Source organism: Brassica napus, chromosome A3 (genome assembly GCF_020379485.1).
Source record: "Brassica napus cultivar Da-Ae chromosome A3, Da-Ae, whole genome shotgun sequence".
NCBI lineage: Eukaryota > Viridiplantae > Streptophyta > Magnoliopsida > Brassicales > Brassicaceae > Brassica > Brassica napus.
The window spans coordinates 31,250,716-31,308,144 of record NC_063436.1 but is presented as its reverse complement, the minus strand read 5'-3'; the positions used below and the strand labels follow the sequence as shown (position 1 = coordinate 31,308,144).

The following is a 57,429-nucleotide window of genomic DNA, read 5'->3' as shown; positions in this document are numbered from 1 at the left end:
TCGCCGCTCAAAGTCCGAGGAAGAACACGCCTTCCACAGCTCCGGTCCACCCGACGCACGGAGACTGTTAGTTTTCACTGAATCTTGTCTGCTCCGTCAGGTTGAGCGTATTCCGAGAAGCAAGGGGGGGGGGACATCTACGCAGTGTGGTCATTGGGTTTGCGGCTACGAGGTGATGGAGAAGAGATAAGAGGTGGTGGTCATGGGGCTTGCGGCGACGAGGCGACAGAGAAGCTGGTGAGGAGGCAGGCCCAAGAAGATTAGGTCTTGTATTAGGTCTAATTAAGATTAGGTTTAATTTTTACAAAATTTTGTTTAGTGTAAACCGATTATTATTTTATATCGAATGTAATTTTTATTGTTTAATAAAAATAACTTATTATTTTTTATTTGAGATAATTAACGGAAAATAAATAAATTTAAAATTAATAATTTTAAAATAAATAACTATTTAAATAAATTAATTTTAATTTGAACAATAACAAAAAGAAAACGCTATTTAAGAATTTTTAATTGCACATAAGAAAACGTTATAGTTTATCACAATAACATAGCAATGCCAAAAAGCGCTATCTAAAGTAACTGACCTATTATGACGGGCGATGATACAGCGCTTGTAAAACCGCTATAAAATCTTTAGATAGCGTTTTTTGGCCGCTAACAAAAGCCATTTTTCTTGTAGTGTATTAAAAATAATGTAAACAAAATTTTTTAGTTGTACTACCTCTTCGAAGATTCTGTCGGCTTCTTCGGTGGACAATGTGACGGGTAATCCATCGGGAGACTCCTGAGTTAGTTGCGTCTCCCGTTCTTCAATCCGAGTAGCCACTGCTTGAGCGAGTTTCTCAGATGCAGGATCCACAAAAACTCCGTCGGATGTGGCGTGAGTCATCTTGAATAGGTCAAACAAAGATGGTAAGACTCCCGTCTTCTCCAACTACAAAAAAAAAAATATTAAAAATTATATTAATTGAATATTTTAAAATAAATATTTAAAAACAAAACTTACAACTTCTAGACGGATGCCTGCATGTGGTTTTTGGCCGGTTCTGTGAAGCATGGGCAAATTACCATCTTTATCCTTCGTTCTTCGAGAAGCCGAGCACGAATTGGCCTTTTTGATCGAAGAGGGGTGCTTCCAGTAGGCGATGAGGCCATCCCACACATCCTTCGTGAGCTCAGTGGGCTTTCCCTCATACCCGTCGAGCTCCCACTTGTCCTTCCAATCGGAGACTGTGTTGCAGAGGCGGATCTTTGCTTTTGCAACGAATTCCGCCTTCACCATCTCGGTGATTCCCAAAGACCAATGCCACTTTTGCTGAAACACAAAAAATTTGAAAAAATTACAATTAATAATAATATTTAAAAAATATATACATATTTAAAAGTGAAAATTTAATTAAATTTAAAAATTTTACCGCAAACATTTTAAACTAAGTGATCTTAACGTGATTTGGAGTCTTGCTCCAGTTCGGATATGCCCCGTCGTAGTAACCCTTAATCGTTTTCGAAACGCTCCGGCCAACACGGTTGTTAGCCCCAAACCTGAAAGGAAAACAATTTAACCGTTTAAAAATAAAAATAATTTAAATTTTAATGTAATAAAAATTAATAACTTACCAATAAGTTCCTCGGGGTCTATCGGGGTCTAGAACATTCAAACCCTCCCGTCCAGGCTGGGCAAGCAAATCCTCTACCGTATATCTCGCGAATGGGGCATATGAAGGCACACGCAAATCCGGATGAACTGCACCTTCTGGGACAGGCTCAGGTGCAGCCGCTGGAGGAGGAGGTGGAGGCATATGCGGTGGAGGCATTTGCGGTGGAGGCATCTGCGGTGGAGGAGGACTCCAAGCAACTCTCTGAGAAGGCTGAGAGTCTGGAACTGCGGTGGAGGACGATGGACCGGAAGAAGATGTACCGGAACCATCGTCGCCAAACAAATCTCTATAGCTAGGTGCTCTGGATTTTCTTCTAGGAGCCATCTAAAAAAACTAAAATAAATTTAATCAATTACGACATAATAAAAATATTATTCCGTTACCTAACTAATCACCTAAACTAATTACCTAACTAATCACCTAAACTAATTCCGTTACCTAACTAATCACCTAAACTAATTTAAAAAAAAAAAAAAAGAGAGAGAAGAGAGAGTTTACCTTAGAGAGAGCAAAGGAATTTGGGAGGAATGAGCGAGGCAGCCTCGCTCTCGGCGTCCCCTTATATAGATTAGGATTCGTCGTAAAAGCGACGTAATTTTACGACGAATTTACCAGGCCCGCGTTTTTCCATTTACGACGAATTTACCAGGCCCGCGTTTTTTCATTTACGACGAAATTACCAGGCCCGTGTTTTTCGTTTTACGACAAAATTACCAGGCCCGCGTTTTTCCATTTACGACGAAATTACGACGCTTAACCCTAAACACCGAGAATGAAATCCCTAAACCCCAAAGTCACATATCATCTAACATCATATCTTATTTCATACTACTTCTTACTCTTTCTTTTAGAAAATGTTACAATAGAGAAATCCAACATTTGATACATATATTACATCACTCTAAATCGTTTTCGTTCTCATCACTATTACATCACTCTAAATCGTTTTCGTTCTCATCACTATCATTACAATCATCATCATCGCTTCTCTCGAACTCGTCTTCACGTGCTTCATCTGTCGCATCTTCGGGAATATCTTCATATTGAAAGTTTTGCGGGTCGATCAAAAGGATTTCATCAGTTGGTTGTTCTGGTACCTCAACTTCAGTGATAGCGTCTTCTTCTTGCAAGGGCGGTTCTTCTCCAACGACAATGCGTCCACGAGGTGTAACTTTGATAGCAGTTACCCAGTTTATTTCGGAAGTTCGAAGCCGAGGATAAGGAAGGAAGTTAACTTGCTCGGCTTGTGAAGCTAAAATGAAAGGCTCAAATTTGTTGTATCTTCTCCCAAAATTGACATCCACAACACCAAATTTGTTATACCGAATCCCTCGGTTCACAACAGGATCGAACCATTCACATTTGAAGAGGACGCATTTTAGCTTCAATAACCCCGGAAATTCCACTTCAATAATCTCCTGCAATATCCCGTAAAAGTCTGTTTCACCTTTCACACATATTCCGTAGTTACTCGTTGTCCGATGTCTCCCATACTCGTATGTGTGAAAGGTAAATCCTCGTGTGAAATACATAGGTGATGTGGTGACGTGGTGACCTTTGCAACTGGACCTTGAACCAATTCGTGAAACCATACGGGATAATAAGGATCGTCATAATCAACCTGCAAAAAACATATATATATTCTTAAACACTTACTTAATTAATATAATAGTATGAGATATATTATCTGTGATTTTAACCACTTGACAAAGTGGTTATCTTTACGTGTAGCCACATCAGTTGCAGATATTCCTGGTATTGCTTCTTCAACTTGAGATACAAACATCCTGCAAATTGAACAAATAATCAAATCATACATAATTAATTTTAATTCATATAATTAACATTCACAAAAATATTTACCTTTCAAAGTAACGGGTCATTGCATCCTCGCAGTTGAGCAGAATATAAGTGTGGGCACTATGTTTATCTTCTTCACATGACCACCATACTTCTTTCGTTTTACCACCAAACCGTCCAATTTCGCAGAAAATGTCAGGAACACCATCAATTGGATATGATGTCGGTACTCCACCATCATCATATCTCCTAGGAACTCTTTTTCTCGTACGAACAGTTGAAGCAAAGTAGTATGATGTGAAGTTAGATGTTTCGGCTGTCAAACTCCCTGCAACTATTGAACCTTCTACCTTTGCAAGATTTCTTGCTTTCCCCTTCAAATGTTTCATCTGTCGCTCATACGGATACATCCATCCGTTGTGAACAGGTCCACGAAGCAATGCTTCATACGGTAGGTGGACAACTAGATGCTCCATGACGTCAAAAAATGAAGGAGGAAATATCTTCTCCAGGTTGCACAATATGATCGGAATGTTCTGATGAAGTTGTTCGATGACTTCTTCTTTGAACGTACGTGTGCTAAGATCTCTGAAAAATGCTCCGATGGCTGTATATTTTAAAAGGAATCAAATTAATAACATTTCGTAACATATGTATATATATAAATTTATAATTACCTGCAAGTGCTTCGTGGACATTTGCTGGAAGGAGCTCGGCAAAAGCAAATGGAAGCAGTCGTTGCATAAACACATGACAATCATGACTTTTCATTCCGGAGAACTTTTGACCTCGTTCAATACATCTTGACATATTTGAAACATAACCATCAGGAAACTTAACTTCCGATGCAACCCAGTCAAACAAGGTTGTTTTGGCTGCTGATGACAACCGGAAGATGGGAACAGGAACGTTTCCATTGCTCTTGATATGTAACTCACTTCTTGAGCAAATATCAGGTAAGTCCATCCTTGACTTTTTGTTATCTTTTGTCTTCCCAGGGACGTTAAGTAATGTATTCATGATGTTCTCAAAAAAGTTTTTCTCGATATGCATGACATCCAGATTGTGGCGTAAGAGAAGATCCTTCCAATAGGGTAGCTCCCAAAATATACTCTTCTTATGCCAATTGTGAGATACACCATACCCATCAGGCATATTTCCAGGAACATGCCAATTTCCTCCAACCTTAACTGTTTCCTGAGCTCCGTAATAATCAATGTCCGCTTCGATCTGCTGGCCGGTGAGATATGGAGGAGGACTGTCTCTGACAATTTTTTTGTGTCGAAACAATGTCTTATTTCTTCTGTACGGATGGGCAAGTGGAAGAAACCGACGATGACAATCAAACCAACAACTCTTCCTACCATTCTTCAGTTGAAAAGCATCTGTGGATCCAAGACAATACGGACAAGATAATCTTCCATGTGTTGTCCAGCCAGACAACATCCCATAAGCAGGGAAATCACTTATCGTCCACATCAGAACTGCTCGCATCGTAAAATTATTTTTCAAGGAACAATCGTACGTCCTCACCCCTTCTGACCACAATTGCTTTAGCTCTTCTATCAACGGTTGAAGAAAAACATCAAGAGACCGTTTTGGATGCTTCGGCCCTGGGATTAATATGGTCAAAAATAGAAATTCTTGTTACATGCACATATCCGGCGGTAAATTATACGGCGTAAGAATGACTGGCCACAAAGAATATTGTCTACCAGACATTCCAAATGGACTAAATCCATCGGTGCATAACCCAAGATAGACATTCCGAATATTTGTAGCAAAATCTCCGTGTACCTTGTTGAAATGTTTCCACGCTCTTGCGTCTGATGGATGTGCAACCTCACCATCTCTCTGGACATGTTCGGCATGCCACCTCATCGACGCAGCAGTCCTCTCAGATTGATATAATCTTTTCAATCTGTCTGTAATTGGTAGGTACCACATCCTTTGGTACGGTACCCTATTCCTCCCACGGTCTTGCGGTTTGAATCGTGGTTTTTTGCAGAATCGACACTCTTCTAACTTGTCATCTTCCTTCCAGTAGATCATGCAGTTGTCGATGCAAACATCAATCATATCCGAGGGTAACTCAAGACTATAAACCAATTTCTGAATCTCATAATAAGATTCAGCAGACACGTTGTCTTCTGACAAATACTCTTTAAACAACTCCGCCCATGCATCCATGCAATTCTCAGGTAAATTATGATCTGTTTTAATATTCATCATCCTAGCTGCTAGAGACAATTTAGAGAGACCTTCTCTACAACCAGTGTAGATTGGTTGATTTGCAGCATCTAGCATTTCATAAAACCTTTTTGCATCCAAACTAGGTTCTTCTACATTTCCAGTTCCATCTGCTATTGTTGTAGTTGTTTCTAAAAATGCATCACTAATCATATCTTGAACCCTATCATGATCTACCATCTGCTCCTCTTGATAATAATTATGTTCATTATGCACATGATTCAGTTCTTCATTATGATGAGCATCCTCAAAATTAGCATTACTACTACTAGCTTCATTTCTCCCATAACCCTCTCCATGTTGATACCAAATGTAGTACTGTGGTGTAAATCCTCTGTTTACTAAATGATTCCATACAGTTTCACTACGTGCAAATTTTGAATTCTTGCATTTTGAACAGGGGCAGAACATCTTACCGCTTTCCTGCGTGATCGGTGTACAGCCCGCCTGGTGCATGAATGTCTCTTGCCCGTTCAGAAATGCATTCGTCACTCTGCCGTCGGAATCTTTGTGCAAATACATCCAACTTCGTAACTCGTAAATACTACCGCCACCGACCATTTTTTCTTCTATTTTTTTAAAAAATTTTTTTTTTCCGTTTGGGTCTTCTGAGGAAGAGAGTTGTGTGTTGTGAGGAAGAGAGTTGTGGGAAATGACATATATATAGAGAAATTTTCGAGTTGGGTAGTTGAAATATAACAACGATTTTACATGGATTTTACATAGTTTTTTTACAACGACTTTACAACGAACTTCGATAAGTTTTTCACCTAAATATAACGGTAACATGATTCGTTGTAATATCGATGTAAAGTTTTCTTTTCGACGTACTTACGTCGTAATATTACATGGCGTTTACGACGAAATTTGGTTTCGTTGGATTCGTCGTAATTGCATTGTTAACCCACCATTTACTATTTCTAAGACAACGATAAGGAACCTGTGTCGTTCGTCTGTCTGCCAATTCAGTGGAACGACAAGGAGAAAGTGGACGGAAATGCAGCTGGTTTGTACTTGAGAGGAACCTTTGACGATGGTCGGAGGTTCCACTCAAGTATAAACCAACTGCACTTCCCTCCATTTTCTCCTTGTCGCTCCACTGAATTGGCAGACAGACGAATGACTCATGTTCGTTATCGTTATCTTTGAAATAGTAATTGGTGGCTGAATGAGGAGTTGTGTGTTGTGAGGAAGAGAGTTGTGTGTTGTGAGGAAGAGAGTTGTGGGAAATGACATATATATAGAGAAATATGGTAAGTTTTACATGGATTTTACATAGAAAATTTACAATGCGTTTACAACGAATTTAGGTAAGTTAAAGCACATTGAATACACGTTTTCACCTTTATATAACGGTAACACGATTCGTTGTAATGTCGATGTAACGTTTACAACTATTTCGCATTCCACGTACTTTCGTCGTAAACTTACATTGACTTTACGACGAAAACGTTTCGTCGTAAATTACCATGGAGTTTACGACGAAGTTATGTCTCGTCGTAATTGCGTTGTAAAGCGTATGTAAATTTACGAGGAAATTATTTCCTCGTAAAACACCGTTGTTACTGCTACGTTTTCTTGTAGTGATTACATAGTTTGAAAATTGACTCGACTTCCATTTCTTTCTACTGTTAAATATTTTTTCTCTTGAACTAGTTTAATATGTTTCTAAAGAGAGTCTTGGATGTTTAATAAGGATGAGCAATTAGCTAATTAAGATCGTCTTCAAAGTTTTATCTAACAATTTTTTATTTCTACGCATAATAAAAGGACAGAAAATCTTGTACGCAATATTACCATAGTAATTTGCAGAATCTATATGAATATATTTACCATATATGGTACGTAGTTTTTTTTCGTTTTTATGGATGCATAATTACCATAGTAATTTGGAGAATCTATATGAATATATTGACGTTGATGACAACAACAAAAAGACATCCATAAAGCATCATTACTGAAAAGTAATCTAGAATTCGATCCAAAAATCTTCCTATTATAAAGAAAAAACGTTAATGGAAAGAGTTGACGTGCTAAAATAAATGTCGAAGTAATTGATTTTTCAAGCAAAGATGGGGTAATTGTTTTCTTTAAGATTTTAATTAATTTTATTATATTATGGAGATGAAAAGGAAATATTTGTCCTTTGTGGATAGCGGTTGGCTTCGGACGTCGGCCCTAAATCGTGGTTGAGGATCCACTCACGAGGGCAAATCATTTTGGGAAAATACTAAAATAGACAATTATTATAAACAATGAGGTGGATTTCTTTTTCAAAAACTGAAATATTCTACTAAAATAGAACAGTATAAAATTCGTATTCTTCTATATTTATAACTTCATAGAGATTCCAAAAATACAATAAAGGATTAAAAGGAGTTCTTAGATGTATAGTAATTATCAAAATATGAAAATGGATTTCTATAGTATCTCCCAAATATTTTTACTAATTTCTGATAATGTATTTTTGAATATAAATTAATCAAATTTTAGCAAAAGGAAAGAAACATTTTTTTAATATATTATAAATAAACTGAATATTAGTCTAGGTTATGATAATGTAATTTTAAAATAGTAAAAATAATTTTAAATACCACAAGAATAATGACAAAAAAATACCACAAGAATATTAGTTTGTTCGTCATGCTACCTTTAACATTTCTATCATTTATCCTATTGTACTGTTTCTTCTTTCATCTTGTGTGAACTTTTTTTTTTGAAACTTTGTGGTTGAACTTGTTTCTGGTTGTATCTTTCTAAACTTGTTGGGCATCTATCTTAATATAATTAGTTGTTAAAAGAGTACTATAAAAATAAGTTATATATATTTTAATTTTGATCATTAAAAACTATGTATTGTAGTTTACACATTCCTTTTGATTTATGATTATAACATGTACGTGGTTGTTTAAGTGTCATTTAGTTGAAGATTTTTAGATTTATTTTTAGAGCTAATTTGCTCAAAAACCAGAAAAATTTAGTGGAACTAATAATAATTGATTAATTTAATTAGTATTTGATGAACTTAATCAAGAAAATTTTCACAACATCAACAACTTCAATTTAACTTATTTTAATATATAAGTAAATTTTAAACAACAAGAACCCAGAATGAAAATAAACTAATGATTTCGCTGACCAAAAGAATATAATACATAAATACTTACATGCGCTACCTACTGCTACCTACCAAACATTATCTGCAACTAATTAATTTAACATAAATCATGCTCAAATTGACTTAAAATAACGATAAACTCTTTTTCAGTTTTTTTTTTTTGTTTTGTCAGCACTCTTTTTCAGTTATGATTTTAAATAAGCTATAATAACAAAATTGATGAAACTTTGTTTATAATGAAAGGTACAACAAACTGCGAATTTATTTGTTACTAGGAGTTTTCTTGCGCCATGCGCAGATATAAAATATTTAAAAATGTTAAATATAAATAAAATTTTCTATTTTTATATTTTACTTTTATTAGTTTAAAAAATAAAATCATAATGTAATTGTTTTTAGTTTGATTTATTCAATTTTATTTTGACCTTTTAATTTTGCATTATTTAACTTTTAATAAAAATAATTGAAATTTATAAAGTTACTTTATTATATTATTATTTATTTAATTACCATTTTAAAATATTTCTATTTGTAAATATATAAACTATTTCTAATAATATATACACTAAATAAAAATAACTTATATACGTTGATAAAATATATTTTAAACTACACTTTTTTTAATAATAAAAATATGATTCATATATTGATGTAAGATTTTAATGGAGAAATTTCAATTATACACTTTGTGGTGTACCACTTTTCACTTTTACCACCACTAAATGGACATTTTCAAAAATACCTTCTTTATTAAATGGCAAAAGACTAAATTAACATTTCCTTATCTTCAACCATAAACGCCTCTTTTCAGATCTATATTCTCTCTTGTGGAGATCTTCCGTCGCCGTATTCATGAGTTTCACGGTGTCCGTCTTTAACGAGTTCGTCGTCTTCTTCGTCAAGCTTCTCTTTCGTCTTCCTCAAACATGTCGTTGATGTATTTATGAGCTTCACCGTGTCTGTCTTTAACGAGTTCGTCGTTTTCTTCATCGAGCCCCGCCGTCGTCGTATTCATGAAATTCAGTGTGTATGTCTTTAACGAGTTTAGTATCAATTGCTCTTTCTACGATGAATTATGAAAGTAAGACTTTTTAAATTAGCTTCTCTCTTTCTTTCAAATATATTGATTTAGTTTTTTTTTTTTTTTGTGATTAGTGACAATTCTGTCTATCTTGGTTCCTTATAATTTCTGGAAAAGTTTCCAATGAAACAATCAAACAAGATTGCTTTAGACTTCTCATTTGAACATGTTGATCTAAAAGAAACAGTTTTGATAGTGAATATTGAGTTTGGAAACTTAGAACCATTTATAAATCTGGGTTTTAAGTAATTTTAGGGTTTTCTCCTTTCTGTTATCCAAAAATAGAATACAGTTAATTTGGATTTGTCATCTGAAGGGTTCTGGCTAAGAGAGAGATTATCGATAGTAAACACTACATATTAAAGAATTATAACCCCTTATAAATCTAGATTTTAGGTTATTGTTGATAATGCAACTCAAAGATTTACAGGGTTCTATAAAAGATGTATTTTTAACAAGAGTTGTATATGTCTATACATATAAATGTGTGAACTCAAAAAGTCTTTTGTTGTGTTATCCTATATTATTTGTAAGACTTTTGTCGAAATACATAAACACTATGCTTATCCATCTTAGATCATGATTAGAAGTTCATATCATCGTTTTATTAAGTTCATATCATTGATGCATCAGACTTCTCATTTGAACATGTCGATATAAGAGAGGTATTTTGCAATAGTACACTGCATATTAAGGATTTATAACCCCTTATAAATCTGGGTTTTAGGATATTTCTGATAATACATCTCAACGATTTACAAGGTGTTATAAAAGAAGTTCTTAAACAAGAGTTCATCGTATATATCTATAGAACAACATATAAACGTGTGAACATGAGAAGTCTTGTGTTGTGTTATCCTATATTCTTTGTAAGACTGTTACCAAAATACATGAATATTATGCTTGGATAAGGTATCTTTACACGATTAAAAGTTAACATTATCTTTTTATTTCGTCAGGCAGTTAGATAGCAATGAATTTTGCACATCTTCGTGATTCCTCTGAGGATTTATGAAGCTGGAACAAATCCACTAGACAATCCAAAAGTGATTATCCAATCGGTGTCTTGGTCAATAATGTGAAGCATTTTATAAAAGATTATAAATGTAGTTTTAAATGGGTTTATAAATTTCTAAATTAGAGATTTGGGAGACTTATAAAACTTGTTTATTATTTGTTACATCTTTTGGTTAATACAATGTTTGGATTCTCTAAGGAATACCAACATTTGGTGACTCCAACGCATCCAGATTTTAATGACATAGATTTTGACAGTGTTGTACAATTAGTTCAACAAGGATATAAAAAGAAGAAAAGTTAATGGGAACAAAATTTTGTGGATTTACTTTTTGCAATATATGATATAGAGCAATAACACATGAAAGAAGATAAAAGTGAAGAGAAAAGAAATTTAAAGGGCAAATAAGAGTTTATAAATCATTTACAAAAGTTTATAAAACATTTTTGTAAGGTTATAAGCGATTTATAAATGTTTATAAATTATTTGTAAGAGTCTCTAAGATCTATGGTTCACTTTCTCAGATCAACCAATGAGGGTAGATCTATGATTATTGATGAATGTAAATAATTTATAAGGGTTTATAAAAGCAATTTATAAACTACTTATAAAAGTTTATAAAAATGTCATGAAAGCATATATTCAATTTATAAGGGGTATTATAAGAGTTGTATAGGTTTATAAATCAACTAAAATAGTCTATAACCATTTAGAAAGCTTTATAAAACAACTTATAATTGTTTGTATAATAGTTTATAAGGGTTTATAAAGGTATATAAATAATTTATAAGGGTTTATAAAAATAATTTATAAAATTGATACACCATTATAAAATAATTTATAAGGGTATGTAAAATTATTTGTAGGAGTCTATAAACCATTTATAAAGACATATAAGATTTGTAAAGTCCGACAAATGAGGTTTCTTTGTTCGTGGAGCTGAAGCGGTGGAGCATTGTTCGCTGTCTGCATGTGCCTCAGAATCTGTCACGTATCATCATCTCTTTATAAAACATGCATGTGTTCTTTATTTTTATGAATTTAATCTTGTGTATCAAAGTGTTGGGCTTTAAGCCGAAAGACTTGTGCCCATAATTTCAGCCCATGAGGCTTAAATGAAAAGAATGTTGACAAAAAAAAAGATTTATAAGGGTTTATAAAAGATTTTAATGGGTTTTGAAGAGTTTGTATAGGGTTTACAAAAAAATATAAAGGTTTTATAAGACTTTATCAAAAGATTTATAAATAGTTTAGAGAGTATTTTTAAGCTGTTAGAGAAATATCTATTCAGCCAAAAAACATATCAAAAGAATCAGGTTAGTGGTATTTTGAAGTGTTATAACTTTTTACTTCATGAAATCAGGTGTAGAGTGTATGACAAAGCGTTATAAGTATATTAAGAAATGAAGCATTGTTAAAAGATAGTTGCTTATTACTAGTACTTAATCAAAAAGATGAATGCTTCTTGAGACATTAAGAAACATACATTCAGAAAGAAGTCGTTATAGTCTTCTTTGAGTGTGAATTCAGCTGAATCAAACCGCCAAGAAAGAGGAATAGAAGGCATCATCATCATAGAGCCATGGCGGATTGGAGAGCACCAAGTTGATGAGCTCTTCAAGCAATCAGTAGACTTGGGATATTTTATTTTGATTTACAAGAATGTATAAATTGATTCATATAGGTTTATAAATAGATTTGCAATACTTTATAAAATATCTACTGTAGTCTATAAGTTAATTATCAATATTTATAAACTAATTTATAAAGCTTTGTAAATCATTTGAATCTAGCTCCAATAGAGTTTGTACTTGCAAAACTCAGTTTTTGTTAGTTGTTACTAACATGATCTGAGAATATCAAGGCTTCTCCATATCTCATTCTTCTATAAAAGAAACAATTGGAACCACACTCATTTACATGTCGAACTAATCTCTTCACCTATGCAACTCGTAAGAGGATATATAATTGGTTTAGTATAAGAGATGTCTGAAGAAGATGAGAGAGAAGGATGAATAAAGAAGCCAACTCTGTAACTTTTATAAAGAGTTATAAATATTTAATTTTTTGATCATACAAACCACATTCTTGTTCAGAGTTCCTCTTGCTTCTTCAAACAGCTCACCAACCTCGTCGATCTTCAAAATCTGAGCGCAAGCCAATCACATGTTATTCATACGCATCATCACTCACTTCCAAAAACAAGATTCAAAAATAATATGCTTTGGCAACTCAACAAACTCATGCTCCATCTCCACTGCTTCTATAGATATTATACACAAAACAAGACATAAAAAATGAATCTCATATAGTACCAAACAGAACATTACACTACCAAAACACCAACCTTCCACCTCATATACTGCACATACTAAACCTTGCTAGTCAAACTACAAATGGTATCATTGTATTACCTCAAGAAAGTGAGGTACTTGATATGCATATCATCACACATATTCTCCACAGCATCCCTTAAATCCAAAAACTCATACCACACCTTTGTAATTTCCTGCAACATTAACATATCAACCAAGAGAAGAAGGAATCATGGAATAATCTTAATCTTAAGTTAGTAATTTCTCATGATTTAAATATATGTTAAGTTCTATGTCTTTTGATTGCTAACAGATCAACAGTAAGATTCCAAAGGACCCAATTTATAAGGTCTTATAAATTTGAGATTTGAAAACTTCATGAGAAAAACTTCAAAACTTCGTCTTCCTTCCTAGAAATTGATCGAATTTGATATACCAACCTACAATTACAGAATGAGACGAAAATCACCATCTATTATCCTCTTACCTTTGTTAGCGTTTCTTAGGTATTGGGAGAGAGATCGTCTCGTTTGTTTGAGCTTGTAAAGTCTGTTAGCTTCATGGAGAACTCGTCATTGTCGTGAGATCTCGCCGGAAAACTCCTTAACGTCATCAGATCTCGTCGGAAACTCGTCAGTATTCATCAAATCTCGTCGGGAAGCATCGTTAAATCTCCTCAGAATCTCACATATCCGATAGTTGTCTTTTGCCAGAGCTCGCCGGATTCTCACATCGAAGAAGAAGATAGAATTTAATTAGAGACATAATGGTCATTTTTCTGTTAAAATTTTGATGGTAAAGCTGGTTAAGGTATAAATGAAAAGTGGTATTAGGAAAGTGGTATTAGTGACAATTTCTCAATTTTAATAGATATAAAAAAGTTATTAGGTATCATAAAATCTTTCCAAAATGAATATTTACTGAGAAAAATTATTTTTGATATAAAATTTATTAATTATTACTATATTATGAAACTTTTTCAAAAATATAAAACCGTATATAGAAAATCATCATCATTATATATATTTAAGAAATCTTACCAAAAAACATAAATTTAAATATAGTAAATTTTACATGTCACAATTACATTTATGCCATGTCATATTTCTTTTAAGCCATGTCATCATTTTTTGTGAAAGTTAATGTAGTGATGGCACATATACAAATCACTTATCAAATATAGTCTAGGGGATAGTTAGGAATGGTCAATTTGGAAATTTCACTCTAACATATTTAAATTCAACTCTTCAAAATATGCAAATTAATTTAATGTATTTGTGCATAAAATATTATATAATATTTTTCTTATTCTATAAATACAATTATATATATTTTTCATATATTAAATTTTAATTATCAAATTATAATAAAAGTAAACCAATAATAATTAAATAATTAACAAAATCTGATAAAATTCATTAAAATTTGACGGTTGATCGTTAATTATTAAATAATAATAAAACAGCATTTTATTATGATAGAAATGTTTTTTATAGTAAAGTAAATGTTAATAATGTTTTTATAGAACAAACCAAAAAATGTTAAAAAGCTTTAAAATTTTATATTCTTGTGATATCATTTTTAATATGTGAATTTATCCTATTTGAATCTTAATTTACTAATAATATCATAATTTATAATGTTAATCAAAATTTTACATATGATTTTAATTTTATCTGAACCTAAATTAAATAATTATGACACGTATTAGCTTGACCATTTAATACGTTAACGAATGTATACTTTAAATTATGGATGGTTTAATTTATATGATTACAGAACTAACGAGTTTGCCAAGTGCGAAAAATGCATTGTTACACACACCTTCGTGATATAAATGTGACATACAAAGTTATGATCTTGGAGTAAATTAGTTGACTAAGTTTCAGAAAAAAACTAGTTGACTAGATTTTTTTCCTATGTTGTTTGCATGTATTAGGGGTGGGCGTTCGGATACCCGTTCGGGTTCGGGTCGGGTATTTCAGATTTTCGGGTATTTCGGTATAGAGGTGTAGGACCCGTTCGGGTATTTCTATACTTCGGGTCGGGTTCGGGTATTTTTAGTTCGGTTTCGGTTATTTCCTATCGGGTTCGGATATTTAGATTTTGAAAAAAAATAAATTTTTCATTTCTTAAATTTCTTGTATTTAAGAATATAAATTTTACTTAACTTTTATTTTATTTTTAATAGATTAAATGGTTAATAGATTTGGACATAACATTTTAAAACTAAAAATGCATTAATTTAGTTATTGTTTTAAAATTTTGGATGTAACTTTTTGTTAATTTTTGAAATAAAAAAACTTGACATGCTTTTTAAGTGAGTACCAAATCATTTTTTCCGTAATTGCACGTATATCATATGAACTTAAAGTATGTGTAGTATTAATATAAATATTTTATATAAAATAAGAGATGTAAACTAGAAATATAAGGTTAATTATACATATGTTCGGTTATCTTCGGATATCCATTCGGGTTCGGATATTATCCATTCGGGTTCGGGTATACAATCTCTCCTAATTCAATACCCGTTCGGGTATTTTGCTAATTCGGTTCGGATTTCGGTTCGGGTTTTTCGGATCGGGTTCGGGTGCCACTTCGGATATCGGGTAAAGTGCCCACCCCTAGCATGTATCACAGAAACTCGTTGGTGAAGCTTTTTATCGAAAAAAAAAACTCGTTGGTGAAGCAGGAAAATTAAAATTAAAAGGCTAACTAATGAGAAGTAGAAATCAAAATATCACTTCTAAAAAATAGATAAACAATAGCAATCAATTGTTTCTTCCTTGACTATGCTATAGCTAAATCGATTATGCACTAATCGATTATGCTATAGAGTCGGCCTTTACTAGAAGCAAGGAAAACATATGGTTAGACTCTGGAAAGGAATTACTGTATGATATATCTGTTGGTGGTCATCGTTAAGAAAGAAAAACTGTGTTTGCTTTAAAATGCAGTTTGAGACAGTTTGCAAGCGGTTGGACACTAATCACTTCATCGGTGACCGATCAGACAGGTATACATGTCTGAATAATAATTATAACTTTATGTCAAATAGTAATATAATTAAAACTATGTAATTGTAATTGAAAGTTAATACATTACGTATAAAAGCATAAAACCGTATAGTTTAGATGTGTGTGTGTTGCAAAAAAAAAAACTGTTTAGATGCGAACGAAATACACATTGTTAGTAACGACAAAAAGGTGCCTTATCACTCTATTAGGCCTGGACAGATCGGATATCTGGGGTATTTTAAAATATTCAGATCCGCATTCTTATCCGACGGATCCATGATTTTATTATCTTTATCTGAATTTGGGGTTCTCGGATATCCAGATATCAGATATCCTTCTAAACATTGTAATATCCGGCGGATATCTGGATCCGGATTTAGATTTTTAAAATAAATAAAAAATAATATTAATATATATATAAAATATTAACAATGATTTAAAAAAAAAATGTATATAATGTTTTTAGTTATTTCTATGTCTAATATTACAAATTTATATTAAATTTATATATACTATTATAAACATGAAAATATAATGAATAAAATTAGTTTTTATATTGTAGATATAATATTTTAAAAATAATTATCAATAAAAATTACGGATCCGGATATCCGGACTAAAAAAATCAAAATATCCAGATCCGGATCCGGTCTTGACGGATCCAACATTTAACTATCCGGATCCAGCCTCTCCGGATATCTGGATTTCTGAGCGGATCCGTCATCGAATCCGGATCTCAGATAATAAATCTCAGGCCTAAATCCTATTAACCTCTCTACTAATTGTTTGACGAAACCACCATGGCCACCCACCGCTTAATCGGTCGCGCACGGCCGCCGCGTTCGGACATTAGTTAATAGTAGTTGTTGTAATTTATCAATCGACTGTCTGTACTCACCGCTTGTGGTCGGTCTATATCTAGTTTTAGAGCTTTTTTATTAATATAATAAATAATTAATAGACCTTTTGTACTTGTTCGTTTGCTCTGCTTCATCCAGTTAGAAGCCACAAACTAAAGTTGTGGATATTTTCAGAAATGTTTATTTGGTGGACATATAAGAATAGCAAGACATTTTAAAGTGGAATCTTCTGTTTATGTGAAAGTAGGAATAAAATGAAATGTGGATGTATAATCTTCGAGAATATGATTACTGACCATTTTATTATTCATTCACATTACATCTGAATTTTTAGAATACTTCTTTACTTTCTTATATGTAATGACATGTTATATATTAAAAACATTTACTACAGCTTTGCATTATTAAACAATACTGATTATATTGTCTTAGAAATAAATTACTCTTTATATATTTATGACATGTTAAATGGTTACTGAGAAATTGTCACATATACCACATTCATAATATTATTTTTTTTATATTTACACTAACCATTTTTATATTTGCTTTCAATGAAAGGTAAAAATCATTTATACACCTAGGGTTAACTAATCTAGACTTAGGGTTTAGAGTTGAGAGATGAGTAGAGTTTTTGGAGTGTAAAATTTATGATTCTAATAAATATATAAATACTTAAAAATATATATATATATATTTTTTTTAAATAGTTTCAAACATAATTTTTTATTTTCAAAAAGAACATTGAAAAAAAAAATTTGAAATTTTTATATTGAATTTTTATTATAAAAAGTTCAAATTTGAAAAAATATGATTCGAAAACATAATTTTTTTATTTAAATAAATATTTATTATATATATATATATATAGTACAAAAGTATAATAGTCTTTTGCCACTTAATGAATAAGATATTTTTGAAAATATTTATTTAATGTCGGTAAAGATGAATAATGGTATCATGAAAGTGGTAAACATGACATTTTTCCATGGTTATTTCTTATCAGTTCAGAAAAATAAAATCCATTCACCTAAGCTGTCTTTTTTTATATAAAATTTTAACATTTAAATTATAATGAGTATGTAATATATGTATAAAAAAATAATTAAATCGATTATTATTATAATATATTATGTTAAAATATGTTTTCTGTTTTAGGATATAAAATTTAAAACAGTTTAATCAGTTAATAATTTTTAATCTTGTAATACTAAAATATAGTTAATCTGTTAATACTTACTATGTATAATTTGTTAAAATATTTTAAATGTTTAAATTATCAATTTTAAAATGACATAACATACATGTGGATAATCAGAATATATATATATATGGATATTTCTCATTGTTTCTAAAATTAATCATTTGTTTATATATCAATTATATCTAATTTCAAACTACTATGTATTAAGGGAAACAACTTATATTTATATGATCATCAAATATTATAGCGAACCAGTCACATACATATTCATTTTCTAACAATATGTTTTAAATTTTCATCGGTCCACTAGTATAATAAAATCCACTAAACACCAATAATTACTTCATCATAATGCTCGAATATCCGTTATAATTTGTCTGATTTCCTATTTATTTTCATATAATAAAAAAAAGTTTTTTTTTTGTAACTTAAATAATACTTGTTGCACATGTGAGTGACGAAAACTAAGTCACACTAGATAAATAGAACTAATCTAAACCACACTAGGTAAATAGAAATATGTCAATAAAGGGGACCACACCTTGATTATAAAACCCACCTCTCTAATCACATCCCAAAATGGCGAACTTTGCCTGATAGACCTCTTACAGAAAAAGAAAAAGAAAAATCATGGAGTCTTCTGTATCACAAACACTAAGTCAATTATTAGATCCCACAACGGCTATTCTCATCATCGTCTCACTTTTCATATTCATCGGCCTCATCACACGACGGCGAAGGTCTTACCCACCCGGTCCACGTGGTTGGCCCATCATAGGCAATATGTTAATGATGGACCAACTCACCCACCGTGGTTTAGCCAACTTAGCTAAAAAATATGGCGGCTTGTGCCATCTCCGCATGGGCTTCCTCCATATGTATGCCGTCTCATCACCTCATGTGGCTCGACAAGTCCTCCAAGTCCAAGACAGCATCTTCTCGAACCGGCCGGCAACGATAGCTATAAGCTATTTGACTTATGACCGAGCCGACATGGCGTTCGCTCACTACGGACCGTTTTGGAGACAGATGAGGAAAGTGTGTGTCATGAAGGTGTTTAGCCGTAAACGTGCGGAGTCATGGGCTTCTGTTCGAGATGAAGTGGACAAAATGATCCGGTCGGTATCTAGTAACGTTGGTAAGTTAGCTATGTGCGGTAAAATATGTAAAAAGTAAAAACAACAAACAATGTTTCTCTCTTTTATACGTACGTATTTTAACAGCAAAACCAAAAAAAATGTAGGTAAGTCTATAAACGTCGGGGAGCAAATTTTCGCCCTGACCCGAAACATAACTTACCGGGCAGCGTTCGGGTCAGCTTGCGAAAAGGGACAAGATGAGTTCATAAGAATCTTACAAGAGTTCTCTAAGCTTTTTGGAGCCTTCAACGTAGCAGATTTCATACCATATTTTGGGTGGATCGATCCACAAGGGATAAGCAAGCGGCTCGTGAAGGCCCGTAATGATCTAGACGGATTTATTGACGATATCATCGACGAACATATGAAGAAGAAAGAGAATCAAAACACTGTTGATGATGGAGATGTTGGTGATACCGATATGGTTGATGATCTTCTTGCTTTTTACAGTGAAGAGGCCAAATTAGTGAGCGAGACAACGGATCTTCAGAATTCTATCAAACTTACCCGTGACAATATCAAAGCAATCATCATGGTAATTTCTTTTTCAGAAGACCACTAGGCACATTCATTATTCTTAATGCGTCACACCATCGAACTTATCCATCAAACCACTAGATTCATATTTTTGTCTAAATGAGGAAGGTAACTTTTCTGTATTTACAAGTAGTCCATATGATATTAGAGATTTTGCGTAAGCATTAGGGGAAAATGACGTCATTTACTGATAGTAAAAACTCATAAAAATATAAAGTTTTAGAAAAAACCTAAAATACGAAACATGTAAAAAACACGTACAAAGGTAATATAAATCACATGTAAATATAAACTGACCCTCTTTGAGCTAACAATTTATTTCTGTTTACATTTTAAAATCTAACTAGGATAAGACCCGCGCCTTGCGCGGAATTAAGTTATTATTTTTATTATATTTTGGAGAATGAAACAATAGTTTGGCATCATTTGGATTAGGGGTGTTCAATTCGGATATCGGGTTGGTTTCGGTTCGGTTCGGTTTTTTCGGTATTTCAGTTAGTAAAATATAACTACTATTCTAAATCCATATTTACTTTGACTTTAGTCTTTCACGTACTTTTCAAAGATTTCAACTCGACGACTAAATTGATCAGCCAATCTTGTTGCTTTAAATCATTAGTATTTATATATATATATATATATATATATATATATATATATATATATATATATATATATATATTATTTAGTTTGAATATTTATTAAATAAAAATTCATATGCGTTATATTTTATGATCATTTGTAACTTATTATAACAAAAAATAATCTATTGATCACAAAATTTTCAGAGTGAGAATCTTCAAATTTCTAATAATATATAGACGTCTTGAAAAATTCAAAATATAACATATAAGAAAAATATAAATGTTTTTATTATATATTTAATGTGATTTTTTAATATCTTTCAATAATATAAAATTAAAAAAAAAGAACTAAGATACCAAAATTGTTATCAAATATTTCTTATTCATAATAATTAATTTTCATATATACGTTAATCATATTAGGTAATTTCGTAGCTTCTAATTAAGGAAAGTGCAAAACAAAAATTTGGTAGATTATTTATCAATTCAATAGTTAGTTTATAAAAAATATAATGTAAGTTAAGATGGACCAACCTATTTTTCTAAGAATAGTATATTTTATATAGTAATTTATTAAATGAGAATTTATAATCATACAGTTCTATGATCATTCATATCATTTTATAACTGAATATTTAAATCATCTATAACAAAATTTTCAATGTGAAATCTTTAATAAGTTTATAATTTATAAATATTTTTGAAAATTCATTGAAAGTTTTAATATTAAAATATTTATGTAATCTTATGGTATATAGTTTAATATATATATATATATGTTTTATTATTAAATGATATTTTTTACTCAAATGGTTTTAAAATCATGTGTATCTTCTTATAATATTAAATAAAAGTTCATATTAATACAATTTTATGATCATTTGTAACTTATTATGACAAAAAAAAAATCTATTGATCACAAAATTTTCAGAGTGGGATCTTCAAATTTCTAATAATTTATAGACGTTTTGAAAAATTCAAAATATAACATATAAGAAAAAATATAAATGGTTTTATTATATATTTAATGTGATTTTTAATATCTTTTAATAATATAAAATTAAAAAAAAGAACTAAGATACAAAAATTGTTATCAAATATTTATTATTTATAATAATTAATTTTCACATATACGTTAATCATATTAGGTAATTTCGTAGCTTTTATTTAAGGAAAGAGCAAAACATTTTTTGGTACGTTATTTATCAATTCGATAGTTAGTTTAATAAAAAGTGTAATATAAGTTAAAATGAAACAACCTATTTTTCTAAGAATAGTATATTTTGTATAGTTATTTATTATATAAGAATTTATAATCATACGGTTCTATGATCATTCATATCGTTTTATAACAAAATATTTAAATCATCGATAACAAAATTTTCAATCTGAAATCTTTAATAAGTTTATAATTTATAAATGTTCTTGAAAATTCATTGAAAGTTTTAACATTAAAATATTTATGTAATCTTATGGTATATAGTGTTTAATCTATATATATATATATTTTATTATTAAATGATATTTTTTACTCATATGGTTTTAAAATCATGTGTATCTTCTTATAATAAAAATGTTAAACCATTGATCATTAATTTTTAACATAATAATTTTAATAGTTTTAGTCATTTATTGTCGTTTGTAAAAATTCAAAATATAACGTATACGAAAAAATCTAAATTTTACTTTTATAGCTAATTTGATTGTTTAATTTATTTTAATAATATAAAATTAAACAAAAAATGATGGAGGAGATATAAATTGTTATCAAATCTTTATTATTAAAATCATTAATTGTCATATATTTATTAGTCATTTATGGTAATTCCGTAGGTTTTATTTAAGGAAAAAAAATATCATATCATATCATTATATCATATAGTTTGACCAACTTATGTATCTAACAACATATAAAAATCGAATGTGGACCTACTTATTTTTCAATTGAATGTAATTGACTACCTAATTGAGTGACACCTATGCATTGGGGCCTCTTTTAATTAATACAAAATTGAGGTTACATATTTGAATCAAATGTTCCTCAATTAATATATAAGGGATTTGAATCGATTTATTGAATTTAATAGGACGTCATGTTCGGAGGAACGGAAACGGTAGCTTCTGCAATAGAGTGGGCCTTAACGGAGTTATTACGGAGCCCCGAGGATCTAAAACGGGTCCAACAAGAACTCGCTGAAGTTGTCGGACTTGACCGACGTGTGGAAGAATCAGACATCGAGAAGTTGACTTTTCTGAAATGCACACTCAAAGAAACCCTAAGGTTACACCCACCGATCCCACTCCTCCTCCACGAAACCGCAGAGGACACTGAGATCGACGGTTACTTCGTTCCCAAGAAATCGCGCGTTATGATCAACGCGTTTGCCATTGGACGTGACCCTAAATCTTGGCCTGACGCCGAAACGTTTAGACCGTCGAGGTTTTTAGAACCGGGAGTAGCGGATTTCAAAGGAAGTAACTTCGAGTTTATACCATTCGGGTCGGGTCGTAGATCGTGCCCGGGTATGCAACTCGGGTTATACGCGCTTGAGTTAGCCGTTGCTCATATATTACATTGCTTCACATGGAAATTACCTGATGGGATGAAAGCGAGCGAGCTTGACATGAACGACGTGTTTGGTCTCACGGCTCCTAAAGCCACTCGTCTTTTCGCCGTGCCTAGCACACGCCTGATTTGTGCTGTCTAAGTTATTGTTCGTAGCACGTGGCGGGTGTAAAACCAAACGAAGGGTTGGTAATAGGTATGGTTCTTGGAAAGAGTTTGAAAAGTCAAATGTAGCACTGAACATTTGTGGATGTTATTATATGTATGTATGTGTATCACGTGTGGTCTGGATGAAAACATAAATGGCTCTTTGTTTCGATTTTCCTTTTCTTTTGTTGGGATTTTTCCTTGAATGAAAATGTAACTGGTAAAATATAGTTTTTTTTTTATCTTACATTTACCTTTGCATATTACGTAGGTAAACTATTAAGACTATTGCATTCGTTAGAAATTTTATAACCTGTTGATCAAAAAAAAAAAAAAGAAATTTTATAACCTATGCACAAATTTCCATCACTATGAGTCTATGACTTAAAAGAGTTTGGCAACCTGTAAAACCAAGTTAAAGCTCAATTTGTATTTTAAACTAGGAGTTAATCCGCGCTACGCGCATAACTATTTTGATTTTCAAATATTAACTATGTAACTATTCATTTGGACATTGTATTCTGAACAACAACAAAATTCCGAATTGTATGTTTGAGTGAATACATATTTCTTTAGAAAAAACATAAAATTATATATTTTTCAAATAGATATTTGATAAAATTTTCCATTTATTATACCGTATATTTACTTATCATTTAGTTTTTCTTATATTGTAGGGAAATTCTCTCAAATAGCATTTTTTTAGTTTTTCTCACAAAATATCCATCAATAAGGAAAATGACTAAAATAACCCCTTTTATTTTGAAAATTTTAATACTTATTTTTTATTTTTTAAAATTTAAAATCATATCTTCAAAATCCCACCTCTTAACTCTAAACCTTAAGTATATTTTATTTAACCTTAGAATATAAAAAGGATTATTTAACCTTAAGTATATATTATTTAATCTTATTTAACTCTAAACTTTAAGTATATATTTTAAAGTTTAGATATTGTTTGGTATACGAATATGTCACTTCTCAATTAATATAACAAAATGTCTTTTGACGATAACTTTTATTAGTTTATTAGATAGTTATGTCTTTTCTTTTATATGAAATGTATATGTCATTAACTTAATTGGTGTATTAGAAGAGGTTTCTTAAAAGTAAGCAGTTCTGAAATTTGCGGTGAAACAACTGTATATAAAATAGTTGTAGAATTCTTCCTTTTCTTTTGAAAGCCTATTTGTTTTCTTGGTAGGATCAGATACGTAACATGATAGTACAATAACATGCACCTACCACTTAAGTATGTGTTAATAACCTAATTCAAACACCATCGATGGTCCAATTTCTAGCTGAATATCAAAACTCATATCCAAATTATTCATTTTCTGAGAATGAGTTGCTCTGTAAATCCAGGCCAGGGATAACTCCTCTCAACATAAATTTTATTTAGCCAGTTAAAATAATACCATATATTAAAAAAAATCAGTGAATCATGACTACACTCATCCTAAAAAGTTATATCCGTGTTAAAAGCCCAAATCACCTTCTAGTTATAAAACTATTCAACTAAGAGTTCTGGATCTAGTGGTAATGAAATTCCAGCTGGAGTATCTGTTCTGGGTTCGAGTCGCCTTAGCCACCTTTCCGTCTATAACTATGCGTACCCGGATGGAATGTCTCGTGGAGATTAGTCTGGGCTTACCGCCTAAGATCTTCCAAAGATATCAAAAAAAAAAGAAAAAAAAAAAGACTATTCACTTATAAAATATATACACATACAATAATTAGCTAGAAGTATTATAACAGCCATAATGCATCCCGTAGTTATTGAATTTATCATTGCATCTACCTTGGCGAAAGCAATAAACTGCAAATCACTTAAATACGTTAGATTTGTAGTAGATATACACACGTAGCACATTCATATTCACTTAAATATGTCTGTACCATACGTGGATTATCGAATATCACAAAATAATTGCATATATTATTTTCAGTATTGAATATTTCATTTGTTTCATAATAAGTGTCATTTTAACATTTTTTTTATTATAAAAAAATGTACAATTTCAATACAAATTATACTTACTTTTAACTGAAAATTAATTAAAAATCACATTAATTTTATAAATAATTTTATTTATCTCAAATACTATTGGTAAGAGAAATATAATTAATAATAACTTAGTTATATTTCCGCAACTTTCTTAGTCAGAAACGAAGGGAATATGTCCCAAGCAAAATATTAACACAAACAAAAAAATTTTTAAAAGATATTTAATGCCTCTAACTAACAAGCGGGGTCTCCTTGACATACATTTTTCGTGTGTGTTGGAAGCATAAGAAAATGACAATTTTACAGACGAGCAATGTGTTGGGAAGAGTTGAGTAGACATCTCTAAAATTAGCTCTAAGCCAAACGATTGTTAAGGCTTAACTTTCTGTCACATCTTTGCAGGGCCGGCCTTTGGCATAAACCGGTGAAGCAGTAGCTTAGGGCAGCAAAAAAGTTTTGGGCATATTTTAGTATCTTTTATTTTTTCTTTTATAAATAATTATAGTTTGTAAGACTTTTCTTAGCTAAAGTGATACTTGTGGACATAACAAATCAGAATAACGTTTTTTGGATCTTTTAACAATATTAATAAATATTTTATTAACAATTATAGTAGTTAAATATATTATTAAATAGTTATTAGTAAGTTTTTATTTTAAATTATAATTAAAACCATAATTAAAAAATTCTTGTTCTCTTTTCTCTTTCGTTCTATGGTGCCCCCAGTTTAGTTTCTATTGCTTTAGTTTTGCTATCATTGTCTTCGTATTGACAAGCTACGTGGCTAATTTATTAGTTTCCAAATTTTTATGAAAACTAGCAAATTGTGACAAGAGCAGTAACGTATTAACATTGTTTGGAGTTGGTACGAGTTTTTTTAACTATTATTTTATTTTATCTTACAAACATTTTTGTGAAATTAGATTTTTTTAGGGAAGTTTAATTTTTTTTTTACTCTTATTATATGATTCTGAACAACACATATATAAGGGCATTGTTTTATGAATTGGCTTAGGGCATTGTTCAATGTTAGACCGGCACAGCTTCTTTGCAAAGAGGTTGGTTCGGGTAGGGTTTGTCCTTGTCTTCTAGAGACTAGAGAAGTCATCTTCTCGACCCATCACCTATTCAAGTCTTACTGTTATAGCAATATACCAAAAACTGACATTTCGCTTAAATTTTAGCTTTTAAAAATCATTTTTCATAAATATTTTTACTTTTGATTGTAGGGACAATTCAGTCAGGCGACCCCATTTCTTTTCATTGGTACTGGATACTTAGATTGTTTTGAAATAAATGCAGTTTGGAATAGATCCGTGAAACAGTTGAGGCCGTGAATGGTTATAATTGTAAAAGAAATATCTCGTGTTTTTCTATAATTACCACTGAATGTTTCTGATCACTTGGCTGGATCACGAGCGATGAAGAACATAACATTGACACCCTAATAAATGAGACAGAAGCGCTGTTTCAAAACAGGTTACTAAACAACTGAGTATTTTTTAGTTATTTTACACAGTAACCAGATTAAAAGAGAAATTAACAGGACCTCAAAAGAAAAAAGTATCGAACTTCTTTCAGCCATAAATACAAACATCAGAATCCACATTTTCAATTTTCAGTTTTGACCTTTTTAGTAGAAAAGGAAACGAGCATGGTAGCTAAGAAAGACCAGCATGGTCAGAGAAAACGGTAAAAAGTGGTGGTAGATTAAGCACGACGACGTTTCGAAACAATAACAACGCATAAGTTGTCATCTTTCGCCGGCGTTGAGGAACGTTCAAACAAAGACGATGATAATTCACAAAAAACAAAATAAAAGAAACCCTTAATGTCTATGTACAGTATTAACTTTTTTTTTGTTGTCTGTAATTCAGAACATGTGAACATGATAAAAAAATAAATGCGAAGACAGAAAGTCGACCTATTATTTCTAATATCATATACGAATATGTTAGAATCTCACTTCGTTGATTTAGAGCATCCGCAATAGGAATCTTTAAGGAAAAGTTTTTAGAAAAAAAATAATTAAATAATCGATGGACTTTACTAAAAACTAAGGATTCAATCTTTAAATTCTTAAATAAAAATTCTTTCTTAGTGAATCCTTGCACTATTTGCAGGTCCCGACGACATGTGGCGATCCGCGATTGATTGATATTTATTTTTTTATCTAAAAAAAAAAATAATATTTAAAAAATCAAAATACACTTTTCTAAAGATTCACATTTGAGTAACACCATTGCAGTTGCTCTTATAAATAGAATATAAACAATAAGAGGAGAGATCTAATGATTGTCAAATTTGGAGTCTGAACTGCTTACACAAAATCACTATACCTACGTTTTGTCGAATTCCGAGTTGCTAAGTAGTCCATCTATAGATATGAGGAGTGACCTTCCACCATATTGTTCACATAGTTACCTGTAAAGTTACCAGGCAACGATTAATGTATTATATATGAACGATTAATTAGCTCTCACGATTTTTTTCTATACTGATGATCATCAAACCTTCTTACACCAATCTGAAAACTATTGTTGAACTTTCAATTGTTGTTTGACTGAAAGCGATCTGACACCCTTACTGAGAATAATTTGTTAAATATACACTCGAAAACGAATCTTATCTCATCATCTACTGAATGAATTATGCACTGTCATATGGTATATGACGAGAGAAAGGGATGGCATAAAATACTTAAAATGGCTAAATATATTTAATTTCAACTAGTCCTCCATTTTCAACCACTCGCAACTTCACTTATTTGTTAAAAAGGAGAAGGTATTACCACCGTTTTTTTTTTCAATCTATGTATAAAAACATTGCACTTGTTTCCATCAACTCCAGAGGGTAAAACAAAAAAAAAAAAACTTATAATTTTGGCTCGAGCAGCATGCCGGCATATAAAAAAAGGGAAAATTGCATTTCTAACTTGAAAGTGTCACATTCTCGCACTTTAAACAGTGAACGTTTTTTATTAATACTTTAAACTTTGAAAGTGACATTTTTCCAAGTCAACTATGTGACATGTACTGTTCATTTTGTAATGATATGTCGGTTTTTTTCTATTTTGTTCTTTTAAAAAATAATAATAAAAAAATACAGAAAATTCAAAAAAATTCGAAAAAATCTAAAAATTTGAAAAATTCAAAACATTCAAAAATTCAAAGAAATAAAAAAAAATAACATTTCAAAATTAAAAATAAAATCAATTATTTTTAAAAAATAATCCAATTATAAACCAATAAATATATATAGTATAGTAACTTGAATGGTGATTCTAGATTCTGTTTATTGGTTGTTGATTGTTTTTTTAATTTTTGATTTATTAATACTTAACTTATTAAATTTTTGTGAAACTAGAAAAAATCTCATAAACCACTTAAAATGTTTTTGACCTTAACTAAAATATTATAAGTTAGTTTGAAATATAATTAAGAGATATAGAAGTATGCCTCTAGATTTGTATATGTTAGGTTTTGGTGTGAGTGGAGCTTCTTAGATAAGTAACATATATTTTAGTTTCTTTAAAGTTTGATTAGTAATTTATCTAATTTCAAAGTTATTTACTATTTTTAAGAACTTTACTTATAAGTTAATTTCTTTTTAAACAAACATAAAATTACTAAAATAAATATCATTTTAATAAATAATACCAATAATTGGAGTAATTTTGAAAATTTAATAAGTTAAGTATCAATAAATCATATTTTTTTAAAATAGCAAAACCCAAAAACCAGAATCTAGAATCACCATTCAAGTTATTATATTATATATATTTATTGGTTTATAATTGGATTAATTTTTATTTTTATTTTTTTTATCATCAACATAAACAGACTCATATAAACTCTGTAAACCAAACTGAAAGATGTTGATCCATGTGAACGACGAAAGACGGTTGTTTTCTGGCACGACGTGCTAGGGTATCCGCCTTTGTATTTTGCGTTCTTGGCACATGGATAATCTCTGATCGAGAAAAACTTTCCTTCAGGACTTTAAAATCTTCTAAATAAGTTGCAAAAGCTAGACATTCTTCTGGTTCCGAAACCATCTTCACCAATTGAAAACAATCCGTTGCAAACGTAACCTGAAATTAACGTAAGTTCCTCATACATTTCATTGCCCAAAGTAGTGCTTCCATTTTATTTTATAAATATTTTATTTTATTTTTAATTTTGAAATGTTATTTTTTATATTTTTTTGAATTTTTCGAAAAAATTCAAATTTTCTAAGTATTTTATTTTTTCTAAAAGAAAAAAATAAAAGAAAAAACCGACACTTCGTCACAAAATAAACAGTACATGTCAACTAGCTGACTTGGAAAACAAATAAACCTCACTGGAGATTTGTTATGATAAAAATACCACTTTCAAGGTTTAAACTGCTAGTCAAAAACGTTTAGTGTTTAAATTGTGAAAATATGACACTTTCAGGATTTAAAATGCGATTTTTCCTATAAAAATGTTTACAAAAATTAAAACAGGAAGGTAAATAGTTGCATGTCCACACGACAAGTTTTTGTCACGGAAACGCAAAATGAAGAAACAAATTTAAAGCAAACTCAATGAGTTGTCAAATGTCAATGGCTGAATTATGATGATAGGAAGTTGGGAAATAATTAGACGTTTTTTGTTTATTATTTTCTGTTTTCAAAGATGAATATTAAAAGAAGATATTTTAAAAATATATTTTTTTGTAGTTTTCTATATATATTATTAGTTAATAATAAATACAATATGATTAGCAATACATTGAGATAAATTTATGGAATCAGTAATATTTTATTTATTGAGATTGCTAATCATAATGTGTTTATAACTAAAGCTTTAATTTGTTTTTATTATATGTAAAAACTGAAACTTTATCTGAAATTTTAGTAATTTAAAACATAGGGATAGTATTTATAACACATTAAGCTGCTTCTAAAACTTATAACCAATAAATTAGTGTAGGTTGGAAAAGAAAGGTTCAATACTTTTTATCTTTTTTTTTGTTTAACTTTGAGAGTATTTTAGGTCCACAGATGGAGTATTTAAATAGGCTGTAAAATAAGTTTATATTTGCGTGGCCACAAAGTGAAGTATAGTGGGATGTTTTCGTATCCGAGTTGCTTAACAATTTCAAAGTCCGCGTAACACTAGACCACCGTTTCCTTTTGTCCATTTTTTTGTAATATTTTTTGACCTTTTTTAAAGCATACCTTTTGTAATATTTTTTTTTTTGATAACCATAGTATAATCTCAAAGGTTTTCTAGACCCAAAGACTAATCACTACAAAATCTGCAGGATCTGCATTTTCTTACCACTTAAGGCGTTCCAGGTGGCCAAGGGGAATCGAATCCAAGGCGGTACTCACAGCTGTGAGCCTTTTACCAGCAGATCAAAACCACTTGATTAAAAGGAAACAAGAAAGACATTGAATTTTTCAGCACGAAGACGTTTCATACAAATAAATTACAAAACAGAAGCTCTCGTGTTTCGCCGGCGTCTAAAAATGTTGAAAAAACAAAGCCAACGACTACAAATAAACAAAACACAACCTTAACTAATGTCTTACGTATACCGACTTTTTATTTTATTTTGTAAAGCTACTCAAACATATAAAGTTTAGTAAAATGTGACACGTATCTTCTAATGTGGTTTAGTCGTTTAGAGAGTGTCTCGAAAACAGAGTAATAAGTGTCCATTTCAAGTCTATAGGATTTGCTGAGTTCTCCATGGATATGAAGAGTGACCTTCCGCCATATTGGTTACATTACATCCACCTGTAATACCTTTTGCAATGGAGAGGTGAAACCATACGATTTATGATTGAAACTTTACAATTATCGAAAACGATCTCATACCTTTCTCTCTCTCTCTCTTTTTTTTCTTTTTCTGATAACACCATTACTAAGTATTCACTCTATCAACTACTTCGATGGATAATAATGAAAGAGATGGCTTACATTTTCGATAGCAGTGATGCAAATCAGTTGGACTAATCCATGGGAGAATAAACTGTGGAAACATAACGTTTAAGGATTAGAAAAATACTTGCAAGTTAGGTTTACCATTAAAAATTGAATACTATAATGAAAGTGTTATGCAATGAATGTACCTAGCTCGAAATGCAACCAATCGTTTGTTAAATAAATATAAAAAGAACAAAAATCATCTAAGATTCGATTCAATGGATGTGACATATGTTTTGGCAGTAATACCATATATCTCCAATGGTACATTATAATTTTCTCTATATTTCACTCTAAAATAGAGTAACTCTATTATAGAGTTGGATTTGCTACAATGGTTTATTCTATAATAGAGTTACTCTATAATAGAGTGAAATATAGAGTATTCTTGTTTTTTCACTCTACATTTAGAGTTAAAAAATAAGATTACTCTATATTTCACTCTATTATAGAGTGAACCATTGGAGCAAATTCAACTATATAATAGAGTTACTCTATTTTAGTGTAAATTATAGAGAAAAAAAATAGAGTTCCCTTGGAGATGCTCTAAGAGCATCTCCAACCCTTCCCTATATTTGCCTCTAAATGCTATAATAGAGTAAAATTAGCTCCAACCCACCCCTATTTCTTCTCCTAAAATAGAGATTGCTATTTTTTCCTCTATATTTAGAGGAAAAAATAGCATTCCTCTATAATAGAGGCAAACTTTTTTATTTACAAAGTAGTCCTCAAACTTTTTATGATTGTAACTAAAATACTTGTGTATGAAGAAATACAATTCTTACAATATAAAATCACACCTTTTTGTTTACATAATAATTAAAATAAAAATATTATTATTTATTTAAAACTCAATTATAATTAAAATAAAATAAAAAAGTTATTATTTTATTTAAAAGTCAAAGACTTTTTATTTAAATATTAATCAATACAACATATTAAAACAACTTAATACTCCAAAGAAAAAATATTTTGCAGCACAACAAGAAGCATGTAGAAAAAATGTAGAACATGCATTCGGAGTTTTACAATCACGTTTTGCGATTGTGAAAGGCATGTACGTTTTTTGAAAAAAAAAGTACTACATAATATAATGACTACATGTATAATTTTACATAATATGATTATTGAGGATGAGCGTGATCTCGATGCACCGATTAGAATTGGAAGAGAAGCTCCACCTCCGGAAGTCCAAATACCATATAATGAAGATAACCGATTCCAAGAGTTTCAAAGTCGATTCAGAAAAATCAAAGATAAAAAAACTTATTTTTCACTTCGGAATGCATTAATTGATCATTTATGAGAAACATTTAGTAATAATGATTGTTAGATAATGGTACTTTGTTTTATTTTTTTTGTCTAATGTATTTTTTAATAAAATGTTTAATTTAAATAATATTGCAATTTTATGAAAAAAATTCAGAAAATATAATGAATGGGTTAATTTTCAACATTTACAAGTTAGAGGTGTAAAATGTAAAATAAAAAAAGAATCTTCCAAGAATATTCCTTTTTAGAGGAAAAAATAGAGGAATACATTGGAGAGAAACTCACCTCTATTATAGAGTTCTTCTATTATAGAGGAAAAAATAGAAAAATACATTGGAGATGGTCTAAGGTAACTACTCATTTCCTTGCAGCAGTCATGAACTCTATTATTTACCACAAGCCCTTTTTTTGTAGCACTTCAGCTAGAAGTCTTCCAGCTTTATCCCCAAACTATAGGAATAAGATTGTACTACAGTAACAGGCACGGATTTACTTAGAATGTACAAAACTCAGAAGTAAAAAATAAATAAATAAATCAGAACTAAAAAAATAAAGACTCCGTTGCCGGGACTCGAAGAGCCGAGTATCCTGACCAGCTAGACTACAACGGATTGGTGCTCTAACACATATTACAACGTATCTAACAGTTACAAAATAGCCAAGACACCAATCTAGAACAACAAAACACACATTCAATATACTTGAGTCGTTACTCTACCCTTGAACCTATCTTCCGTGCATGAATCTACAGCAGAAGTCTCATATAAAAAAGGTTCAAAACGTACATAGGAGGAGGTTAAAGTTACATAGATTACAAGTTTGGAACATCCATATGATGTTTTATTTGAACAGAAACGTGAGCGTGTGAGGTGTGTGACTCTACATGGAGCTCCTAAGCACTCCGCGGCACTCAGAGAGCCACAAGTCGATGTGTTCTATTATATGTTGCCTCACTTTGTTCACCGCATCTGGCGAACTGCAATTCTTGGAATCACCTGAACATAAAAAAACAAAAAAGTTGTTTCAGTACTTATCTTTACAGTTCAGGCATCCCACAAAATGAGAGGATGGTTATTATATACACCTTCAATGATCATTGGAGACTGAGGGCATCCACGAAGGTCACTTCCATGACCACAGTTGTGACAATTGACAATGTAAGAAGGCACTGTGTCATCAAACATTAACTTTGTTAAATTTTTGTTACAGAGAATATTTGTCTGAAAGTAAATGGAGGCTTACAGTCAGGAGATGAGGTCTGTTTGGACGCATGACGCCATGGATCTTGTGACCCATTAGTGAATACGATTTTAGTAGCTGCAATTCTATCACCCCCATAGTACAGGTTCGTTGCATCCACTTCAGGGTAAACACCTTTCCCAAACAGGCTATTACATAGGTCCAAATGATACCTATACAACACACCTGTAAGCATGATGGTAAAATGAAACAAAGCATGAGAGGGTAAGTAACGAAGCATGTTTTTACTTACTCTGTGTTGATTTGGTGAGAGCGGATGCTATCGTTCCCAGGAGCCACCTGAAAATAGGCCACTTCAGTGCAAGTCTGGAACCACCAAAGCCTATCTGCACTCTCTGGGGTGATCCTAGTGTCTAGCAGATGTTTCCTGCTATATGTTTTAGAGCTTAACCCAAACACTTCTACACAGTACTCCCTAACATACTTAGCATATGCTTCCTGCACTTACACACACACAAGCAATCTATTAGCAAACAAAGACTGTAGTTTTCACAATGAGTTCTTCTTCCAGTGTTGATATATGTTACCACTAAATCACTGCCGTTCTTTTTAGCTTCAACGAGAGGGACACATAGTTTATCTGGATTTCCATATTGGACCTGCCAAAAATCTTTGAAGATGAGTGTCTAAAACTAGAAAGAAAAATGAGATTCATCTAAGTATCTATATTCTTACTGCAACAACTTGTGCATCCGCTATCAAGTACAAGAAGTCAGCATCAACGTCAAGCTGCAGAGATCAGAAACTTCATTAGATTCTAGAGAGGCTTCTTATTTCCATAATGATTTTGGATTGAGAGAAGAGAAACAGAAACAGAAACAAGAAAGCTAAACCTCGGTGGCATTGAAGAGAGCTTTCATAGCCTTGTTGTTTACTTTAAGTCCTAGTTCCACGAGTTTGTTGATCTCCTGTAATACAGGTTTGCATTCCGGTCCAACTGACTCACCTATCTGCTCCAACAACACACAACAACAAATCTTGATTCCATCAGAAACCAAACACTATACGAAAAGACACAACAACAAGTCAAATGAGGGAAGAAAGGTTTGACCTGTTGATCATATTCAAAGTATTCGTAGACAGCACGAACAACTGCGGAGCTAGCGAGGCTTCCACATGTCAAATGAGGGAATTTAAGACGGAACCAAGCACTCAAAGCTCCAGAGTAAGACGCCCCGAAGAAGAACCAAGGATTATCAACTTTGCCACTTCTATTTAGCTTAACATTCAAAGAGTCCTGCATCCACACAAACAAATTTCATATACTACATGCCCACTGATCTAGGTCTGAGCGTTTTTACCCCAAACGGAAGTTCCCGAACCGAAGTCCTGACCTTAACCAAAACAGAAAAAAACCGAAACAAAAATCCAAACCGGACTTAAGAGCTATGTGCTTTCGGGTTCGAGTAACAGAAATCCGAACTAGGATCCAAAAATATCCGAAATTTAGTTAGATATGTTAATCTTTTTATATAAGTTAAAGGTAATTTTAACTAGTTTAAATTAGATTTTTGAAAATTTTATATATTTTGAGTATTTTTGGTAAATTTTGATTATTTTTTTAAATATTTTTTGAGGATGTCAGACATTAGTTATAACCCGATCTGAACCAAACCCGGAAAGAACCGAACCGAACCAAACCCAATCCAAGTTAGTAAGAACCCGAATGGGATTATGAGCATAGTACCAAAAATCCAAAATTCCTAACGGAATCCGAACTCCTAACGCCCAAGCCTACACTGAACTATAGACGCAGCTTCTAGAACATTACAAAAACAGCAAAGAAGACTTGCCTGGTAATATTCACGGAAAGCAGCTAAATCGGAAAGGGCCTGTTTAGAAGAAAGATACTTGAGATTCTCAGTGGCTAAAGAGTTGAAAGGAGAGCTCTTTCCGTAGTAACGATGCTCAAGTGAAACAACGCCTGCTTCAAACTTCTTCGCCAACACCTAAACGAACAATGTTTATCACAAAAAAAAATCAGAAACTAATCTTCTTCAATCAAATCAAAATGAGTAGCATTCATACACTTAAGTAGTCATTTGGGATCCCATTGCAAGGACCTTCTCCACAGATCATCAGAAAGATAGGTCCATCTGGAACTCGTAAATGGTCTAGATACTCATAGTATCTCTGTCCGAATTTGCGATGGTCCTGAGGACACAAAAAAAAAAAAAAACCCAGACAGAATCAAAAAAATGTTTCCACCTTTAACCAAATCGAAGAATCAAGATGATTGATTTTTACATAGGGAGAGAAGTGGTCGAGGGTTTGATTGAACCAGAGCTCATCTCTCGTCAAGTACTTGCCGCTTGCGGACAAACCATGAGATATCCTACGAGGGTCCTGTAGTAATCCATGGGACAAGCTCGTATACGACAAAAGCACTGTGAACGTCATGAGTAAAGCATACCCGATCGCCGTCGTCATATTGTCGCCGTGAAAATTCGATCGCCGTTAAGTTCAGAGCAAACGGACAACAACGGAAACAAAAAGTACAGCTCGGTAATGATTAAACAGACTCGAAACTGATAAGTTTTGGTCAGAAAGTCAAATATTCTCAAATCTGATCGTCTATGATTCTTAATGGGCCCCAATACTGGGCCGAACTTCAGGGCCTCATTCAAAAATCCAGCACTCCATCACATTTTATAATGACAGATATAACCCATCAATTACGTTATTGGAAAGTGTAACAAGAGAAAAGGGAAAAGTAAACCATTAACAAATTGTCTAAATACTAATGTTGTTTTCTGATGGTAACCTATAATTTTACTTTTAACCCACACATCATTTGAAGTCAATATACATTTGATTATATCATTCACTTTTTATAATTAGCTTAATCATCCTAATATCGAAACCCGGTTCATATGAGGAACTGCGATGAACACCAAAGTGTTTGCTGTTTGTCAAATCCATCAATGACATTTTAGCTTTTACTATATTCTCGTATATTATAATTACTCACATTCAGACTATTACATTAATTCTTATCATATATAATGATCAATCATCGTCTCTTCTTATTCACGACTTCAAGATTTAGTCTATTATTGGATATTTCGAAATCGTACAAGCATATCATTCAACTAGTAACGTCAGCCATAGTTGATCATCAGTGATATGCTTGCATCAGACTATTAACAAAATCGATAAAATGACAAAAAAGAAACACGCTAGTCTTATCGGCAATTTTTGTTGTTGTTGGTATTAAAACTATGTGTTTCTAAATAATATAAAATTAGCCGAACCCTAATACATTTGTTCTATCATCCTTTTCTGAAGGTGAAGCGTACATGTTCGGATATTTTTCATCTATCGCATATTTATAATGGAAGATAATATATATCTATAAAGTGTGATAAATGATCATATATATGAATATATTAAGGAAGTTAACCCATTAAAGTAATTTTTTCTAATTTTTTTGGAAAATATGAAATTTATCAAATGTGTTAGTATAGATTTAATTTGTAAAAATTAAATTTATAAATGTTGCAATGAAGCTTGTGAATTACACTTCTAGGATAAGTATAATGAGAGTACTATACATAGATATTTATATTATGTGTGCCCGTTTGTGTATGACGCATTATGTTAGTGGGGGGAGACAAAAAGGAATGAGTGAGTCTCAAGATTGTTGTGTGATTAGAAAGAGCTATTTACAAGTTCAAAATGTTTAGTGAACCTATATAGATAAGTATACAATTGTTTTAGTTTTCCTGGATAGGTTAAAAGAAGTTTTGTTAAAAATTGGTTTATGTTTTATTTGCCTTTGTTAATTAGTTCTAGTGAATCTGATCATCATGTCGATCTTAAACTAACAACTAAGATATATAAACTATTTTCTCAAAACTGGCAGTAGATATATTTATCATTATCACATATAGCTAAGTGCATGTGACGGCGATTTAGAATATCGACTTGTTTATTTAAGCTTATAAAATGTAGTTAGTTATCTTGTTTCCAGTGATAGTTATCCAAAGGCAAAATTTGCCAATATACAAATAAATATTCAAACAACATATTCCCGTTCTAAATCCATATTCCAGCCCATACAATATCATAGTTAAGTCTTAAATGGCAAGGAGTTCATTCACCGGCCAAAAGCTCAGAGAAAGGTCGATGGGACCCACATAGGGATGATTAGTTCCGCCGCTTGATTAGTGACGGTCGGCCGACCCACCACCGTCCTACGTGGACATCTCTTCTTCCCTCATACTCTTTTACCTCTCATCTATTGACACTTACAAAGTACCTTGTAGTTATTTTTTCAGTAGCCGTCGACACAAGAAGACAAAAGAAAAGTATCACCTTAAACCTAAAGCCACTTATTGATTCTTGGGAACTTATCAAATCATAATTACCACTACCTTCTGTAACTTTAAATCATAATCAGTTCATCTATAACCCAAAATAAGTAGATATATACTAATATACTGGAGAATAATTTTGGATTTATGTGATATTTAATTTTCATTTTCAAGAATGTATGAAAAGACTTAATTAACTTAGAAAATTAATATTTTCGTCATCTCTTTACTTATGAACTCTTATTTACTGATCATTTATCAACTTGTTAACATCAGTAAAGCAAGATGTATATATTTTTAAAATATACATTTTTGTTGGTTAATATGATGGAGAAAGAATCAAGAGTCAACGTCAAAAAAACGGCAATAAGTGCACATTTCAAGCTCAACAAGTTATGCCTAAACACGTTTAATGAAATTGTATATGATGACATAGGTCCAAAGCATTTCATTTAGGACCAGATTGTTTCACTTTGTTACTTGTTATATGTTTTTTCAAACTTAATTTGTTATATGTTTCTGTATGTTGTTTTGGTGGCATGTCGTTTGCAAGCTCTCCACTAATTCATGTTTAGTCTTGTTCATGTCTATATATGGATATGGGTGACATTCTACCAAAAACATAAAAGTTACACCATAAGCTACACTAAATATATCTTGTTCAACAAGATAAGTAGATTGGTCAGTAATGGTCAATCAAAAAACTTTAATTAACCGTTTCAAATCAGAACATATGCATACTGTATATAACAAATTTGATATTTTATTGATTTTTCCAGGGATATAATTATATGTACACAAGTATTTTTATGTTAGAATGACGCTCTTGGAATATATCAAATCATTTTTGGTACCAAAATAAGATTTTAACTTTATTTTTGTTTTGTCCAATATGTATATATTGGTACTAGCTTTATTTATCTTCTACGTAAAGACAATAGCTCAACAGCCAACCAATAGCCGCCGCGTGATGGCTTCTGTTCGATTTCACTCCCTTCTCGTTGGTTCTTGTCGATAAATCATTGGAGATTTGAAGACCGTCACTAGAGAAGTCTTTAAAAACGATTCTACCCTTTACAAAAGCTCACAAGCATGTGAAGCGGGAGGTTTGTTTAATCTCTCCCACGTGGCAAAGTGACATTCTCTGTTGTGCCAGCGTGGCAAGTTCCAGAATGTCAGAAATGTTTGCAACATTTAAACTCATGATCTCATTGGTAATATTTGTATATTAGTTTTATAGAAATTAGACAATTTACATAGCAGTCGCAACTCGATTTGAAAAGAAAAAGAGTCCATATAGTCAATTGTGCCCTATGCTAAAAGAATGTCAGAATTTGGTGAATTTTTATAGCTAGGTGCAATGTATATTAACCTCTAAAGATGCATTTTCTAGTTTTTTTTTTTGCTTTCTCATGACATTAATTTAGATATATCATATATATATATAATGATTAAAAACTACATAGAGAAAATTAAATTTTAGTTTCGACCAATAAAATGTTGAACACGGCACCATCATTTGATTGAAGTGGATAATTTACTAATCGTATGTCTATGTGTAGTCCCCAAGAATATGCAAAAATCTTGCAAACGTAGTGTTTTTTAGCTTTCTTGAAAATTTATATGTAACTCTATATTTAGTACTGCATCAATCAAAAACATCAGAAGTAATAGTTTTGATATCTCTAGGTCCGTTTTATTAAGTCATGTATCTATAGAATTAAAGAAATGTGTTAAAAATAATAATATAAAGAATGTAAAAAGAAGCGGGCGAGGAGGCCAGGAGGGTGACATACGCAAATGGGGACATGGAGAATGCCACGCGCAATTGAGAGGTCCACACTCTCTATACCTTTTATATTTCACCAAATCATCAATCTCTCACTACCACTCTCTCTCTCTCTCACTTCATATTCCCCGAAGTATAACCAAACCAGTAAATATCATCTCTCTATCGATGATCATCATCTACACATCAATATCTGTCTAATCTCCTTCTTCTTCCTCGACATCCCTCGTTTTCCTTGCTTAGAAACGAGTAGATAACATTTGACACACATATATTTATATATCTGTGTGTATAAATATTCCACAAATCAAAGAAAAGGTAAAGCTGATTTACAAGGGAATTCAAAATCCATACAGTCAATTTCCGTCGTCTCAACTTACGCATATGTGTGTGTTTATGATGTTTTGTTCACTAAAACATTGATCTCATTGCACGCCTTTTCTATATATCCTTTAGTCCTTTAACTTGACGTGTTGCCTAATATGCATGTTTAATCTGTCGATCTTATTTACTGAAAAATATTTTATATCTCCATAGTAAAACTTCAGGTATTTTTATTTATCAGCTCTAAGTAACTCTTGCTAATTATGTTTCTATACGCAACACCCGTATTATTTTCTCTTTTTTTTTATGGAAACCCTTTTGATAATTTGTAACTGACGCTGATATGTATTTGTATATGCATATATATCTGTGTGTGTTGTAGTTGTATAGTTGCGTACTTAAAGCTTTCCGAATTGAAGATAAAACAGACAGACTTTGAAACCTTTCCACAGTTTTTTGCTCAGAGGATTTTTTGTTATAAATTTGGAAAAAGCTGCTTTTGTTTGTATTCCACAAGGCTGAAAATAATATGTATAATATATGTAGTTGGATAGGTTGGTTTGTTTAAATTTAACATTCGATCATCAGTTTATTAGCGCACACATGAAATAATGTTCAAAAAGAGAGAAAAAATCAGTTTTTCGATACACATATGATCATTTTGCCACTATTTATTCACAAATCACGTTGAAACAGGAAAACATAATTAGTACAAGACTCTGCGTTTGTCCGTTCTCTTTCAACCTCACATAAGCTCTCATGCATGTCATCTTTATCATATATTCTCAACTTTTAAACCTTTTTTTATCGACTCTCAACTTTTAAACCGAACTTTCATGTTTCTGCGCCACCTTCTGATCACCTTTTAAGATACATCAAAATATTAATCTTGTACCTTTTCTTAGTACATGTAAATTTTTATCTATGGAAAATGGTAATGAAGTTGAAACTAACCATTGAGTTATATGGTTATCTTTCAAACTTTCATTCTTGTTTTTTTCTAATTCTCTCTGAACATATATGAACCCCAACACTTTGTGATATAACAGAAGCATGCATACACAACATTAATATAGTGATGATCATTTTATTTTGGTGTTGAACCATGTTGTGCAGAAATAATGGAATCAGTGGATCAGTCATGTAGTGTTCCTCCGGGATTCAGGTTCCATCCAACAGATGAAGAGCTCGTTGGTTACTATTTGAGGAAGAAAGTGGCATCACAAAAGATCGATCTTGATGTCATTAGAGATATTGATCTCTATAGAATCGAACCATGGGATTTACAAGGTTCCACATTTTAGATATAATTCAGGGTTTATTTTCTTAATATGACAATGTGAATGCCTAGATCTGATAAACATTTGTTTTATATATGATAGAAAGATGCCGAATCGGATACGAGGAACGAAATGAATGGTATTTCTTCAGCCACAAAGATAAGAAATATCCAACAGGAACACGGACAAACAGAGCAACCATGGCTGGTTTTTGGAAGGCCACAGGTCGAGACAAGGCTGTCTATGAGAAGTCAAAATTGATGGGTATGAGGAAAACACTTGTATTCTACAAAGGAAGAGCCCCTAATGGCCAAAAAACTGATTGGATCATGCATGAATACCGGCTAGAGTCAGATGAGAATGCGCCTCCTCAGGTATTCTATATTTTTCTGGATGATATTTTCGAAATAGATAGGATTATTGTGTTATGCGTACGACATATTCAATATAGCGTTTCCAGTTTATTAGGGGAAATTATATGGAACTTTTTTTTCGTGGGGCTTGTAGACCATTTTTGGGGTCTCATTAAGCTCTTTTATGAGACACATTTAAACCTTTAGGTAAAAGTCAAGCATCTTTAATTAAGACATGCAAAATGTTACACCTTTTATCACAAAACAAAAAGTAAAAAGACTGTACTAAAACTTCAGTTCCATATATGTCGACCAAAGATCATTCCTATATATCACTGTTTATGTGAATAATATTTATTTATAAGTGCTTAAAGTCTTGAACGTCTTAAAAGTTTAGAAGCATGTTTATGCTTATGAGTCTCTCTTGTGATTCTTAACACTATAATACTAGTACTGGAGTTATATTGTTGAAGTTCAATATTTTTTTAATAATAAAAACATATGTGTCTCTATAGTTCATCCAATAATATTAATATATCTTGCAAATGAGTATGTAACCTATATATGCTAATGGTAGCTTTCTTCCTTGTGTTCTCAAACTTTAAACGCGTGCTTTTATTGTGTCTCACTACACATATAAGCATGATTATTATTCTTTTTGTTTGGTATTGTACTATTGGTTAGGCTTATTTACACCAATATGATAATTAAACCATTCCTTATGATGATTGTGTACGTATTGTAGGAAGAAGGGTGGGTCGTTTGTAGAGCTTTCAAGAAAAAACCAACGACCGGGCAAGCCAGGAACACGGAAACTTGGAGATCAGGTTACTTTTACGACCAATTACCGAGCGGAGTTGGCTCGAGTATGGAGCCTCTCAATTACGTATCTAAGCAGAAACAAAACATTTTTGCACAAGATTTTATGTTCAAGCAAGAACTAGGAGGGTCAGATATCGGTTTAAACTTCATTGACTGTGATCAATTCATTCAACTTCCGCAGCTAGAAAGCCCTTCATTTCCTCTTATGAAGAGGCCAGTGAGCTCAACGTCGATAACATCACTGGAGAAGAATCATAATAAATACAAAAGACCACTAACAGAAGATGATGAGAATTTCGACGAGCTAATAAGTAGCAAAAGTAAAGATAAGAAGAAGAAAGTATCAGTGATGACAACGGATTGGAGAGCACTCGATAAATTTGTTGCTTCTCAACTTATGAGCCAAGAAGATGGAGTTCCAGATTTCGGAGTTCATCAAGAAGACGACACCAACAAAACTGGTCAATGCAATAACGAAGAAAGCAATAACAGTGGTATAGAGATGCCTTCATCGTCGTTATTGAGGAATAGAGAAGAAGAGAACAGGTTCATCAGTGGGTTCTTGTGTACGAGTTTGGACTATGACTTAATATAGGGATTTGCATAATTGCATGTTTGATAAAAGATAATGATATAGTATGGTGCGTAACGTTTTCTATATAGGTAGAATAAATTGATATAAAATAACATATATAAATATTTTTAAAAAATTTCTTTTTCTTATTATATCGATATTATATATACTTGTCGTGAAAATAACTGGGCTATGAAAGGAGTAATCACAATGACTTTGTGTGTTAATGTTGCTATAACCAGGTTTTTAGGGTTCTGATCTACTTTGAACCAAAAAAAAAAAGGGTTCTGATCTACATGTGTATGATTTGACTATCAAACTAAAAGAACACCGCAGGGATTTTTTTTTAGTGTAGTTTCTCAATGGGCTTGTTTAAGTTATTGTATTCTAATTTTTGGTATAATAAAAATTATAGGAGTATTCATTAATTAATTAATTAAGATAGACTATTTACAAGTATACAAAGAGAATCTCATATATAATAGTATGTAAGTTTAACTAATTACATAGATACATGTAGAAAATAACACGTTTACAGATCAATATCTGTACTAACATTAAATTTCATAGAATTGGTTATTTCTTGAGAGAGCTAGTTAGATAGATAAAATAATTAATTAATGATAGGAGTAAAGAAATAAAAACAAAGTGTTGGCCCAAAGTGGGCTCATGAGTTTGTCGAGCGTGCGGTGTACAAGATGGGTAGTCCGTTGGGCATGCTTTGTCGTCGTTTCAAGAGCCCTTACCCGTTTCTTGCTTTTTCCACAATTTCAATGTAAATTTCATTTTAGGTTTTCCTCAACTTTTATACTGTTGAATTTTTGTCAAATTACAGACACATGAGTCTCATTCTATTTCTCTCATTTCTTTAAAGATGAAAAAAATTATGAAGAAAAAATTCATCTTCCAATTTCAATGAGGAGTAAATTAAACATAAATTCTTATATTTCTATTTTATTATTTCTTCAACTGAATTTTTGTTCATTATTTTATTCATTTTTGTTTAATTAAACGGCGCTAAGCGAAGCTTTGGTTCTTATCAAATTAAATAATCCTTATCTTAAATCATTTTTGTTTTTTGTATAATGCCAAAGAATAACTGTATACATTATCTAGCTTAGATTATACGTGGAAACATTTTGATTGAATAGTTGGCTTAATACTCAAGAGTTTATTTACCGTCTCATTTAAACTATGCAAGTTTTACAATTAGAAGCAGTTTCCATTCACAAGCTAGATAAAAGTAAGTCGAAGGAACCATCAAATTGGATCGATCTCGGTATCTCTGGTCTACGATAATTTCATAAAGTCCAATTTGCTTAAAAGTTAAAACTGATATTTCTTGGATGGAGTTTAACCTAGATATGATACATATAGACAAATGCAACTAATAGTATCTTGGAAGAATCTTCAACACATCTAGTTACTCTAAACAAAACTGGATAATTTCTTGTAAATAAATATATATATAGTTATAGATTATCGTAAAAAGTGATGCCAAAATCTTAGCAATGGATTATAACCAAAAAAACAATGGAGATTTACTTGATGGTAGCTTTTGAAATGGAGGGATGTGATTGAAAGAAAGACAAAGCTTCTGATTTGTCCATTTCATACTTAGAGTGGGCCAGCTAAATCACTCTCATGTCTTCTATGCAATCCTTTCTTACTTTGCATTTTGCATTTTGCATTCTTATGTCTTCTTTTTCCTAAAGATGTGTCCATTATTTTGTATAATTTTATAGGTGGCGACAAAGACGGCTTACATTTAGACGGCCAGTATGAATATGATTAGGAACAATTGCACACTTTTACTCAAACTAATGATTAATTTTCTTTTTTTGTTACTTCTCAAAGAGTATATATAATTCACTGAATTCTTCGTTTCCCTGAAATTTATGGTGTTGCTTTTCACACCTTTAATAAGTTCTTCATATATACAAGCCACAGTTCGAACTTCGAATTGAACAATATTGACACTACCCACAAGGATCTTTTTTTTTTGAAACACTACTACTCAAAAGTATCTATAACATATTTTTGTGATGAAACTATAATTTGTTTCTTAATATATATAGTACGCAATAATTTACATATATTTTGGATGGTTTTTTGATGATTAAGAACATATTTTTTGCAGACATTACCAAAATCTCATATAACTTGTTGCTTTTTGCAGTTTAGTTCAAGCAAGAACTTCGATATAGACATGTTAACACGTGTGTGGTATGGTTTGAATATACCTAAACATGCGACTACATTCAGGGGCGGACCCACACCTATAGGAGGTGTGGCACGTGCCACAGTCTAATTTATAAAAATTCTTGTAGAAAAGGGGACACAGATGAAAATTACCATCTCTTTTGATTAAATGATTGAACAGTGCCCCATATAACTCGTGACGAGCCGTAGGCTTGTTTTTAATTTCCAGATTTTTTTAACACATTTATTATATTATATTTACCCGTTCATAAAGATTTGTTATTTCTCCTTTGTTTCTTTTTTTTGTTCTCCTTTGTTTCTTTGTTACTAGTAGAAAATAAAATCTTCTACTCCTTTTCTTTAAGATTAGATTTTTACCCTTTTCTAAAATAAAAGTCAATTTATTTAAGTTTTACATTAACAATTTTTTTTATCAAACTTAAATTAAAGTAAATATTTTTTCAAAACTTAAATTAAAATAACAACTACAATAAATATGCTTTTTACAGTAAAATTGTACATAATATATAATTTTGTAATATTACTTAAAGATATTCAATATTATACAAATGTTTATCATTTTTATTTAAATCGTTTTAAAATAAATACAAAATTTTAAAGATTAATGTAATTAAAAATACATTAGAATATTTATAATTGATATTTATTTATATATATAGTGCCTCATGTTAAATTATTTTCTAGGTCCGCCCCTGACTACATTAGACCCACGGACCACTTCTAGTCTACTCTCTCTCTTTTGGGCAAAATAATATGAAAAGTATCTCAGAATCTTGACCAATGGGAACTTGACGCAAACAATAGGAATCGTTGGTTTGTACACGTTGTCGTCTTTCAATCAAATTTTCAGAACACATTAAAACAATAAAAGTAAAATGACAAAGGTTTGTGTGTGTATGGTCAAACGAGAGTAAACTAAATTACCAATGATACCAATTGTAATGATGCAGTTTTTTTTAAGTTGGAAGATTTGATAAAAAATCTAAAGTATAGATTAAATTTAAATGTGATATAGCCCAAACTTTTTGAGTAAGATTGTCAAACTCTTTCTCACCTTTTTCTATAATTTTCTTCTTTAAAATTGTGAAATTTCCTAATAAAAATGTTCTAAGAGCAAAATATCGAATCATGTTTTTTATTCCCTCCGTTTGTTTTTTAAGTCGTTTAACAAGATTTCACATGGATTAAGGCAGTTAACATAATGTCTATTTTGTTTTTCTTTGTCCTTAAAATAACGTGTGCACTTATTTTAGATTACTATTCCCAATCTTTTATTAATTAGTCAAATGTTACTAATTCTAATTTATTCTAGTCTCAGCCATTTAACACCATCATGATTTCACAGAAGTATTTTAATGTTCAGTTATTCCTTTAGTCAACTATATGGTTGTGACTGAGAAATTATAGCATAGAGGAAATAAAATGGTTGAAAGTGGAGTAACATAAAATAAGCGGAAAGAGGAAAAAAAATTAAAAAATAATGAGAAAGAGAGGGAAAAGGAAAAAAAATGTTGTTACTCTCATTATATCTAAAGTAACATCTAGTGTATGTTTCTCTCTTCTGAAACAGTAATAAGAGTAAATGGGAGGAAATTAAATTCCACCTGATTGGCAACTTTTAAGAGTAAACTGGAGTAATTAGTTTTTCACCTTTGTGTGTTACGCTATACAATCACACACTATATATTGATTTGAGAACATACGGGTAAATAAGATTTATAAATTTTATAATAAATTATGGAGTCAAATACTAATCATCTTCATCTTTGGTCTCTGCTTTTTTTTTTTTTTTTGCCTTCTAATATTATTTATTAACCAAAGTTTTTACAAAATACATAGAAAGCCCACCACACAGGGAATAAGACAAAAGTAACTAAGCCCACAAAATAAACCAAAGCAAACAAAAGCCCACCAAGGATCCAAGAACAACCCACATCAGAGGAAACAAGACGGAAACACGTCTTCCCCACGTGTTCAATCGATTGAGAGCAAAAAACACGTGTTACGCAAAGACTCCACCGCCTTCACCAAATTGGAAATCATCGCCGGACAAAACACGGCAACCACCGGAACCTGCCGGGAACAGTTTCACAACCACAAACTCCACCAGATTGAAGCCAAACCACCTTCATCACCTGATTCCTTTTCACCTGAGAGCATCCATCGAACCAATTCGAGAGCTCATCCAGATTCTTCAAACCACACCTAAAAACCAAAGCTTTCCACCAAACGGAAAACCTGAGAAAATCAATTATAGTCGGATTCTAGCTACCCATATCCGCCGTTATCACCTAAGGAGGTGTAAGTAACGCAGAGGTATGCCGACCGTCCGTCGCCGGAGACAAAAACCAGACGACCACCACATGAAGGATGCGACGCTGGAGGCAGAACCGGTCAGATTACACCGAACCGGAGAGGAACGTTGGAACAGAAGATCTTTGGTCTCTGCTTTCTCTTTGGTCTTTTCATTCTTCATATTTTAATGAATGAGTTTCGCCGAATGACAAGTGGATTATATAGTGGACGATGCTGAAATTTTATATTTACTGAATTTACATTATTAAATTTTCAGTTGACTAAAAATGGCATGTTTTGTAAAACGTAGATTGCTCTGAAACTTAAAATGATTGACTGGAAAAATAATTTTAAATTCAAAGGGTAGATAAAACAAAATCCCTAAAACCACTAAAAAAACAAAACGGAGTAAGTACTATTTACTACGGGGAAAAAGGTAAACAGTTAAACTGTTGACCGGATCATGTTTTACCAAAAAAAAAAAGTCGCTGCATATAACTAAAACCGTGCAAAGGCTACATCATAAATTACAGAAAGCCAATCTGTATACAAGTAAACAAAGAGCCCAACAACAAACACAACTTGAACCAAGGAAGTAGAAAAGATTAAAAAGCTCCTTTCAAACTACATCTCCTTAGACAAAAAGAGAAAGTGACGAGTTCCAAAGCATGGAGAATTAGTTTTCTTGAATGAGAGAGAATTCAAACAGAAGACACTTAACTTTCAAATGCACAATAGTGCAAAAGTTAAACTCTGAAAACATAGATTCTAATTGATAGAGAAAGGTCTCAAATAACATTATAGCAAGTCTTAAGGTTTCAAAACAAGGTCTCAGCAAAAACCCAAAAACAAAAGTGAACAATTTCATCATCTTGAAGCTTTCTCTCCTTATTCTTGCTTGGAAGCAAGAGCAGCAGCTTGACCTCTGAGACGACCAGTTCTCCTTGCAGCAATAAGACCAACCTTCTGCCCAGGGGGTGCATCACGACGAACAGTACTGGCGTGACCAATATGCTGATGGTTACCTCCTCCGTGAGGATGCTCCACAGGGTTCATAGCCACACCACGAACCTTAGGCCAGCAGTTTCTCTTCACACGGTACTTGTGGTACGCGTTACCCGCCTTGAGCATTGGCTTCTCTGTCCTTCCACCTCCAGCAACTTGACCAATCATGGCCCTGCATCCACTTGGGACAATCTTCTTCGATCCAGATGGCAACTTAACCCTGCCAAAACCAATGTGAAAGTCGTAACTGTAAGAACCAAGCTCAAGAAACAACGACATAACGTTTCTACAACCATTTCTAATCAAATCAAAGGCAATCATATAACAATTCATTACGATCAAAAAGACATAACCTTTCAATACTACAAACCAAAAAGACACAACTAAGCAAGTTTAATCTTGTAATGAAGAACCCAACCAAATGATGATCAGCCATTTCTATAACCATTTCTAATCCAATGAAACGCATTACAACCAAAAAAGACATAACCTTTCAATCATACAAACCAAAATGACACAATCTTTCAATCACACTAACCAAAAAAAAGACACAACTAAGTAAGATTAATCTTGTAATGAAAAGAACACAACCAAATGATGATCAGCCATTTCTATAACCATTTCTAATCCAATCAAACGCATTATAACCACAAAGACACAACCTTTCAATCATACAAACCAAAAAGACACAAACTTTTCAATAGTCCAGAACCAAACCTGGTCGTGTCGTTGTCAGGGTTGTGAGAAATAACGATAGCGTAATCCCCAGAAGCTCTAGCGAGCACCCCACGATCACCGACATGGTGCTCAACATTGCAGACAACAGCTCCCTCAGGGATAGATCTGAGAGGGAGTACATTTCCGACAACGAGAGTGGCCTTCTTACCGCAGTACAAGAACTGTCCAGTGTACATACCTTCGGCGGCGACGAAGAGCTCCTTCTGCTTCTTGTAACGGAAAGGATGACGGAAGGCGACGCGGGCCAACGGAGCACCACGTCCCGGATCGTGGATGATCTCCGTGACGACACCCTTGAGGTAACCATTTCTCTCGCCGAAGTCGAGGCTCCTGAACTTGGCGGGGCCCTTGCGGTGGTGAGTGTGGGACTTGAAGACGGAACCTGCTCCCTTACGTTGGGCTCTGATGACACGACCCATTGTGGATTGTGTGAAGTTGTTTCGTCTTCTTTGAGTTTACGGCGAGAGCAAGGTACTAGGGTTAGAGCTTATATGTAGATGGTGTACTTCACTCTTCAAACCCTAGTGGGCTAAGATTGATTCTACTCTACATGGGCCTACTATAAGCCTAGTCAAAGCCCATACTAAATATTGGGGGAAATGAGCCTATAAACTATTCTCCTACTTCATTTTATCTTATCTTCCTTCATACTTGTATTTGTTTATATATGCGTATGTATGTGAGAAGAGAACAGTTTTAGTGAAGATCAATCTTTGGGGTCTTATTACTTGCTCTACACAAAAACAAGACCTGTTAAAAAGTAGAAACTCAAACTGAATTTACTGAAAACTGAAGAGTTTTTTTGGTTGTATGATGTACTTGAGAGTTGAAAGTTGATTAGGACAGACTTGGAATTTTAGTAAAATTAAGACATTCTGCCGATTAATTGAAACTATAAAATGTAATTATTAATGTTAACAACCTCATGAATAGTGTAAATATGGACATCAAATGGGTTAAGATTTAGCAGTTTTTCGTTAGCTCCATTTTTAATTGTATGGTTTAAATTTGGAACGTGAGAATCAATGAGATTTCTCTACCAGATAAATAAAACAAGTTTTTCAGAAGAGCATTGGTTTATATTTTCTATGTATGATATTTTAGACAACAAAAATAGTTACGTGAGGTCCATGCAACATAAAAACAATAATTAAAGCATCCAAATGGTCTTCTTAAAAATCTTAAGCAACAAGTTTGAAAAAAAGGTAAGAAGCCCTTTTTCAAAATAAAAAAAAAGTTTGAAAAAGGTTCATAACATTAGTACCCAAAAAAAAAGGTTTGAAAAGAGACAGAAAACGGAACAGCCAGATATAATGTTCATCAATGTCAAGCATACAGTGTATAATCTCAAAAACTTGAGAGTATTTCAAAATTCTTTTTTTTTAAACATAGTATTTCAAAATTCTTTTTGCCGACAAATGCTTTTTTCTTCCTATTAATTATTTCAAAATTCTTTGTGTTGAAAAATAGACATTTTTCTGTTTTTGACTTCTTCTGAGTATGATATTAAATTTTATTCTATTTGTTTGGTAGTCTAATTTAAAACTGTAATAATATATGATAACTATGTGTGCGACCAAATCTCTTCTTTTTGTGCACATTGGACCAAATCTCAAAATTCATATTATATATATATATATATATACACTATATATGTAGAAACAAAGAATATAGAAGAGGAAGAAAAAAGTTGCAACGTCGTCTCATTTATTTTTTTTGTAAAAAATGTAAAAAAATGCAAAAAAAAAAGATCGAATCCGGGTTAGTATGACATAAATATAGGACAGTTACTACTAAACTATTGAAACTTTCCAGGACACATATACAAGAATCACTAAGTATGTAATCACAAACTTTTATGTACAGTTACAATAATATGAATTCAACTTTCAAAACTTTGATACTTTGTTTTGTAAAAAAAATAAGTAAGTGACTAAACTAATATATTCTTTGAAAGTGTGAGAATATTGACAAATATGAAAAATCATAGATTTTTATTTTCGTGACAAATTTAAAGATTTTGTAAAATTAAGTTTAACATATATATTTTCGTGACAAATATGAAAAAATATAGATTTTTGTACAATTTTGACAAAACAACTCAAAACAAAGTTCTCTAATATCTTAATAAAATATTATTTAAGGGTTCAATAATTAAATATATCAATTCAATAAATTTTGTAATTTATAGACAAAACAATAACACAACAAATTTTGAAACATTTGTTTAACCTATCGATTTCTTTTCATGAGAATCCACTAAACAAGATAAAAAACAATTAGATTTACAAATATTTAACTACCATTTTATTCAATTTTGATTTATTTCAAATTGTAATAATGTATCTTTTTGAAGTTACAAAAAAATAATGTTTTTTCTTTATTACACTAGCATTATATATAGATTCTATATACACAAATAAATATAATATAACAACATAAGCTTACTTTCTCTGATTCATATGAAAACTTTTTAAGTTATCCGTTAAAGTAAATTAATTAAATCAATCAAATTGTTAGAATACAGCAAATTAATATATAATTTTATTTTAAATTAAATTATTTAAAAAGTGTATTTTCATTAAAAACAAAACAATAAATAAGTAAAACTGATTTGATGGCAATTTTTATGACATATATATATATATATATATATATATATATATATATATATATATATATATATCAATTCTGTGAAAGAAATAGAAGCTTAATATGGAAAAAAAATCGTAAATACAAAAATCTCTAAAAATTAGCAAAAAAAATTAATAAAAATTAAACTATGATATCACTTGAAAGCTTCTTAGACAATATTAATAAAATATTTAAGCCATAATTGGACAAATTTGATTTTTTTGCCAGCCAAAAGTTTATTATTAATTAGCATCAATTATTTCAAGATGTTTTTTTTGACATCGTTATTTCAAGATGTTTAAGAAAGGATGGACAAAAAAAATAGGATGGACATAAATGATATATGAACTATGAATATTACTTTATAAATCTGACTTAGATAACACATCTGTACATCGATTTCTAGTCCTTTTTGATGCTTAAATTCAATTTCTTCAGAGTAGTTATTCCACAAAGAGATCGTATGAGAGATTGTTTTGATATTCAGATTTGTTTCTTGACTGTTAAGAAGATTGATAACTGTAAAAATGTCTCCTTCAAATATGATATGTCTATAACCGAGTCACCAACATGAGACAAGTTTGTTTAAAAAGTAAATAATTTTATTTTTTTATATTATATAATAAATATATATTATTTACTGATAATAAAAATATAGTTATTCATCTATCACAAATATCTATGCAAATATGTGTATCAAGTATAACAATCAAACAACATAATGATTTCCACAAAGAAAATTTAAAAAATATATTTATGTTATGTAGTCTTATTTTATATTCTTTAAATAATGTAATACAATATTATACATTATTTTTTTAGAATTGAGAAATATATATATCAGTTAGACAAATTAAGGGATAATTAAAAAAATTTGATTTTTGTTTGCCAGCCAAAAGTTTATTATTAATTAGCTTCGGTTATTTCAAGATGTTTAAGAAAAGATGGACAAAAAATAGGATGGACATTGATATATGAACTATGAATAGTACTTTGTAAAGCTCACTTAGATAACACATCTGCACGTCCATTTCCAGTCATTTTTGATGTATGAATTAAATTTCTTCAGAGCAGTTATTCCACAAAGAGATCGTATGAGATATTGTTTTGATATTCATATTTGTTTTTTGACTGTTAAGAAGATTGATAACTGTAAAAATGTCTTCTTCGAATATGATATGTCTACAACCGAGTCTCCAACATGAGAAAAGTTTGTTTAAAAAGTAAATAATTTTATTTTTCTTATATTATATAATAAATATATATTATTTACTGATAATAAAAATATAGTTATTCATCTATCACAAATATCTATGCAAATATGTGAATCAAGTACAACAATCAAACAACATAATGATTTCCACAAAGATAATTTTAAAAATATATTTATGTTATGTAGTCTTATTTTATATTATTTAAATAATGTAATACAATATTATATATTATTTTCGTGAATTGAGAAATACATATAATATGTTATCCGCGCGTAGCGAAAAATCTAGTGTATATTAATGATTCATTAGTGTTACTACACATATACTAATCATTGCATATGAAAATATCATTCCAATAGAGGATTATGATCTATCCATATACTAATTAAAGTAATCATCATCAAGTGAACAATAGTAGTCTAGTGGATATTTTGTGAGATATTGTATATATCATTTAGCAAACAAAAATATGTTATGAAAAATATACGGTCTCTCTTAAGTATTGATTCTATTGTACAGTAAAACCTCTATAAATTAATATTTCATAAATTAATAAAAAAATTCAGTTCCGAGTTGGAACAGTTCAAAAATATGAAAATAGTAAGATAATAGTTTTTTAGAAATTCTTATGTAAATATATATTTCCATTAAAATCATAAATTAATAATTTTATATAATAAAGTTTACATAAGTACAAATAAAACATTTTATTATTTGTTTTATATTTACAATTAATGCAGTTCATCTCGTTTTTTTTTAACACTTCAATATATTTTGATAATATTTAGTAAAATTATATCTAAAATTAATTTAAATTCGATAAAACATATTTCGTATACACTAAACAGTATAACAAAAACAATATAAAAATGAAGTTCTAAAATTTGATTAATATATATACGACAAAATTAACTATTTTAAATAGAGAAATTTAAAATATGAAACTTTTTGTAAATTAATATATTTTAAATTAATAAAATTTCATAGTTCCAGCATTAGTAATAACTCACATATACATATACGTCGACAGACGATCTTGACAGAATTTACCTAATACCTACGATACAAAAAGTCTATACTCTATACACCTTGATATATTAACCCGAATGATAAACGCATAGTTTAAATATGTATTAATCTCAATTCAACTGCCGTAATAATGCTTATACGTGCTGACAAATCTTGAAGGCGGCTTGCAGTTTACGAAGTTGTGAGTTTTATGATTGGAACTAAAAAGAAAACGAGACAAAGGGAACATATGATTAATCATGAAAACAATTTAAAAGCAATGATCGCACCCAACTCAAACAGCAACTACTATATATAACTCGGATTGCAATGATCGAACCCTATTCACTCAAAATTATCATATTGACTATTTCTATGTGTGTATAAATTCTGCAACGAACAAAAAAAGAGACAGATGAAGAAGACACGAACATAACCAAACAAAACCAAAACCAAAACCAAATCAAAGCTGTATATAGACCGAACCGAATACTTCAATTTTATAGCTCAGCTCATACATTGAAACTAAAAAACAAATCATTAGAAGATCTCCGTTTCCCTTTTGGAGGAAACTCATGCATGGATTAGAGCAAAAAGTTTGTTGATCTTTCGATTTGTGATCATGGCCTACTTACAATCTTATGGCTTCTTAGATATTGAGTTGTGGAGCATTACGTTTGGGAACCACAAATGGTATAAATCGTTGATGTTTAGAAAATAATGGTTGATAGACCATGGAAAAAGTTGTCTGAGTCATCAGCAGGAAAGGGTGAAAATCAAGGTGCCTTTACTTCTGTTTGTGAATTTTTTTTTTTTTTGATATTCGTGGGATCCGGCGACTGAGGTTAACCGACTAGTTCCACGAAACCCACAGTAGCCATGTATTCTTACCATTTAAAACAGTCCGGGTGGCCAGCTAGGATCGAACAGGGTTTCGCCCTTTATTGTGGATTTTGCATTTAACGTTTCACATATAACTTGCAGAAACAATGAAAAACAACTGGTTTTACTAGTTTTTCTCTTATGTTTGCATACAAAAAAACTTGCAGTCAAAACGTTCATGACTATCTTTCTAATCAGTCTTTCTTTTGTAACCTAAAGTTCAAATTTTGTAGGACAAATAAAAAATTAATATACAGTGAAACCTCTATAAATTAATAATGTTGGGACTACACCAAAACTATAATTTTTTATTAATTTATCGATATACTAATTGTAGCAAAAACTCAATTTAAAACTATAAAATTATATTATTTTATAGAAATTTTTAGTATATATTAATTTATAGAGTATTAATTTAAAGAGGTTATATTGTACTAATTTATTGATTTAAACTTGATACAAATAAACTAGCTATTCCTCTCAAAAACGAACGGTCAACAATACACGCTGACTTAAGGAAAAACTCATTCACCCAGACTCATGTTCAAAATATTCAAAATAAATAGACAAGAACCCGATATCACATATAGAAGAAAAAAAAAAGAAATAAGAATCCTAAGAGAGTATTTGATTTAAAAACGGATATATATATACATCACTATAGCCACAAATCTTGAGTCGATGCTTCAAGCGATCCCCGCAGGCCGCCATATGCTTCCGTCTTCTTAGCAAAGAAAAGAACTAAATCATATTATTTATATACTGTTTCTCGATTTTCTTAATAATAAGTTCAATGTTTCGATCTTCCGAGTCTAGATCAGGTGGCAATGTGATCAAACGTCCCTTAAGAACTTTAAAAGAGATTATAATCTTGAGAGATTCCCAATTGAGCTAAATTAGTCTCTCTCTAGATCGAGTTCTATCAAAACATGGAGATGAGTGATTGAAAGACAACTTCATCACAAGGGATAGTAAGTCCCATGTCGTGCTCGAACCCAAACTCTTCCTCAGCTAGTTGGAGGAGTGACTGAAACTCAGGATGAGCTAGCCATGAGATTGGCACCACGTAACGACTCCGGTATTGACCAACGTAGACCGGGAAGTGACCTTTTGGCACGTCGTTACCTTGGTTCTTCTTTCCAAGACTTGAGCATCTCTTTAATATTTTCTTTAGAGATGCTGCTTGACACGCTGACACTTTGTTCGACTTCTTTGTCACCATGATTTGAGCTCACTGAAACCTAATTTGGCTATAGAGAGAGAGAGAGAGAGAGAGAGAGAGAGAGAGAGAGAGAGAGAGAGAGAGAGAGAGAGAGAGAGAGAGAGTTTGGTATGTTTGAAGAAAGGGTGTGGATGTGAAGGTGGTAGAGAGAATAGAGGGGTATATAAGGGCGCAATGAGAGAGAAATTGGAAGAGTTTATTAGCAGCAACTTTATCGTGTATAAACCGTATGAGTTTCTTAAAAAAAAAAATATTTAAGTTTTATAACTACACTATGATTTTTTTTTTTAAAATAACCAAATCATTTAGTAAATGCATTTGAGGTTCTCACCAGGTTTTTAACGGTTCTGAAATGAAACTATGTTCTCTTCTGTTTCATCCTTTCATATTATTTTATTTGTTTAAATCATGAGATAGTCTCTTGATAGATGAGATGTTCTAACTTAAGAAGAAAAGTATCTCTTTTAAAATAGTTTTTCTAGGTTTGTTGACAAAAAAAATATTTTTTAATTAGGTTTACCTTTGACTTTTTAGTAGATTTTTTTCTTTTTTTGCAAAAACTTTTTAGTAGATTTGTGACTATGTTATATGAATTATATGTACATATAATTCATGCAGAAAACTCTACCTTGATGATCAATAATATTAATGCAAATCACAAACCGTCAACCTAAAAAAATCGCATAAATATAAACATATAAGAATAAATGATTGACTATCAATCACTGAAAATCTAACTATTTACAAGGTTTGTTATTCTTTACAAGCCCATTCTGGATATGACACATATAAACCTAATAGTCCGAGATTAATATAGCATAGAGAATTGAACTCAGAACTAGTTCTCTATAAACTTCCTACAAAGAAAAGCATAATTAAAAATGTTTTCATTTTGTAATGGTATTTTGAAAGCAAATATCACGCGGTATGTAGGAAATAAGGGCAAATTT

The 57,429-nt window shown here is 31.4% G+C and overlaps 5 protein-coding genes across 5 annotated transcripts; 2 read left to right on the top strand and 3 right to left on the bottom strand.

Moving 5' to 3' along the window:
• The first annotated feature begins 18,889 nt into the window (after positions 1–18,889).
• LOC106451620 (cytochrome P450 84A1) lies at positions 18,890–23,549 on the top strand. Its single transcript, XM_022719534.2, has 3 exons — positions 18,890–19,465; positions 19,571–20,001; positions 22,675–23,549. The coding sequence occupies exons 1-3, from the start codon at positions 18,958–18,960 to the stop codon at positions 23,293–23,295; spliced, it is 1,560 nt and encodes a 519-aa protein (XP_022575255.2). The 5' UTR covers positions 18,890–18,957; the 3' UTR covers positions 23,296–23,549.
• A 9,663-nt stretch (positions 23,550–33,212) lies between these two features.
• Positions 33,213–36,327, bottom strand: LOC106451610 (probable serine protease EDA2). Its single transcript, XM_013893563.3, has 11 exons — positions 36,048–36,327; positions 35,829–35,954; positions 35,594–35,749; positions 34,852–35,037; positions 34,634–34,750; positions 34,476–34,529; positions 34,328–34,399; positions 34,033–34,238; positions 33,783–33,952; positions 33,625–33,708; positions 33,213–33,535 (listed from the first exon to the last, which is right to left on the bottom strand). Exons 1-11 carry the CDS (start codon positions 36,228–36,230, stop codon positions 33,420–33,422), a joined length of 1,470 nt encoding a protein of 489 aa, XP_013749017.1. The 5' UTR covers positions 36,231–36,327; the 3' UTR covers positions 33,213–33,419.
• Positions 36,328–39,613: 3,286 nt separating this feature from the next.
• LOC106377933 (NAC domain-containing protein 76-like) lies at positions 39,614–47,909 on the top strand. The gene is made up of 4 exons (XM_013818148.3): positions 39,614–40,223; positions 41,346–41,519; positions 41,612–41,883; positions 42,608–47,909. Exons 2-4 carry the CDS (start codon positions 41,351–41,353, stop codon positions 43,277–43,279), a joined length of 1,113 nt encoding a protein of 370 aa, XP_013673602.1. The 5' UTR covers positions 39,614–40,223; positions 41,346–41,350; the 3' UTR covers positions 43,280–47,909.
• Positions 47,910–48,522: 613 nt separating this feature from the next.
• LOC111215659 (60S ribosomal protein L8-3-like) lies at positions 48,523–49,998 on the bottom strand. The gene is made up of 2 exons (XM_022719538.2): positions 49,499–49,998; positions 48,523–49,001 (listed from the first exon to the last, which is right to left on the bottom strand). The coding sequence occupies exons 1-2, from the start codon at positions 49,936–49,938 to the stop codon at positions 48,665–48,667; spliced, it is 777 nt and encodes a 258-aa protein (XP_022575259.1). The 5' UTR covers positions 49,939–49,998; the 3' UTR covers positions 48,523–48,664.
• A 5,648-nt stretch (positions 49,999–55,646) lies between these two features.
• LOC106377925 (auxin-responsive protein SAUR50-like) lies at positions 55,647–57,140 on the bottom strand. Its single transcript, XM_048767016.1, has one exon. It carries the CDS (start codon positions 56,477–56,479, stop codon positions 56,180–56,182), a length of 300 nt encoding a protein of 99 aa, XP_048622973.1. The 5' UTR covers positions 56,480–57,140; the 3' UTR covers positions 55,647–56,179.
• Positions 57,141–57,429: the final 289 nt, after the last annotated feature.

Excerpts from the sequence above, each read along its gene's own strand:
- LOC106451620 (XM_022719534.2), top strand. The coding sequence starts at position 18,958 with ATGGAGTCTTCTGTATCACAAACACTAAGTCAATTATTAGATCCCACA. Across the intron at positions 19,466-19,570 it reads GTCGGTATCTAGTAACGTTG|GTAAGTCTATAAACGTCGGG; the intron begins GTAAGTTAGCTA and ends AAAAAAATGTAG. Across the intron at positions 20,002-22,674 it reads ATATCAAAGCAATCATCATG|GACGTCATGTTCGGAGGAAC; the intron begins GTAATTTCTTTT and ends TGAATTTAATAG.
- LOC106451610 (XM_013893563.3), bottom strand. The coding sequence starts at position 36,230 with ATGACGACGGCGATCGGGTATGCTTTACTCATGACGTTCACAGTGCTT. Across the intron at positions 34,239-34,327 it reads AGAACGGCAGTGATTTAGTG|GAAGCATATGCTAAGTATGT; the intron begins GTAACATATATC and ends GTGTAAGTGCAG. Across the intron at positions 33,953-34,032 it reads TCTCACCAAATCAACACAGA|GTATCATTTGGACCTATGTA; the intron begins GTAAGTAAAAAC and ends TGTGTTGTATAG.
- LOC106377933 (XM_013818148.3), top strand. The coding sequence starts at position 41,351 with ATGGAATCAGTGGATCAGTCATGTAGTGTTCCTCCGGGATTCAGGTTC. Across the intron at positions 41,520-41,611 it reads CGAACCATGGGATTTACAAG|AAAGATGCCGAATCGGATAC; the intron begins GTTCCACATTTT and ends TATATATGATAG. Across the intron at positions 41,884-42,607 it reads ATGAGAATGCGCCTCCTCAG|GAAGAAGGGTGGGTCGTTTG; the intron begins GTATTCTATATT and ends TACGTATTGTAG.
- LOC111215659 (XM_022719538.2), bottom strand. The coding sequence starts at position 49,938 with ATGGGTCGTGTCATCAGAGCCCAACGTAAGGGAGCAGGTTCCGTCTTC. Across the intron at positions 49,002-49,498 it reads CCTGACAACGACACGACCAG|GGTTAAGTTGCCATCTGGAT; the intron begins GTTTGGTTCTGG and ends TGGTTTTGGCAG.
- LOC106377925 (XM_048767016.1), bottom strand. The coding sequence starts at position 56,479 with ATGGTGACAAAGAAGTCGAACAAAGTGTCAGCGTGTCAAGCAGCATCT.